The sequence below is a fragment of the Mytilus californianus genome, unplaced genomic scaffold, assembly GCF_021869535.1.
Source record: "Mytilus californianus isolate M0D057914Y unplaced genomic scaffold, xbMytCali1.0.p SCAF_8, whole genome shotgun sequence".
NCBI lineage: Eukaryota > Metazoa > Mollusca > Bivalvia > Mytilida > Mytilidae > Mytilus > Mytilus californianus.
The window spans coordinates 51,705,972-51,778,060 of NW_026262734.1; the positions used below are offsets into that span (position 1 = coordinate 51,705,972).

General features: G+C 32.4%; 2 protein-coding genes across 4 annotated transcripts; both read right to left on the reverse strand.

Moving 5' to 3' along the window:
* Nucleotides 1–32,949: 32,949 nt before the first annotated feature.
* Nucleotides 32,950–52,665, reverse strand: LOC127711410 (probable serine/threonine-protein kinase roco11). 2 transcript variants are annotated; one of them, XM_052217434.1, is made up of 6 exons: nucleotides 52,628–52,665; nucleotides 42,244–42,276; nucleotides 39,073–39,303; nucleotides 38,093–38,284; nucleotides 36,681–36,802; nucleotides 32,950–34,661 (listed from the first exon to the last, which is right to left on the reverse strand). In XM_052217434.1, the coding sequence occupies exons 1-6, from the start codon at nucleotides 52,650–52,652 to the stop codon at nucleotides 33,903–33,905; spliced, it is 1,362 nt and encodes a 453-aa protein (XP_052073394.1). In that variant the 5' UTR covers nucleotides 52,653–52,665; the 3' UTR covers nucleotides 32,950–33,902. The 2 variants fall into 2 exon arrangements, with proteins under 2 accessions (XP_052073394.1, XP_052073395.1); XM_052217435.1 differs by lacking the exon at nucleotides 36,681–36,802.
* Nucleotides 52,666–57,062: 4,397 nt separating this feature from the next.
* On the reverse strand, nucleotides 57,063–63,170 carry LOC127711152 (uncharacterized). 2 transcript variants are annotated; one of them, XM_052217102.1, is made up of 5 exons: nucleotides 63,115–63,170; nucleotides 62,341–62,518; nucleotides 60,428–60,715; nucleotides 58,792–58,834; nucleotides 57,063–57,773 (listed from the first exon to the last, which is right to left on the reverse strand). In XM_052217102.1, the coding sequence occupies exons 1-5, from the start codon at nucleotides 63,145–63,147 to the stop codon at nucleotides 57,602–57,604; spliced, it is 714 nt and encodes a 237-aa protein (XP_052073062.1). In that variant the 5' UTR covers nucleotides 63,148–63,170; the 3' UTR covers nucleotides 57,063–57,601. The 2 variants fall into 2 exon arrangements, with proteins under 2 accessions (XP_052073062.1, XP_052073063.1); XM_052217103.1 differs by lacking the exon at nucleotides 57,063–57,773 and having other exon boundaries at nucleotides 58,771–58,834.
* Nucleotides 63,171–72,089: the final 8,919 nt, after the last annotated feature.

Consider the following 72,089-nt stretch of genomic DNA (forward strand, 5'->3'; position numbering starts at 1 on the left):
GAAACCTCTTTCTAAATTATTAACATTAATTTTATCAGCAATCAAAGCCGGGCTTCTAAGTTATTGTGAAACTGCATATTCTAGAGGTGGCGTGAATCAGATGTGGATACTAAAAAATTCCAAAGATCTTTTAGAGTACATACAATCTAAGACTCTTTAATCTTGCAATAGTATTACAACATTTGACTTTTTTCTACAATTTACACAAGTATTCCCCATTCCAAACTAAAAGAAACATTGAAAGAGTTGGTATTGCTTTGTTTCATAAAAAAGAATGGCCAACGTAGATACAAGTATCTTGTCTTAGGAAGGGATAAATCCTACTTTGTAAAAAATTACTCTGATTCAAACAAAAAATTATCTGAAACTAACATTATCAAGATGCTTGATTTCTTGATTGACAACATATTTGTTACGTTTAGAGGACGTGTTTTTTAACAAAAAATCGGCATTCCTATGTGAAACAATTGTTGTGCCGACTTGTTCCTCTATTCCTATGAGGCTGACTCCATACAAGAACTTCTTAGGAAGAAACGTAAGAAGTTGGCAATATCCTTTATCTTTACTTTCCGCTATATAGATGGTGTACTCTCACTAAATAATTCAAAATTTGGTAACTATGTTGAACGCATCTATCCCATCGAACTAGAGATAAAGGATACAACAGATACAGTTAAGTCTGCCTCATATCTTGACTTACATCTAGAAATTGACAATGAGGGTCGGTTGAAAACAAAACTTTACGACAAAAAAGATGATTTCAGCTTCCAAATTGTGAACTTTCCATTTCTATGTAGCAACATTCCAGCAGCGCCTGCATGCGGAGTATATATCTCCCAATTGATACGATATTCCCGGGCTTGTCTTTCCTATCATGATTTCCTTGATAGAGGGTTGCTGTTCACAAGGAAGCTATTATACCAAGAGTTCCAAATGGTGAAGTTGAAATCATCCCTTCGTAAATTTTACGGACACCATCACGAGTTGGTTGACCGTTATGGAATATCCGTTTCGAAGATGATATCGGATATGTTCCTTATGCCGTAACTACAATCCCGTTCCCTTTTCACGAATGTAACCTACCGAATTAGACTATTTACCGGGTTTGTAATAACATGAGCAACACCACGGGTGCCACATGTGGAGCAGGATCTGCTTACCTTTCCGGAGCACCTGAGATCACCCCCAGTTTTCGGTGGGGTTCGTGTTGCATAGTCGTTAGTTTTCTAGGTTGTGTCTTGTGTACTATTATTTTTTTGTTTTTCTTTTACTTTTTTAGCAATGGCGTTGTCAGTTTATTTTCAATCTATGAGTTTGAATGTCCCTCCGGTATGTTTCGCCCTACTTTGATAGAAAATTCACCCTTTAACGATCGTACGAATTCACAAAAAGGAAAAAAGCAAACGGAATAGTTTTGTATAAAAATACCCTAGAGATACCTATAAGATATCTTTTGACAACAATTTGTGTAGCATAGTCGGAACTATTCTAGATTAAAATTGTTGCAATTTCGTATCAACATTTATATTTCATACATGTCGTATGTTATGTCTGGAAAAACTAATTTTACCAACCGTTGATGCCAATCGAAATTAGAAAAGATATTTAACTACAACGTACAAATTAAAAATTCAGTGTTTTTCGTTTGTAAGAAAATGTTTGTGTTGGATGATATCATGGCAGTTGTCTGATATCGTCACCACTGGAAGTATTATACAAGTTTATTTTTACAACAAAAATGCTGAAAAGATTCAACAGACTGGAAAATAAAACAAAATTGTATCCTTTTTCATAGAGAAAATGTCGGTTGATTATTGATGAAAACTTTGATAAAAGTGTTACTTGTCCACAGAAATGCTTCAGGTATTTCGAAGAACCAAAGGCCGAACAACATTGACTACAATTGAAAAAAATTGTATTTCGTAGAAGAGGGAACTATTGTCTTATGTGTAACAAAGATGGATCGAAGTCTTAATAAAAACATGCGAGGTGAACACTTTCTCTCTTCACACATACTTGCACTGACTTTGGGACATTATACTTTTGTATGTACACATGAAAATAAACTAATTTCTCAAAACAATAAGGTTTTATTGAAGAAGGAAAGAGCAATACACAATACAAAGGACTTCTAAACAAAATACGATATAATTCATGTGAATATCTATGATTCCTGGACTGTGAATATGGATTAGAATATAAACATTGAAAATGTGACTCCCTCTTAGTATACAAATACATTTTGCTACACGTTTCTGGGCTGTGGGTTTGAAGATCCAGAGCGGAACATCTAATATACCCATGATACACCCAATTGTTATATTATAATTTGATACGCCAGACGCGAGTTTCGTCTACATAAGACTCATCAGTGACGCTCAGATCAAAATAGTTGGAAAGCCAAAACAAGTACAAAGTTGAAGAGCATTTAGGACCTAAAATTCCAAAAAGTTATGCCAAATACGGCTAAGGTAATCTATGTTTGGGATAAGAAAATCCTTAGTATTTTGAATAATTCATACTTTTGCAATCAGTAAATTTATAAAAATGACCATATAATTGATATACATGTCAACACCGAGGTGCTGACTATTAGCTTGTCGTAATGTTCTATTGTATTGTTTATTTGTGTGTTTCTCTGTCCTGTATGTTCTTCCATTTATTTGTATTGTGGTCCTGTCATGTAATGTTGCCATTTTAGTGTTATATTTATCATTGCCATTAAAGCGGAAGGTTAGGCTAGCCACAAAACCAGATTCAACCCACCATTTTTTCTTAAAATGTCCTGTACCAAGTCAGGAAAATGGCTATTGTTATTTTATAGGTCGTTTCTGTGTGTGTTGCATTTTAGTATTTCTTTTGTGTCTTTGTTCTCCTCTTATATTTGATGTGTTTCCCTCAATTTTAGTTTGTAACCCGGATTTGTTTTTTCTCAATCGATTTATGAATTTCGAACAGCGGTATACTACTGTTGTCTTTATTTACAGACATGTTGTATCACGGATTTTTGTCTAATACATTTATACATCTAACGTCATTCAACAGTCCGATATCATCGTTTACAGTGTTTATACAACATTCTTAATGTTTTTGTCATAATAATGGAGCGTGGCGCGTTTGCAAATGAACAAATATATAGAAAAAACATATCGTGGAGTTAATAAACCATACATCTCCGTATGAACTTCAACAATGACCGTAAACTGATAGTAGGCGACAGAGATTCTTTATATCAATATATATTTTAATGTAATCTCTTTTTATTTGACTATTGCAGCTACTCCTAATATCATAGGCTATAAGTATGATAGAAATTTGAATTTAGATTTCTTAGTTAATGGTACTGATGTTCAATACGAATGTATAGCCACTGGCATCCCACAACCCAATATAACATGGACAAAGGAAGGCGATGAACAGTTCCTGTCAGTAGTAAGTTTGTATCGGTAGAATAAATAACTGTATGTCGCCATGTATGTTAAAGTGCGATGCTTAATATCATTTTTCGATTTTTTTTTTATTTTGTTAGTTTCATATTTAAATTGTTTCTTTAATTCGAATACAAAAAAATTCAAGTGCAAACATTGAATTTTACTTTATTAGGCTAAATGCTAAAAAAATAAAGTGGTCCCAAAGTATGAACAAAATTATCTTGAAAGGAAGATGTACACCAAGACGGATAAATAAATAAATAAATAATCTTTATTTCAAGAGTATAATCCCACTAGTTAAAACTAAATAGCCACAGACATCACAAAACGAACTATGCGATATATGTAATATAAAAATATGACATGGATAAAAATTCCTGCAAAATAACCATAAGTAAAGCAGTAGGAACCTAAACCATGGTATATTTTAGGAAAGAATGTCAAACAACCATTAAAGAATAATAATATTATATAGTTCAGTATGTCACACGCTCGTGTTTACAAAGAAACCATTGGTGATGCCATAAAAAAACAAAATGACGGCATGTAACCGTATTTTTTAATTTTATACATTGCATATTATTTTCAATTATTAATGAACATTACGTTTCTAAACAGACACCGGTAGCTTTCAGCCTTGGCTCTACTGTCAGTTGTATAAATTCTTAAATTTGTTTTTCAAATATATGTTTGCCTAAACAAAATTTTAACATAAGGTTAGTTTGACCCTATTATCTGATGGCTCCATCTATTGAGAAACTCAGTTATTATTGATGGCAATTGGACATAAGAATGATCAGTCAAAATGTTATTTGTCCAACGGATATCGTTGTAAATATAATTGATGCCAATGTGATTAAAATATAAAAATGATCGTCAATTTATTAACAGACATATCTTGTTCCGTATTGCAAATAAACGACCTATTAGCTTTAACCGTACACAAAATTCCATAAGAAATATGAACTTATTATTGTTAAAGGTGAGAATCGCTCTTTGTCAAAAACACAAATTGTCGATTCGATAATTGATTTTGTCTTTTGTTTAATTTCTCCTTGCCTTCCTATTTTGAAAGGGCCCGCTGTTACATTTTCCATCAATGACTCAAGCTGAAAATGGAAGATATGTTTGTATAGCTGAAAATAGAGTAGGAAGAGCAGTAGGCTTTATACGATCGATAGAAGTTTGGAGATACAAACCGACGATGAAATATGATTCTGTTCCTATTAGGACAGTTACAGAAAATCAAATAAATGATTGGGTAGATGGAAAAATGCAAGTCTTGGTTCATGGTAAGATTACAAAACGACAAGTATTTTGAAGTAATATAAAAAAAGGTTTATACTCTTTTTGTGTGCATTTCATACATATAAATAGTATGAACGAAATACTGATATTATAAGTCATGTAGATGTCACTCTACCTTGTTTTCATTAGTCTAATGACACGTTTTTAATAGACAAACTTGATCTCCTATGAAATAAATTATAAAACATAATTATTATAAGATAAATAATGTATTAGGTTTAGACAAGCGATATTAACCCGCCTTGTGTAGTACATTATCGTAGATATATTTGGTAATGAATTTTGATAGGAATAAAAACTGAGTCAATTATCGTGAATAAAATACTTACCATTAACCTCTGCTCTTGTTTGGTTTTGTTGTCAAGAGGCAAGTTGCATGTGTAGTGTAATGTTTTTGTATGTTTTTATGTTGACTTAAGTGTTTTGTATGTCAACTTTCATATTATTCACTTTTTTCATTGACAGAAATTTCCGCATTTTGAATCAAATAAGATATATGAAAAATCATAAGAAGTGGGTTCAATGTATGATTCTCTGTCGGCGTTTTGTACCTTGAAAAGTCTTAGTTTTGTATGTGGTGTATTTCAAGTAAGTTTGTAAGCAATCCTTAAATAATTATTAAAGTGAATTTGGACGTTATTCCAGCATGAGGATGCTAATACTGTAAATTCGCTTATTTTAAATAAAAATCCAGAAAGTCAGGTGGATGTTCATAAATGACAATTTTAACCAAAAATATAAATGTGTGTCCAACAGGCAATATAAAGCTTAACCTCTAATAAAATGTTTACTTTTTGTTAAGGATGTCTTTCTTGTACAATTGTTTAGATAACTAATATAAAGTTGACACAAATCTGTTAAAATTTGTGTTATAAACTACCTTCAGGTTTATTTTTAATTAAACCAAGTTGTCAGAGAAGATAAAACCATAATATTCTAAAATAACAAAGTACAAACATTAAGCTATGAGCTATTATAAATATAAGTAAAGATTGAACGACTTTTTCATAAATGTAACTGTTGTCAAATAACATGAAAAATGCATAAAATTGGCCATATCTTTTTGGAAATGAGAATAAGTTGATGTGGAAAAGTGATACACTTTTTTCAATTGTTTAAATGAAAATATTTTTTGGGGAAAAACGAAGACGGATCGTCATAAATGACTAAGAAGTTGCGTAAACAGTATTGATTGAAAATGTCAATATTAAAACAAAAAAAAACAAAAAAACGAAGAAGATTTATACAGAATCCAGACATTCAGATAAGGACGTCTTAATTCAATGCAGTTGGAACCTTAGTTTCGTGTTAATTTCTTAAGTAATAAATTGAAATCGTAAAAGGAGGAGACCTCAGTTCTGATACATACAATGTATGATGAGTTTTATTGATTTAATTAAATAATATTCGTTCAAGCCTGGAAAATTAGAATATGCTAATTCTTTTTTTAAACTGTGCCTCTCCGATGCTCTTTTCTGGATTCTGATTATCTGTTATCAAGAATTTTCAAACCTATGCATTCAAAAGGCTTGGTGTAAAAATACGAAGACACGTTAGGAATTTTATGACCAAAAATGAAGGGACATAGGACAAAATCGCATAAAAATGTTGAGTATGTCATCTTTTCCGGTATGATCCTTTAGTTCCAAATAATGGGTGAATTTGATAACGTCATTTAGCAAAATGTATCATCTGGAATCGTGAAAAACATAAGTCTGAACGTTTTACGACCGCTCTTTGTAGCACATGTGGACAAAATGGTAAATACTTGTACACATGTCGTATAAGCAATATCAGTTAATTTTAATTCGACACTACATGTCTTGAACATTTGTCAATCCGGAACCTATTCAAAATTTCACATTTTATTATTTTATGCAATTTATGTAAAGGTGACTGCAAGGTGAAGATTTTGCCCATTACCGAAAGACGTACGCTTACCTATAGTTGCCGACACTAATGTTTATGGAATTTGGTGGATGATATCACAATTTTCAATCATATCATATCTCTTCGATTTTTACAAAACAAAAAATATCTAGCCTGATAATGTAAGTAACTGATAACTTTAATTTTTCAAATATCCGACTGGTATTTTCTTCAATTCGATTGGCATTTTATCGCGTTTCGGTAAGCTCGTTGCTTTCAGAATTACTAACGAATTGGTCATTCAGTTGAATTCCGGTTGTAGTTTTTGTATATAAAGGGAGTATCTACATGTAACATATTATCAATACTGTTGTACCCTTTACATACGTTATGAGTTATTAGCAATCTTATTGTTGTCATATTACTCTCATATTAAACTGGGCTTTTCACACTTATAATGTCTCACTTGGTTATCTATATACGATCATTATATCATATTTATGCCGAATGTTTTATTCAAGGTTGCCCTCCTCCAATTGTTACCTGGTGGAAGGAAAGTAGAAATGGTAGAACAAAAATAACCAACGAAAACAATAGTTATGAACACGGCTTTCACATAGACCATGGGACGGACGACACTTGTTTAACAGATACTATCCAAAAACATACAGAAGATAGCTTGAGAATACACAGGTTCAACAAATCAGATCTTGGAACATATTTTGTAAAAGCAGAGAGCAGTCTTGGTATAGTTGAGTTAAAGTTCATAATCAGACGTAAGGTTGGTTAGACTGTATATGGGGTTTAGCATCCGATATTCAGAAAGTCATTTATAATTAAGAAATGAGGACATATTTGATATTCACCAGACTCAGATGATTAAAAAGTAAAATCACAAAAATACTGAACTGCAAAACTTTAAAATATTGCAAGATTTGGTTAAAGACGATATATAAACTGTAAATTTCAACAATGATAATTATTTTGATCATAAAATGCATTCAATTTCGACAGACGAAAACACAACTGATTGGTCTTAATTGTCAATTATTATAAACGACCTTTCGGCGTTCTTTGCGTGGTCCCTCCCTCCCCCCACCCATCAGTGATAAGTTTGGTTATCTTTATACTGATAAATTATGACAACAGCAAAACATGCTTACTTTTACTGTATTGATTTGGTAATCGTTAGCTTATTTACTAGGATTCAAATAAATGCACATACTTTTGTTTTTTTTCTTTTAAAGTTTGATTACTCTATAACGAAGTGAGTGCAAACTAAACAAACACATTGTATTTTCTTAATAATGTAAAGGAAACCCAATTAACAAATATTTGAAACAATTATTACTTGATGAATAGGACTTCACATTTTATTAATAAATACTTTTCTGTGTAGATACAATATAGATGATAAAATTAATATAGTACTAACATTTTTCGGACTATTTTACTTTTTACCATGTATACCGTCTATCATACGTCTAAACAGAAAGCAAAACAAATCCATGTATTTTAATTTAGAAAAAAAGCATTATGAACAATGATGAAAAAATTAAATGTAATCAACGCAAATATGACAACATACACCAAATTTGCTGCAGAAAAAAGAAATTTATTTTCCAAAACTCTCATTCAAGTATAGATATTCTTTGATTATCGGTGTAAATGCTTATGATGCATAATTCATGAAATCTGTGGTTTTATTTCTATCTGTTTTTCAATTTTGTTTAAAGAAACTGATTATAAAAAATGTTAAAAATATAAATGCTTCGTCTTGTATGCTGTAAAAATCTAGAATAGGGCATATATGCAAAACACTACTTAAGTTAAGTTTTGTGCTAAACGGACGGATTTGTCTACACGGTAAAATAGTAAACGAGACCAGGATAAGAACATCAATTTTTCGGGAAATTTTTACTCTAGAATTATCATGGATAGTAAGTAGAGTAATTTGTGTGACAAACAGCCAAGCCAGTGAGTTGTTAATTATAATTATATTGAAATCTATTAACTATAAACGATATAATGCGGTTTTCAATTTTCACTCGATATGAAACCTTACGTTGCACATTTTAATGAGCCTGAAGGTATGGAAAAAAGTTTAGGGTAATTCTTTTTTCGCATAATTGATCCGATCTAGGAGATAATATAATGCATAAACCAAAAATAAACCAAAATACGAATCACGAAAAATCACGAAACGCTCTAACATTGATATAATATATCGAAACAAAGGCATAAATAAGATTAGAATACAAAATAATTCAACGAAATAAAGTAATAAATCAACTGTGATGAAATTATTAATAAGAAGTTTATATTTTACCTGCCTTTTTATTATCGAAAGCATGTGATAGATTTATACCCTTATGTATCATATCATTGTAAAATTAATGATAGTTGAAGATTTAATAATTACTACATCATTCTTTGTTTTTACAGTTGATACTGATTAACATGAAACTTCGGAAAGTCGAAGACCCAACTGATGACGCCAGCGAAACATACCTCAAGAAGCCTCGCATAACAAATATGTATTTATCTTTTATTTGCTGTAAAATTAAATAAAAACCTTTTAAAAAATAACCGACTATGACAGAATACTGTATAAACTTAAGTTAGTATGATAATGTATAGATGTTCATTGGTATACATGGATTTTGTTTTAGCTTAAACACACAATTATCAGTCATGTTTGTGAGGAAATATTATCTATTATGAAAAACAGGTATTTTCGCATTGCTTACTAAAACATATTTTCTTATTAAAATTTGTGTAAACTTCCAATTTTTCTTATCTTCTATAGTGCGACATAAAATGAGAAGCTGTAGTGTAATTGGCAATGAGACAACTATAAATTAATAATAATTATATATTTGTTGATGCTTGATTTTGGGGAATTACCCTTCCGGGGCACCGGAAATATCTTCCTCCGGATATTTATTGGGGTTCGTTTGTTTGTCTTTTGGTCTTTTTGTCCATGGCGTTGTCAGTTTTCATTAGACTTTAGAGTTTGGTATCATTCGCCTCTCTTATGCAGAGTCGACTTTAATTGTTCTTTCTCTCAACTCTGTATTGTTGTATAAAGACCACGCCCTGTTAAAGAAGACCAAATAGTGTGAACATGAACGAATGTAACCTACCAACTTAAATATGCAGAATAGATTTAATTGATATTCCTCTCAACTCTGTATTCTTGTATACGGAGCACGCCCTGTTAAAGAAGAACGAATAGTGTGAGCATGAACGAATGAAACCTACGAAGTTAGATATGTAAACGACAGTACTACAGACCAAAGCTACCATATATAAATGAATCCTAGTAGTTCAGTAAATCTATTTTGGAGCAAATTTGGCTTTTCATTCCATCATAATAATACAAAAATGTGTATTTGAGCATAGGTATGCGTATTGTTCACTAGTAAACATTTCTTCATTCTTATTTGTATTGCAAAACTTGAAATTTTAATCAGAAGTTTTCCAAAAATTTCGCAAAAATAAGAAATAAGGTGCTATTTTTTGTTAAAATAAAAGTATCTCATCAAGTTAACTTTTGGTAAGCAGGCATATTTGTAGAATAGAGATTGGGATCCGCAAAAGTAAAATTTATTTCTTACACAAAGCTGTGGCTGATTTTTGCTTGTTATCTTCCCTAGGTTCAAAAGGAAAATGTTAAAATCAAGAACAATTTATAAAAAGTGGTTGATATTGCCCATGTTGCAATTTGACCTACCGAGTTAGACTATTTACCAGGTTTGTAATAACATGAGCAACACAACAGGTACCACATCTGGATAAGGATCTGCTTACCCTTCCGAAGCACATTTCAGGAGCACCTGAGATCACCCTCAGTGTTTGGTGGGGTTCGTGTTGCTTAGTCTTCAGTTTCTATGTTGTGTCGTTTGTACTATTATTTGTCTGTTTGTCTTTGTCTTTTTCTTTTTTGGCCATGGCGTTGTCAGTTTATTTTCGATCTATGAGTTTGGATGTCCCTCTGGTATCTTTTGCCCCTCTTTTGCAGTCAAGACAAATACAGATTCAAACAGCCGGCAGGATAGTATAGAGTAAAAATTTAAATAACAAAACTAAGGAAAATTCAAATCAAAAGAGAAGAAACAGATACCAAAGTGACATTCAAACTAATAAGTAATAGTAAAAGTTCAATGATAAGTTAATACTGATATTAAAAGACCTCCGAACATAAAGGGATGTTCAGATTTGAACAGCCCTTTTTGTGAGGAGGTCTTTTAATGTCAATATTAACTTAATCATTGAACTTTTACTGACTTGCAAACCGTAAAAAAACATGAGAAAAGTACACAAAAAGCACTTACAGAAACCTAATTCTCCTGAAATTGACGAGTCTAAATATGTTCAACTTAAATGCTAGTTAAACAGTACTCAGACTGATAAATACAATTAACAGTTACCGATTTGCAATGGAAACGGACCAATGAATTGGCAGGGCATCATTTAATTATTTATTTATTATAATTCTATTAGCATTGAAATAACACAAAATGATAGTTTTACAAAATTAGGGGGTGAATCTATATTTTTGAATCCAACTTTTCAAATTTAACGATTTCTTATCTTATTGAGGCAATCAAAACCCTATACAGACCTCATTTACATCTGACCAATGAATATTCTGCAAAACAACTTCTTGTCATATATATATTTGATGTTTTTAATCTGTCAGTATCATGAAATAGATTCGTAGAGACCAGACCTTAGAAAACAGTAAGTAAACTCTTTCAACAATTAGCTATTTAAACAGCTTGTATCAGAACTTCTAATCGAACAGACCTAGAAGCATAATGTACTTCACAATATTCATTCGGTAAATGTTAATTTTGTTTTTGATTCTGTAATTTTCCTACACTACGTATACGTTACATGCGAGGGCAAAAATAATTAGTGTTGTCTGTTCAGTCTAATTAATTGATAGATCTTGCTTTTTTTTAACAAAAAAAATATGCATGTAAAATTCAATGAATAAAATCGTATTAAAAAGCATAAATGTAACATCTATAGCATCGAGTAGGTTTCATAAGCCCGATCAAAACGTGTTTGAGTGAGATATTTTCGCAAGTCCAATGTATTATATTAAAACAAACACTTTTATTTCAGTCGTCCGTTGTTCCCTTTTCATGTCTAAATGAAGCAAAAACACCTGAAAAAACTTTGACCTATTGCAGCCATATGTTTTATCCTTGCCTGACAAAAAAGTCATATGTTATAAATCGTATTAAAACAGAACATAAGAACCATGATAGTAAAAAAATATATAAAACTTGTTGATAAGCAGTCAATTATGTAATAAATTGAAGAAGAAAAAAAAAAAAAAAACACCAAAAAAAACGTAAACTTTAAAATAGAAATTGTACATTATAGCATTTTACAAGATGTTGTCTTTGTGTGCTAAGTACATGGAACAATTTATGAAGTTGATTGATTGATGTTTGCTTTACGTCCAGTGGCAAATATTGCATGCATGTTTATGACGAGAACACATACATTTTAAATACAATAGGTAGGTCGTGCAATAGGAGGTCGACAGTGAGGTTGGACGTGAAACTTTAAAATACCACTGGAAAATGAGGGTATATTGAATAAGGACAGAAATATAGACTTGTAACAGCTGGCAACATTCGGACCACTCAAATAATTGGTGCAAGAGTTTTTAATTTGCCGAGAACGTTGATCCTTGAAATCTATTCTGAAGTCGATCAGCGATATTTACGTGTAGTTTACAATATCATTTGACGCATCCACTTTAGGTTAGATACTTTTAGCTCGCTTTAGTAACTGTGAGAATTCTGTGAAACTGTATTGTTTATCGTACTTGAGTTTTTGGTATGATATTCTGTACTACCGCTCTCCTGGTTGGTCTCGTGTGAGGGTGTCACCTCGAGAGCGGGAGTTCGTTTGTTTGAATCCCGACCTGCAAACTGATATCTTGTGAATATTTATCAAAGGTACCAGGCTTATAATTTGATACGCCAGACTCGTTAAAAAAACCGGCTCAGCGTGTCAGTCTAGTAAACTGCAGGGTTAATACTCATATTATATTTACATGTTATCGTCCTGAATATTCTTTTTATTAGAAGCTGGTCGTCATCCATTATTATAATTTATTTAACCGTTATATTATACAGTGAAGTGTTTTTCTTCTACTGGTTTATATAACAGCTTCTTTACTTTTCATCGATCAAAATTGAAATAGGGCAGGTCAAAGTTTTCAACCAAACACTTGTGATTGTTGGTATATCTTTGACGGTAAATAATATTAAATCAAATGTGCCTTTTGGGATATATAATATTTGAAGGTTAATATTATTGAATTAACTCTGTATAATAATTAATTAATCTTGGGGCGGTTTTGAGCTTACTAAATGGGGTGCGTTCGTTTGGCTTATCGGATATATAAATACGTAGCTTTGTCCGATCGAAATAGAAATGTATATCCGAAGGCTGGTGTAGTAAGACTTTCTCGCTATCTATATTCTTGTTAAGATACATTTGAACAACTCTATGAGTCAACATTATTTATCCATTTTTGCTTTTATGACAACTATTATAGCAGTCTGAGATATCGATAAACTTGAAACAGCATTTGTTGTCACCTAGAGGAGACTGCCGTCATTGTACGCTTCAATATATGAGTTATTGCCATATTGAAGATTGTATTTCTGTTCTAATCCCCACTCCTATTAGTTTTGCTGGAAAGGATACAATGTAACCCCTGAAGTGTACTACGACACCGTTTTTTTAATGTTAAAAAAAAGGTTAAATGCAAAGAGAAAAATATGGACGAAATGCTAAGATTTACGCTTAAAAATGCAAATGTAAATAAAAATGAAATATATAAAAATTGGAAACTGTTTTTGACAATTATCAACTAAGACAAATGATTATACACACACTAAATGAAGCTGTATAATTAATTGCTCCCTTTATGTCCAGTGGCAAATATGTCATGCATATGGTATTACTATAAATTTTCACTCCGGCACTCGTACTATGAACAACAAAATTATTTATTGTAAAAAAATATTTCCGTTCTCCATTACTCGACAAATTTAAATTATTTTCTTTTACCTGTGCAAATTATTTTATTTGGCGGCATTTAGTTCAAGGTTTACATCGTTATATCATGTACATGGCGGCATTTTGTTCAAGGATATTGTTGACTTTCTGAAATTATTTATTATCTCGACCCTTATTTTATTGATTTTGTATTTACATTGTGTCATAGATCAAATTTATTCGTTCAGTGTATATTCACTTGTTTGTTTTCATATGTCTTTTGATTGAGTTAAGCCATTTCAATTGATATTTTATAGAGTGTGTTTCTATGTTGTGATGTTACACTATTGTTCCAGGTAAGGGTGAAGGTGGTTGGTACCTATTAAAACGTTTGAACCCGCTGCATTTGTTTGCACCTGTCCTAAGTCAGGAACCTGGTGTTCAGTGGTTGTCGTTTGTTGATGTGGTTCATAAATGTTTCTCGTTTCTCGTTTTTTATATAGATTAGACCGTTGGTTTTCCCGTTTGAATGGTTTTACACTAGTCATTTTTGGGGCCATTTATAGCTTACTGTTTGGTTTGAGCCAAGGCTCCGTGTTTAAGACCGTATTTTGACCTATAATGGTTTACTTTTACAAATTATGACTTGGATGGAGAGTTGTCTAATTGGCACTCATACTACATCTTCTTATATCTATATTCCCGACGAGATACAAAGTGGATCAATCTGAAGCAAATTATTACAATTTTAGAGTGGCACTTTTTACAATGAGGCAAGGCGTTTGATAGTGGTAAAACGTATGCCGCAATAGAATACAATTGAACCATGATCGAAGTCGAAAGTTAATCTATTAGCCCTCCTTCCTTCTTTTTTCTCCACGTTAGACGAATGCCAAAAACAAAACGTCAAGTTTACAATCAATACGGCCACTATAAGTAAATGAGATATGGACTTTATTTGTAAATCAATTCCTATTGCAGCCAACATCTCCCGGTTCGGGACAAGTTAGCATAATTTCACCTAAAATACCGTTTGATTATTGACCGGAGATATTAAAGCAACCAAAAGCACTTTGAATCAAAAAATTTCTAAAATTGTAAATTATAGTATTTTGCTGGGTGTTTTTTCCCGATCCTATTTTAGACCCCCTGATTTTAAGAGGGCGTAACTAATTAGTCATGCCCGATTAACTATTAGTAAATTGAACCTCAACTTACAGACCTACACCGGGTAAATAAGTTCAAGGTACAATAAGTAGACAATAGAAATCTTTTGTGAAATGAGATCGTCCCAGGTATCTTAGATGATTTTTTTGGGTTGAAAACAATGAAAAATGCACGACCAGGTTTTTAAGTCAAAATAAACTGACAACGCTACTGCTAAAAAAGAAACAGACAAACACACAAACAATAGTACATAAAATAAAGCATAGAAAACTTAAGACTGATCAAAAGGAACCCCACCAACAACTGGGTGTGATTTTCAGGCGTTTCGGAAGGGTGACATTTTCCCTTCATTTGCATAAGACATTGTATTCTTCCTGTATTTTCTACACATAAAGAATGGGTCTATTTCAGTTTAATACTTAATTCATGCCAATTCTTTCTATCACAAATTAAGAACCGGTATTGGAAATTTGCACATTCAACTTTTTGTTGTTAGATAATTAATGTATGTATATACAAGCACTCTCTTTACCTTGCAATTGATGTTGACTGTTTTATTTTGTAACTTTAAAAATGACAGTTTCGAAAACATTTGTACATTCTGAGACTACACTTAAAAATCATATTTTTCTTGTTATTAGTGCCTGCTTTTTCAAAATTTTTAAAATTGCTCCTTTTATTTTAACATCAAGTACATATACTTTAAATCGGCTATCATTGTAACACATGATGTATTGACATTTGAGCTATAATACTGTTTGCCTTCGACTTACTTTTGGTTCAAACACATATTTGTGCCATGAGATGAGATGCTTTACGTGAAATTGTATATTGCAACAGAAATGTACATTTACTCAATATGTTGTTTTTTAATGTTTTACCATTGTGTTGTCAGTTTGTTTAAATATTCCCTTTTCATATTTCGCCTCTCTTTTACAAAAGTTTAGAAGGCAGGAAATAGTGTTTGCATCCAGAACAAAAACCAAATACCAAGGTCAAATTTAAATACGTAGTTAAAAATCAGTAACTACCCACTTCCAATGTGTCTTACGACGTAATAGTTTTGTTGTACAGAAAACATTAGCATTTCAACGTAGCAGGAATTGTAAGTAGAATTTGATAAATGCTTAAAAAAACTCATTATAGATACATGGCGTATACAAAAAACTAATTAGAGGTGTTCAAGTCAGAACATTTGAAAGTCTTAATCACATAAATAGTTGAAGAGTTTGCCAGCCAACAATAGCACAGTAACTGTCTAAAGGAAAACATTAATTTCTATGAAAAATTAATCTTCTCCCTTTTAAAGTTGCCTTGAATTCGGTTTTTGTGTTATATCTTTTTTAAAACATAGCAGGAATGATAAATGGAATTTGATAAACATGAACATTTTTATCGAAAGTTAAGGTGAAAATCATTGCCAACTTACAATTGTTCAGTAACAGTTGCCTATTATGGAAAATCTTGTCTAAGTATAGGTTATCGATATTTTCATATTTCAGATAAAACCGTGAGCAATATAAGTGTAATCTTACTTGTCTTAAGCTAATAAACATTGGAGCATAACGTTCTTTTAGAGATACATGTGTGCTGATGCGTGTGATAAATGAATGATGTTTTGTTTTAGAATGTAATGTTGTAATTATTGACGGCAACATATTAATTTTGATCCGAACTTTCATCCCATTTATTTGTCTTAAATATTCTTTTGATGGCACATGTCTACAAATGTCGTTCTAAAAATTTCTGACAAAACTAAGAAAATGAAAGCTTTGTCTAAGATTGTTTGACACTGTCGCTATTTCGATGATTTTTGTGATTAGCAGTATTGCTGGCCTGTATCTTGATTATTTCAAAACTACTATGTCACCAGGCATTCATGGAGATAGTAATATCGTTCTGAATTGAAAAAAAAAAACAGAAAAAAAACATGTTTTTGGTTTTGATGTCTCCTTATACAAAAAAAAAAACCATATCTATATTGCATTATTTGAGCAATCACTGACCAATAAATCGTGTTTAGTAGATCTGAAATAGAAAGCACTTTTAGCATACCTGCATTGGAACGTATAGTTTTTTTAAATGACTTTCAACACTATTATTATCCTAAGAACTTAAGTCGGCAATAGTTTTCATCATGTAATCTCTCTGTTATTCTTCAAAATAGTCATGTATATTCTTTTTGCTATTTTCAGATCCTGATATGTTTTCATCACAAACAATAGTTGCCTCCAATTGGTCCAAAGACGAAAGGTCACAGAAAGATACATTTAACTGGGCAATGGAAATGATGTCTCATGGGCAATACTCCCCTCTCAAATCACAAGGATAATTGAACCTAGAAGACCTACAGTATTCTACAAAAATGTATTATATACGTCAAGCAAGATTAGCATTTGAAATAGTATGTGAAAGCATTGCTCCATCTCAAGGTGTAGAATTGATGACTCAAGTGTATCAAAGCATGAAATTGAAGATTATTGAAACCAAACAAAAAGATGCAGTTACAGAGACAATCATATCTGCTTACAAGAAGGCAGAAGATTACACAACTAAAGTCCAGATTTTGTCTTTGATAGTAGAGAAATATTCCAAATCTGAACTTTTAACTTTTATTGAAGGGTTGACTATTTACAAAATTGATGCAGCTAGAAAATATGCTTCAACTCATGGACCAGGACAGTATGTTACTTCTCCAAAGATCACACGCCTACGCCTTTCAAAACAGGAAATTCATCATTTCATTGAATTTATTTCTGCTCCATGTTATCTTCAAGTAGTTGGATTTGGATCAAGACACCTTAAATTGTCATCAGGTTTGGCTGTAAAGGTACCAAAGGTAATAAGAACAATGATTGCATCTCGCCTTATTACAGCATATAACAACTATTGTAAGGACAACTCCATACTTCCTCCATGTAGAGCAACTCAGTACAAGATCATAAAACCTTGCGCAGCCTCTCAACTCAAATCCCTTCATGGCCTTGACAATTACATAAGTGATGGCATGGAAAGTATTGATACTTTAGGGATCATAGATTTATTCTTACGAGGAAGCTCCGAGCATGCTTGGAGGATGCTCGGAGCTTTTTAAGAAGGCTCTTCTGAGCAGTTTATGTGACAATAATTATCATGATCTATTAAGATGTCAATCAAATTTTCTCTACTTCTATAATAAGGAAAGTAGAGCATTATAGAGGAAGCTCAAATAACATCTGTGTAAACATCTGGTCTATTCAAATACATTTTGCATGAAATTTTACAAAACTATAAAATAGATTAGAAATTCTTCAACAGTACTGTTTAATGCTTGGAAAGAAATCTCAAGTCTCTGCAAAAAGTAAAAATCATTTAAATATTTTCTTACTAATATATTTAATAATCATTCCTTTTTTTGTAATAAAAAAATTCTCAAATTTTATAATTAGATGATATGATTTAAATATAGTTTATATTATATAATATGCTACACAAAAGTTATCAAGACACAAACAACAGTCAGGGGGCGATACTAAACAAGTTTTTTTTTGTTACTTATGTAGGTATTTTAGGTTTTTAAAAATTATTTAATAACTCAATAGTTATTTAAAATTTCAAAAGAACTTCTTTTGAAATTTTAAATAACTATTGAGTTATTAAATAATTTTCTTCTGGAGCATGGACTAAATATAGTTTTTAAGATTTTTTATACCATTTCATTAAATGAAATTAAGTATTTATCCAATTTGAGATGAGTATAGAGAGGTGACTTTAAAAATAATGACAAAAATATTACTATTATAAATTATTTTATACATCTTTGAAAAAACTTAGTACATGTACTTACAATTATTTAAGGAACAAATGTAATTTTTTTTTATTAAGATTACAAATTATAAATAACTTCAAGTCTTAATTAAATCACAAGGTTCCATCTATTTATATCTGTCTATCTCTAAGATTTCAAGGGAAACTGATATTTTAATAACCCCAAGAGACCAATCTTTGACCAAAAAGTGTGGCATCAGAAAGGCAATTAGTGTTTCAGGAGGATTTAAATAGTTTTATATTTTATGAGGAAAATAACCAGATGTCTGTGAAAATTTGTTTTTAAAAGCTTGTAAAACATGTATAAATGGAAACCTATAAAAATAATATTAACAGAAGTTACTTTGTCATGATATAGAAGAAGTAATATTTGAAACAGCCTCGTTTTTAACATAAAGTGTATAGGTAATTTTGAAAATTACTTGTTTAAGTAATGCCCCTAACTAAACAATGGTAATATGTTTTTTTTTTTTCTATAAAATAGCAAACTTAGTTCTTTTATAGAAAATTATGGCTACTTTAGGAAAAGTTGTAATTCATTATTGGAAGGCTGGTTTGAGGGGGGTACTGTCACCATTGTTATCCCTCTATTACGTCTCTCTCTTTAATTGGCATTTGTTTTTTAAATTGTGCGGATTAAGCTTTGTTTTAAATAAAGAAATACTTGGCATGAGTAAAATTTTATCCTGTCCAGTACTACAGTGAAAATCGAACATAAAATAGTTTTTCCCCTGTAAGTTTTTGTTTAATTGGTATCTAATTAAAAATGTGCGGATTTAGCTTTGTTTTAAATAAAGAAATTCTTGACATGAGTAAAGTTTTATCCTGTCTTGTACTACAGTTAAAATACAACATAACTTTTCAGTGCATATAAGAAAGTAAACATCACCTGAAGTTAACCAATCAAATTCTCCCCCCCCCCTTTTTTTTCCCTGTTTATTAGCTTTTAGTAGCCATGTCCCCATAAATTGTCAAATTAAATGGAATATAAAAGATCAACCCTTTTTTGCATGAAACTGAATGTACTATATTTTGGTAGAATGTGTATAAATCAATAACCATAGTTGGCGTCTTTGATGACCTTTATATTTCATTTTATAAAGTATAAATTTTAAATATATTTTAAATAAAAATTTGAGTTTTTTTTTTTTGTATTAAAAACAAATGATAATTATTAAGAACATGTTTTAAATCTTGGTACAAAGGGCCTGCAAACAAGTAAAGTATCTGATCTTATTCAAAGTTTAGACACCTTGAAATTACATCTGAAGAATGAATTTAGAAGTCACTTATCTGCAGAAAGTGATTGCAGTCAACATTGCATGCACTTTGCATTATCAGAAAAAGGATGTGAGCATACCCACAGCAATATATGTCAACCTTGTGATAGAATGTACCAAATCAGAGATGAAATCCAAAATGTTATAACATCAAATTTTCCAAACATCCAAATTCAAGAGAAAGAAGAACTTGAACATGACATCTTAGTTTCTACAGAACAAATTTTTGTATGGAGGGATCATTCTATTAGAACTGTAAATCCAGATTCATGCAAAAGAGGTATTTTCCAAAACTTGCAGTCACATGAAGTATTGATTATTGCTGATTGGGCCATGAAGTACATACCACAAACTTTCTGTGAAACTCAGAGTGAATGGTTCGGGAAGCAGGGCATCAGCTGGCACATGATTTGTGCTCTTGTTTGTAGGCCACAAGCTGAGGGAGATGAAAATGATGATGATAAGAACTTTGATATTTACTCAATGGTACACATTGTGGAGGAGCAGAAGGAAGGGTGGCATATAGTGTCACAAATTTTCTGCAGTGCATTCAAAATGCTGAAATCAATTAATCCACACCTACAACATGCTTATATAAGATCTGATAATGCTGGATGTTACCATGCCTTGCCACTGATGGGATATCTTTGGAAGTTCCGTAATGAATTGTCAATAGATGTACAACAGTATGATTTCAGTGAAGCACAATCTGGCAAAGATCTTTGTGACTCAAGAACAGGCACTTGAAGACTTCACATGTTGAACTACATAAATGAAGGAAATGACATAACCAATGGTAAACAGATGAAGGAAGCACTTGAAAGCCATGGCGGTATAAAAAACACGTATATTTCAGTGGTAAATGTATCATGTGAAAAACAACCTTTATTATGTGGTCCGATAAAAAATTTCCAAGTTACACAGTTCAACAATTTCAAGTTTGATGATGAAGGCATGAGAGTTTACAAGGCATATGGAATTAGAGGGGAACTTGTTAAAGCAACAGACATTACTAGGATTTCCAACAAGTTAACTTTATTTGTTTATAATTTGGTAAGAATTTATTCAATTCTGTAATCCTTTAAAAAATATGGTACCAATTAACAGATCTAGAAAAAAAAACCTCCAAAGACAATAGGGCTACTTCATAAAATTCACAAACAATCATCAACTTGATTGTTCTAACATATTCTAGATAGCCTAAAACTTAACTATGCTTTTTTTATGCCCAAGCCGTAGCGGTGGCGGGCACTAAGTTTTACCCTTGTCCGTCTGTACGTACGTACGTACCTACGTACGAACGTACGTCCTAAAATTGGTTTCCGTTCTCTAACTTAAGTTTGCCTCGTTCAAATGTTATGAAACTTATACACAATGCTTTTTTTCATTAAACACAGATCAAGTTGGAATTTTGGTGGCGTCACTTTAACCGTTCTAGAGTTATGCCCCTTTATAAATGGAAAAATTGCAAAATTTTTAGTTTCCGTTCTCTGACTTAAGTTTGCCTCAACAAAATGTTATGAAACTTATACACAATACTTATTACCACAAAACACAGATCAAGTTTGAATTATGGAGGCGTCAGTTTAACAGTTCTAGAGTTATGCTCCTTTATAAATGGAAACATTGCAAAATTTTTCTTTTCTTCTAAATATCAAGTAATTTTTAAAATTGGAGTTATCTTCCTTTGTCCATGAATATAGTTGAATCAACTACAATCAATGCTTTATACAATGCAATGTTTAATTTTGACTTCCACTGATAAAACACAGATCAAGTTGAATTTGGGTAGTGTCACTTTAACCATTATTGAGTTATGCCCTTTTATAAATCGAAAGATTGCTGAATTGTTAGTTTCCATTCTATAACTTAAGTTTGCCCCAACCAAACATTATGAAACCTATACACAATATTCATTACCACAAAACTAAGATCAAGTACAAATTTTTTGTTTCCGTTTTCTAACTTTAGTTTGCCTCAACCAAATGTTATGAAACTTATACACAATGCTTATTTCTACATAATACAGATTAAGTACGAAATTTGGTGGCGACACTTTTACCAATCTTGAGTTATGTCCCTTTATAAACAGGGTCTTCAACGAGGCAACGAACCATTCATACTCTAAAAACAACAGCCACACACCTGACTATGTGGATTACAATGTATTGCTTTATCCTACATATGTCTTTTGATGTTGTCCCTAAATACTAAAAGTCTTACACTGAATCTATATATTTTGATATATTGTCGAAAAAATAAATAAACAAAACTTGCGTTTTAGATTAAGAAATGGTCCGAAAGAAACGTTCAGAATGCACGATTTTGCGTCATTATTTCCAGATCTTTGGGCGCCTTGAGCCCTAGACCCCTAGCCCAAAATATATTTTGCTTCACTTGTAATAGAGGCTAGTTACGGCCCTGTCTTATCATCTTAGATCAACCTTTCTAAACTTAAAAGTAAAGATCACGCATCCTTATTGTTCAGATTGATAAAGACTTTTCCATCCGTCGACATTAACTTCGATTTTAATACTATAGATCTGATAACCGCTGTGCATGTATACTTTAACGACTGGGCTAGTTTTCTTATCAGTTTTAAAAGTAGTAACCTCCCTTGTTAATGTGATGTTGTAATCAATCTATCTATTTGTACCATACTTATACAATAATATATTGTACAATTTAAATTTATGATTCGTTTAATATTTAAATATAATATTTTTTTTTAGTAAAGATATAATCAAGGTAATTTGAAAGGCTTTGATTCATTTATCACCGTAGTTCAATTCATAGGTCAGGCGGTCTATTTTGTCTACATTATGTTGAAAGAACACCGGGGTGTTTACATTGGCATTATTTACTATCAATGACTGTGAAACAAGAAAGGAAAACATTGTACATTTTAAAACGAGAATAATTAAAATTACATTCAAAATTCATCTTTAGTGAAATCAAAAACGAAAAACGGAAACACTTTTTTATTTTCATTTTGGTTTTAGAGAAATCAAAAACAAAAAATGAAAACACTTTCGTTTTCCATTTTGGTTTTAGAGAAATCAAAAACGAAAAACGAAAACACTTTTGTTTTTCGTTTTGGTTTTTGAGAAATCAAAAACGAAAAATGAAAACACGCTCGTTTTTTGTTTTTTGTTTTTGATATTTCAAAATGAAAAACGAATGGACGCAAATATACAGGTCAGTGTATATTTGCGTCCATTCGTTTTTCATTTTGAAATATCAAAAACAAAAAACAAAAAACGAGAGTGTTTTCATTTTTCGTTTTTTGATTTGTCAAAAACCAAAACGAAAAACAAAAGTGTTTTCATTTTTCGTTTTTGATTTCTCTAAAACCAAAACGGAAAACGAAAGTGTTTTCATTTTTTGTTTTTGATTTCTCTAAAACCAAAATGAAAATCAAAAGTGTTTCCGTTTTTCGTTTTTGATTTCACTAAACAAGAATTTTGTATTTAATTTTAATTATTTCTCGTTTTATAATGTACAATGTTTTCCTTTTTTGTTTCACAGTCATTGATAGTAAACAATGCCAATGTAAACACCCCGGTGTTCTTTCAACATAATGTAGACAAAATAAACCGCCTAACTTATGAATTGAACTACGGTGATAAATGAATTTAAGCCTTTCAAATTACCTTGTTTATATCTTTAATAAAAAATAAATTATTATATTTAAATATTAAACGACTCATAATTTTAAATTGTACAATACAATATTATATAAAGATGGTACAAATAAATAGATTGATTACAACATGACATAAACAAGGGAGGTTACTACTTTTAAAAACTTATAAGAAAACTACCCCGGTCATTAAAGTATACATGCACAGTCACTGTAGTTATCAGATCTTTAATCGAAGATAATGTCGACGGATGCAAAAGACTTTATCAATCTGAACAATAAGGGTGCGTGATCTTTCCTTTAAAATTTAAGAAGGTTGATCTCAGATGATTGGAATTCATAACCAAGGTCCATTATACGAACATTCAGGACGATAATGTGTTTTGCTTGATCAATTGATTGAAAAACAAATTTCCATAATTTCACAATTCCAACCGGGATTAGCATTCAATTATTTTGCCATTCGGAGCCTACTCGGTATTAGTTTTGCTTATTTTTGAAAGCTATATGGCGACCTTAACTAGAGCCTGGGTGTGGATTGGGGTTTACGGAATAGAGAATAGTGGGCAAAAAATATAAATAATAGAGACAATGGACCAAGAAAAAAAAATATAGAATAATGAGGTGTTAAAATATAAAGAGAATAGAATAATTGGCAAAAAGTATAAAGAAATAAACATGATAAAGAATAGAGAAAAATGGCCTGAAACACTGATTAAAGAATAGAGAAAAAATGGAACAGAATATCAAAGAATACAGAAATGAAGAAATACGCATCCAGACCATCATATATATACTAGTTGCCTAAACCAACGTTATTTTGTCTCCGGTAGAATGTTATTGGTTTTCATACGTTTTCTTTTTATTTCTATGCCTATCAATTAAGACATGAGCTTTCATAATTTGCCAGCTTATTACATTATAAAAAAAGACTAAGCCGAACATCACTCTGGATTTTTTCTCAAGTAGACCTCAGCTACCCACCCTACCACACCATTACCGAAAAGTTAATAAAAAATACTTTTGTCCGCACTAGGTGCAAAGGGAAGCTGGGTACCTGAGGTCTTCTGGAGAAAAAATTCAGGGTGTAGGATAAAGCAAAACATTGTAATCCACATAGCCAAGTGTGTGGCTGTTGTTTTCAGTGTATGAATGGTTCTTTTCCTCGTTGAAGACCCTCCAGCTGCTTTCAAGATGAAGAACAGGAATAAAAGCACTGTTCATTGATAATTTGTATTTTTTCTTTGTATTGTGTGCGATTTTGTCCCATGCACATCTCTTTATTTTCTATTTTAGGGCCTAAACACGGCTCAATGCAAGTTTAGCCCTTCAATATTAAAGGTCATATGTTACATTATTGTTTCGGATAAGAGTGAATTTGGTACCTATTAAAACGTTTAAACCCGCTGCATTTGTTTGCACCTGTTCTAAGTCAGGAACCTGATGTTCAGTAGTTGCCGTTTGTTGATGTGGTTCATAAGTGTTCTCGTTTCTTGTTTATTATATAGATTATACCGTTGCATAGTTTTCCCGTTTGAATGGTTTTGCACTGGTCATTTTGGGGCCCTTGATAGCTTGCTGTTCGGTGTGAGCCACGGCTCCGTGTTGAAGATCGTACTTTGACCTCTAATGGTTTTTCGTTTACAAATTGTGACTTGGATGGAGAAATGTCTCATTGGCACCCATACCACATCTTCATATATCTATATATGGTCTTTTTAAGTGAATTTGGAGATTGGGATTTCTAGCTTAAATCTCACCCATGTCAGCTTTTTATTTGTATTTACAGAAAAGAGAGCTAGTTTTGTATTCTTTAATATGCTGTAACAGTTTAATTTTCCATGAAAAAAGGACAGTTTTTTCTATGTCCGGTAGCATCGTATCATATCTGGACATCGGCTGTTGTCTGCTCTTTGTCGGGTTGTTGTCTCTTTGACATATTCCCCATTTCCATTGTCAATTTTATTATCGGTAGGCATGTAAAATTGCCAAACCATACACGACCGTTCATTAGTCATCGTAGATCTATTCCAAGTCTTAATAAGTCTACACAAAGCAGAAAAGGAACTTTTACAACAAGGAATATTACACAACTGACGCCATAGTCATAAAGATCGATTGACTGAATGGTGTTCCTTTAACGTCGCCGCAGAACATAAAATTATTACCTGATCTTCATTCTCAATATCTTCAATCTCTATTGTTCCCAAAGAAGCAACCATTTGATTCTCAGGGGTGGGGCAGGGATTTGTACCCGAAGTCGATAATTTTTTTTTAACCCAGACTGAAAAACATGCCTTTATCCATGGCCACACACAAACACAATAATATTTTCAAGATTTATTAAAAAAAATTTGTTTTTACACTTTTATATTTTTATGTTGTTTTGAAATATGAATTTGACTTGAATTTATACGAATTTACTAAATATACATGTTTATACCAAGCCAAGTCCGTTTATATCTTGTTTCTCGCCTAACTATACAAAAGGCCAGGAGAGCTTTGGTCATCATTTGTCGTCTTTGATAGATATGGTTGACTGATAAGCTGTATATATAAAGTAATGGGACAATGGCATGAAGACATCACCAAATCACCATATACAATACACAAAAAGACACCTAGTCTAAGAGCTTACCATATGGTCTTCAACTACCCACCAACAAGCAGTAAGCTCTGGTTGGCCTTAAACACAAATAAAAGGGCACAGCAAAATGAGAAAATATCCAATTAAAACTGGGTGACCTGGGAGGAAAACATTGGAACTTTCCTAAGAAATACAAATTTCACCCCCCTCCCCCCTCAACATTTTAATAAGGAGATGTGGTATGATTGTCAATGTGACAACTATCCCCAAAGTTCAAATGAAGTTGATGTAAGCAATCATATATAGGCAACCGTACCACCTCCACAGGCACATACAGTATGTGGCGGGGTTAAACATGCAAGTGAGCGCTCAACCCTCCCGTTAACCTGGGACGAGTTTTGTTAAAGAACAACATAAGAACAAACTATAAAAATCAGTTGAAAAGGGCTTAACATATCAGATCGATACAAAACAGAAAAAAAACATCTAACATAAGCACAGACCGGACGTGGCAGGGTATTTTTACATCCTTAACAAACAAAAAAGGACACAAAGTACAGATCTGAGAGTAATCGCAGTACTGACAGCTAGTTTAAAGCCAGTAACAACTAATACAAAAATCATGTATCTAAGACTAAAATATCAATCAGTACACATCCAACATCCAATGGATTTAGTGTAAAGACGTCATTAACAGTCAGAGAAAGACATGACCTTGTGCAATGCCAAATCATAGATATCAACAGAGTGAAGTACCTTGATGTGTATAACAATAATATATAGTATAATTTTAAGTTACTGATAACAAAAATAATATTTATACCAATAAAAACAATATTCAAAGATCTATTTACAGTGTTCAAATGGTAACCTTTTAAAATAAGTTTATTTAAAGGATTGATAAGTTTACCCTGATCGTTTTTAATTTACATGCATACAATTTCTATTTATATTATTATTGATAAATACAATATTGCAGAAGTAGTGGAAATAGATCTACAAGTGAGGGAAGTTGTTTGTGACTTCAGGGAACTTTATTTGGATATGCCTGTTATGGTCTAATTGAGATTTACAAGACCTTCATTCAATTTCAGCACATTTTGTGAATGTATGTCCCATTTATAGGCATTATGTTTTTCGGTCTGTGCGTCCGTTTGTTCTTCCGTTCATACGTCTGTTCCGCTTCAGGTTAATGTTTTTGGTCAAGGTAGTTTTTGATGAAGTTGAAGTCATATCAACTTGAAACTCAGTACACATGTTCCATATGATATGATCTTTCTAATGTTTATGCCAATTTAGAGTTCTGGTTGCAATTTACGGTCAACTGGACATAGAAAATGATAGTGCGAGTGGGGCATTCGTGTAATATGGGCACATTCGTGTTCAAATCCTTTATTAAAGAAGTTATTAAATTTACTTCAGATAAAAATACTAAATTAGACGAACCAATCTAATTAAAAGATATATCTCTGATTTCGTTATACTTATATAATTTTTTTGTATGAATTTTAATAAGATTACTGGACAAACGCGTTCAATCTTCGGACTTAATTTCTTAACAATTTTACCGAGCGGAGCGAGGCGAAAAAAAAATATCGTCTTTCAAGCCAAATTTTATATGTATGCTATACACACAAATTTATTGTTTAAACTTGGTAATCAATTAATCTAAAATACAGTCCTAGATAATCAAATAATCATGAAATATTTGGTCTAGTAATCAAATAATCACTAAAAAAACGGCCAAGTAATCACATAATCAAAAACCCCATGAGGAATCATTAAAGAGGACATATTTTTGTATTAATATTGATTCACTTATAAGGTCTTTGCATCGGAAATAAACTAATTAATTCTAAAACCAGTTGTTGGCATAATACGGGTCATTTTCTTCACATTGACATAATTTACTAAACGTTTATTGAAACCTGTAATGTGAAGACGTGAATGAAAATGCGGAGTTTGTGAGACCAGGTTCAAGCAAGCAGCCACTCGCTAGCAGCCACTTCGCTAGCAGCCAGTTTTCAGATGTTTATATAAACCCAAATGTTGCATAAGATTCAAACGTACTTCAAATGTTTTTATTAATATATAACCACTATATTATCAGTTTTTAATATATAATTAAGCAGTCAAAGACACTATTCAATGAATTTCAAAATTTCATTTCTTGTTCATTAATTATATAAATACAATAGAAATCGCTTTCAATACAGCACACAGCGTGCTGCACGCTTTACATTTCAAATAGTCAACACTTTTGAGTGTATATAGAATCGTAAATAAGTATGAAATGTTGGCAAAATTGCACTATTGTGTGAAATAGCTTTCCATATTCTCGGCATCCTGTCAAATAGTTCATGAAAAGTAACATTTGTTCCGATTAGAAGAAAAAAAAGTTGCACTCGTGCTTTAACTTTTTTTTTGCCACACAAAACTGTTTTGACAAAACATTCTACTTCTGAAACAGTGGATTTCGCTTACTTATGATTGGACGAAAGGTTTATTATTTGTACTCAAAGTATGGTAGGCAAGGAAACTATTTATTAGCTTTAAAAAATAATCCGTGCTATACCCAAACTGGGAATTTTGATCAAGTAGGCGCTAGGTCTCTAGCTTACGTTTGCACCCAGTGCGGAAAAAAGTATTGCCATAGAATTTTTGTTTGTTAACTTTTCGGTAAGGGTTGGGTAGAGTATCTGACCTCAACTTTGGACCTACATTAGAAAAAAAAACTAAGCCGAAAAATACCCTGTGTTTTTTCTACTGTAGACCACAGCTACTAAGCTTCCCTTTGTCTTAGTGCGGACAAAAGTATTGCTTTAGAATTTTTTTTTATTAAATTTTCGGTAAGGGTGGATTGGGTGTCCGCGAACCCCAACTTTGGACCTACTTAAAAAAAAACTAAGAGGAATAACACCCTGGATTTGTTTCTCCAGTAGACCTCAGCTACCCAACTTCCCTTTGCACCTAGTATTGCCGTAGATTTTTTTTATTAACTTTTCGGTTATGATGTGGTAGGGTAGGTAGCTGAGGTCCACTTGAGAAAAAACCAGAGTGATGTTCGGCTTAGCCTTTTTTTATAATGTAATAAGCTGGCAAATTATGAAAGCTCACGTCTTAATGGATAGGCATAGAAATAAAAAGAAAACGTATGATAACCAATAACAATCTACCGGCGACAAAATAACGTTGGTTTAGGCAACTAGGATGATGGTCTGGATACGGGGTTCTTCATTTCTGTATTCTTTGATATTCTATGCCGGTTTTCTCTATTCTGTAATCAGTGTTTCAGGCAATTTTTCTCTATTCTTTATTTCTTCATACTTTTTGCCAATTATTCTGTTCTCTTTATATTTTAACACCTCATTATTCTATTTTTATCTTTTTTTTTTATTTCTTGGTCCATTGTCTCTATTATTCATATTTTTTGCCCACTATTCTCTATTCTGTACACCCCCATCCACACCCAGGCTCTAGTTAAGGTCACCATATAGCTTTCAAAAATAAGCAAAACTAATACCGAGTAAGCTCCGAATGGCAAAATGATTGAATACTAATCCCGGTTGGAATTGTGAAATTGCGGAAATTTGTTTTTCAATCAATTGATCAAGCAAAACACATTATCGTCCTGAATGTTCGTATAATGGACCTTGGTCATGAATTCTAATTATCTGAGATCAACCTTTCTAAATTTAAAAGTGAAGATCACGCATCCTTATTGTTCAGATTGATAAAGTCTTTTGCATCCGTCGACATTATCTTCGATTAAAGATCTGTTAACCACAGTGACTGTGCATGTATACTTTAATGACCGGGGTAGTTTTCTTATATAAGTTTTAAAAAGTAGTAACCTCCCTTGTTTATGTCATGTTGTAATCAATCTATTTATTTGTACCATCTTTATATAATATTGTATTGTACAATTTAAAATTATGATTCGTTTAATATTTAAATATAATAATTTATTTTTTATTAAAGATATAAACAAGGTAATTTGAAAGGCTTTGATTCATTTATCACCGTAGTTCAATTCATAAGTCAGGCGGTCTATTTTGTCTACATTATGTTGAAAGAACACCGGGGTGTTTACATTGGCATTATTTACTATCAATGATTGTGAAACAAGAAAGGAAAACATTGTACATTATAAAAGAGAAATAATTAAAATTTAATACAAAATTCTTGTTTAGTGAAATCAAAAACGAAAAACGGAAACACTTTTGATTTTTGTTTTGGTTTTAGAGAAATCAAAAACAAAAAATGAAAACACTTTCGTTTTCCGTTTTGGTTTTAGAGAAATCAAAAACGAAAAATGAAAACACTTTTGTTTTTCGTTTTGGGTTTTGAGAAATCAAAACCGAAAAATGAAAAAACTCTCGTTTTTTGTTTTTTGTTTTTGATATTTCAAAATGAAAAACGAATGGACGCAAATATACACGGACCTATACACGGATCAAACGTGTCTTCGTATTTTCATTTTGAAGAAAAAAACATAAGCTCATACATAAGGCGCTTTGTACATAAATGTCACATCCTTTTACAAAGTCCGCCTTGTTGAATATGTATACGCATCTTGCAAAACTCATTGTCAAAGTTCATAAAAATTGACATTTTAGGTTAGCATTTTTGTTTTTGTCAAATGATCTAGCTTTTTTAACTTGAAGCTTTGACTGTCGATTTGCGTATTTACAAAAGTGCAAAAGTTTTCAAAATCTTCAATGGGAGAATGTGTATACATTACCATGGGCGAAATTGCATAAAGACCAATCAATAGACAACTTTCGAGTTCGTTGCATTTCCGTCAAAAACTTTGATTTTAGTGGACATCATTCGTGAGTTTAAGGGCGTCGTCACTTCCGTTCCTATGTTGAGCGATTGGTTGAAAAAAGGATAATGCTATATTGCACAAATAATTCAAAAAATTAAATTCTCATAATTGATATTCAGCATTGCTATTATTAGGGAATTGTGATTAACTACTACGGAACAAATATTATTTCCAGTTTATCCTGCATAATGACGATCACAAAGACGCTTGGTGAACTTTAATAAAGCACGAATACAGGCGATCCCATCTATCTGGTAAATAACGTCACAAAGGCGTACAAAATAGACGAACTTTTTCGGAGAAGGACATAACTCGAAAGTGGTCTATTGTTTTCACCCGCGAATAGCTACATTAACATATACGAGACAGACCGTTCTTTTGCTATCAAATTTTATTTAGTGCTTGTATCTCATATATCGTAGTAAATTAGAAAGTCTGCTTCAAGTGTTGATCTTTTCATCGATAGTGACCCGGATGTGCGACCTAAAACTAGAATATTTGAGAAACATGATGATTTCAACTTTTGTATCGTCAACTTCTCATTTCCTACCAATGAAACCCTCTGCCCTATCGAATTACGTTTAAAAATCACATTTGATACGTTACGCTCGTGCGTGTTCACACTACACGCACTTCATAAGCCAGAGTATGACACTTACACAAAAACCGCTCCAACAGAGTTATGAGAAAAGAACGACTGACATCGATATATCAATCACAAATTGGTTAACCGATGTCTGCGTCTCAACTAACTAGCGACATGTTTGACAGTCTAAGATCTTTAGATATCCAAACGTTTGTCTTACTGTGGATTCATTATTATTCGTGGGATACCAATTTTCGTTGATTTCGTGGGTACAGGTGAACCACGAATTTAAATGTTCAACGATATACAAATTCTCTATAGGTTTGTATACAGACAAAACCACGAAAACAAGTATCCACAAAAGCTAGTTTTCCTCAATCCACGAAATTTGGTACCCAAGATGTATCTATTATTTTACTGAATATGTCATATTCCAGATTGTGTCCTATTTCATGCATCTCCGATTGTAACATTTTGACTGAGTTTATTTGCATTGCAGATGATGAATGCATAGTAGAAGAAGAAGGTCTCGCTAATATAAGAGTGCATGCCATTCCGTCAGTATTTGTTGTCACTTTGATGTGTCCACTTAATCGATTTATGAGATATGAACATTATTAAGCTTCTGTTTTCCTAATATAAATAGCAATTATAATGTCTTTAGACTCTTTCTTACAAGTAACAGTACACAAATCCTCATCCATCATACCGAAATCATACTGTTCCTGGAAATCTTTGTGAAACCATGCATTCTCTAATTTGGTCAACAAGTATGATTATTCAAAATAAATGTAAACATATTGGGGAGGGTTGGCGCCTTCAAACTAGTTTAACTCCTCTACATTCTGTATGTGCCTGTCCCAAGTCAGGAGCATGTGATTCAGTGGTTGTCTTGTGTTGCTGTATATCATATTTGTTTTTTTTCGTTCATTATTTTGTATAAAGGTTAGGCCGTTAGTATCTTCTTTGAATTGTTTTACATTTGTCGTTTCGGGGACTTTTATACATTTTGTAGCTGACTATACGGTATGGCATTTGCTCATTGTTGAAGGCCGTACGGTGACCTATAGTTGTTAATTTGTGTGTCATTTGGTCTATTACGGAGAGTTGTCTCATTGGCAATCATACTAAATCTTATTTTTATATCTCATGTGTTAAGGGGAATCTCAAATTTTGTTCTTGTTGTTGAAATTAATGAAGTTTATTTGACATGTTTGGTGTGGTTTTTCAAAAATTAAATATATTGATATATTTCCTCTCCCTCGAAAAGAGGTAAACCAATATATCTCCTTTGTATGAAGAAAGCGTCCTGATGAATAGCTGTGTTACACATGTAACAGTTATCATAATTCTTTGTTTGAAAATAGTTGGTTGAAAAGGTAACGATATCTTTTTACACTTCATATACAACACTTCATTTATTAATAAAAAAAAACTTTATTATAACAATGTTATGATAAGTGTCATAAAAACAGTATTACATATTAAGCGCTGACCCTTAACTAGTAATTACAACAAGATACTGCCACTATTTGGTTTTTAAATCCACTAATATAGTGTTTTCCTTCGTAGTCTATCAACATAACAATATTCCACCATTATGATAACTCGAATAATTCTGCGGCCGCTAGCGGCCTATAGCCTATGGATGTTAATGTAGCTATCGGATATGAGTCGGAGATAGGCGGAATAAAACGACTGACATCATTTGAGTTACCAGTATGATCAATCGTTATGTAAGCATGGCTGTTAGTGAACACGAATCTCTTTAAAAACATACGGATAAGTTTCTATACATATACGTTTTTGATTATTTGCTAAATTAAATGGAAGCAAACAAAACTAAGAAAGTACTTGCAAATAAACATAATCAATAGGAAATTGCACTTGTAGTACTGTCGGGTGAAATCCATGTTTTTTTCATTTCGTCTGTTTTGTGCATACAATTATGTTCTCCACAGAAGTATTGTCCAACCTCACATGCCTCAGTCAGTTCTTCAAGACTGATTCTACCACTCATTTTTGAGTAATCCCCATGGCTGCATTTTCCTTTAATTTGGTAGTTTATGTTCTGTTTAAATTGTCCGCCTAACTCTTCAATTTTCTCACATAGGTCTATCAAAACACTATGATATGTAGCAACATCTACACTATCCCTTTCCCATATCTGCAATGATATAGCATTCTTTGAGAAGCAAATAAGCAATTGTTGGAGTCGCAATTTATCTAAATAGAATAATGCTTTCCATCTATATATGGCTAATTGTCTATTCTTCTCTTCACATACTGTATATTCTCTTAAGTAATCGAATAGAATATGATTGGCATATGAAAGGGGCAGATATTCAAATTCAAGTGTTAACCAAGGCGAAGCAATACAAGGAATCGTTCCACATATTTTTTATTGGTCTTGACAGAAACCTGTTGTTTTCTAATCAGTGAAGGCATAAAGTATGAATTTATTATTTGACATCCGTCGTTGTCTGAAACCTTACGTTGTAGTTTTACTATCATGCCAAATCTTTCCATCACGGCAAGTATATAAGTTTTGTATTGTCCATGCGCTATGTCAGGGTCCTTTTCAAACATCAGATCAATTATTTCATCTGATACCTCTCCTGTGTTTTTCATCAGGTACCTTTCTGTGGGACTACTGATGTCATCACTTCTTTTATTGTAACGTTCATTAAACACAAGGCACCCGAAACACTTAACTAGCCAATTTGGGTTTAAATTAATATAATCTCTGATATCCTCGAAAAATATTATGTCTCCAATTGAATGCTGGTAATTCAAGAAAGAATGAAGTTCTTTTTCATCAGTCAACATTTCTTGGGCTCTTATCCATATTTCCTCAAATGACAGTATATTTGTGTTCGAATCCTTTAAATTAGAAAGTTTAACATCTAGTTGAATCCATTTTGTTGGAAGAGCCACAGCAAAATAGTCCATGCTATCTGCAAGTTTTGATATGTCCTCTTTCAATGCCTGAATGTCTCTTTCATCAGATTTTGTGTTAGAAATAAAGTGCAAGTCTCTCCTCATGTGACCACCTTTTTTGTGAAATCTAATATTCCGATCAAAATTGTCTTTGTATTCACATTCCCTTGCTTTCAACTGAAAAAAGGGGAGGAAAATAGAATATGCAGCTGTTATTGTACTGTATTAGATAATAAGCTATTACTTTTGCTTGATAAAACATTTCTATAATTCATTTTGTTCTGCAAATTTCAACCAGTACTTTTCTTACTTCAACAAGTAATAACTAACATTGGTTTGTACACTAATTTAAACCATCAAATTGAATTTCTTAATTTATTTTCCTTGATGCAATTAAATGTGCTTTTGATGCAATCTCAATAAAATTTCCAGACAAAATTTAAATATTTAATTGTTGTTTACATCATATTCATAGTATGCTTATTTTCCTAAACTAAATCAACCCAGCTATCATAAAACAAAAAACAAGATGTTAGTTAATAATAATGGTCAATTTCACATAAACATACAGGAGAAAATAGGACTTTATTTAGGTATTGTCATGCAAAATTTTCATCTGGTTGTTTCGCATTTTATAAGAAATCACCAAAAGAAAAAGAAAACAATTTGAAATGAGGTGAAAAAATTGGATTGACTACCCTTAACAATATATAAATAAGAAGACGTGGTATGATAGCCAATGAGACAACTCTCCACCAGAGACCAAATGACATAGAACATGTAGAAGTTGACAACTATATGTCACCATTCGGCCTTCAACAATGAGCAAAATCCATACATCATAGTAAGCTTTAAAATACCCCAAAATAACAAATGTAAAACAATTCAAACGAGCAAACTAACGGCCTGATTTATGTACCAAACAATGAACGAAAAACAAATATGATATACAGCAACAAACGAGAACCATTAAATTATTGGCTTCTGACTTGGGACTGGCACATAAAGAATGTGGCGGGTTTAGACATATTTGCTGGCGCCAAAACCTCTCCCTCACCAGGGACAGTGGTATAACAGTACTACATAAGAACAAAATATACAAATCAGTTGAAAAGGTATTAACTCACTAGATCGATACAAAGTACATAGAACATTAACAAATACACTTAAGACACAACGTACAGATCTGATAGTACTCGCCGTTACTAAAAGATAGTTCAAACCCAATAACAACTGATAAACAAATCATATGTCTAAGACTAACATATCAATTAGTACACATCTAACATCCGATTGATTTAGTATAAAAACTTCATTATCAAAACATGACCTTGTGCAAAGCCAAGATATAGGTATCGACAGATTGTAGAACTCTGAATGTGAATATGTGTATAACAATTATATTTAGTTTTGTTCTAATTTTCTGATACAAAAATCAATATTAAAACCGATAAAATCTGTATTCAAAGATATATTTTCAGTGTTGAATAAGTAACCTTTTAGAATAAGTTTAATTGAAGGGTCCTATCTAAATTTATGAGCTCGGTATACAACATCACCGTGAAAAAATTAGGATGTGCTATCCTTTTTGTAATAAGTCTTCTTCATGTACAGTCAAACCAAATCTTTTTATCTATAGACTGATAGAAGATTTTAGTGAAGGTTTTAAGCTATATGTGGTAACGAAATACTTGACTTATTAATTCACCAATTATACATAGATTATGTTCATTGAAATCTAAAACGTCACTACAGACATGGGCATAGCGAACGAGATGTGATATATAAACATCGTAAGATGGTGCCGTAGGAACATCACAGTTCTTAAAAGGAAAATTAACAATATGGAAGGAAAAGTCCCTCTTTTTGCTGTAACTTTTTGTGTAGAGTCTCCCGTGTATAACAGAAATATCTGATTCTAGGAAAAGACGGATATTACCGTTAATATTTGATTTATTTAAAGTAAGTTCGTTTAGGTAAATTTCGGCCGTATATTAAGAAACTGTGATTCATAACAGTACAGACACAAGTCTGCTATAAAAAGGTCACAGCTTGTGTCCAAAGAATCACTAGTTTTTTTTATGTTTTTAGTGTATGTGTATTTGCGTCTCCAGAAATATTCATTCAAACGGGAAGACCCATAAACGACAGGTTGCTACAAACGTGTTAAAAATGTGCCGTATCCTTATAATATACCTTTTCACTACTCTCATACTTGTCACTGTGCGTGCATATATTAATGATTGGTGGATTTAGTTTATATCCTGTAAAATCTCTACAAAGACTATGGATGCTGTCAAACCAAAAGTCAACGTGGTCTAAAAATAAGTAATAAATACTAGCTAAAATTTGTAATCCTTTTCGGCATCCATATATCAACTAAGTAAACTTATAGGTACGCAAGGGTCAAAACATAGTCTACAAAAGACATAACAAAATGGCGAAACCAAAAAATAATCCAGCCATACAATATACGTTTTACATATCAAAAAAGATTATATGTAACTGAGACGGACACTCAACGACAAAAATCAACGACACAAATGAAGCATATATGTAGACATGGTAGAGGGGAACATACTCGTTCTTCAATTATAGGTTCTTGTATTTAAACTTTTAGTCAAACCGAGTGAGGATTGTTTTAAAATAGTTTTTACCGAGACTGTCAAAGATGTGCTCACAATAGCACATTCCTGATATGCCATTAAAGCATAAACATGTACTGAAAAATAATAGCTCTACTGAAAAGGAAGAAAAGTTCATCAAGGTATATTTCCATGTGGATGTAGCAAACACAGCACTACTTCTTTAATGTTTACTTTCATATTCTTGATTAATCCCTGTAAAATTTGACACTGCCAGCTCATGTTCCTATAACTGTCCTTGTGAAATGTTTCAATCCAATCAAGTTTTTTCGCAACCTACAATGTTTCTATTTATATTACAGTAACATTAACATTGACCTATTGACCCCAAAATTAATAGACGTTCCACCTTTTTTATATCGAGCATCTGTATAGTTTTCATTTCAACCAATCAAGGGGTACTCTAGCTATCCTCCGGAAATCAAATGCTTCGGACACACAGATGGACGGAGCAACAATCAGTCATCAATCATAAGTCATTGGTCAGATACATCTTGAACGAGTGATAAAGACCCGAATAACACTGACACAGCTCATCCTTTCTTACATCTAATTGTTTGTCAATGAATACCTCAACAGATCCTAGATTTGAAATATCAGTTTTGTATTGTTTTGTCAGTGTTATCTCAGATTCTGAATAAAAATGGCAAATTAATGCCAAGGACAGAAAAATGAAGACAAAAGCCCGATAACTGGATCCTTGCAGACTCAATAACCAAAAAAAACCCTAAAAATCAAAATTTGATAGTTCTAAGATAAGGAACAATACTCGCCAAAAACTAAATAAAATCATTACAGTACATTAGAGTCTTTAGCAACAGCATTCATTGACAAACCAGTAGATGAGGATAGTATGTATATATGATATGTATTCAACACATTACAATGTAATATTCAAAAAATAGTTATTTGAAGATAATCTTGTCTAGTAAATGAGATTTTGAATTATTAAAATAATCTTACTTCCAATAGAGTCAAAGCCTTCATCGTCATGATCGTAGTAGATCAGTGTACTGTCTTTAGATATATCTGATACAAGAAGATAGATGACATGTGGAGTTAAAAAGTTTTGGTGTATGGCATAATAGTCTGTATGGCCTGCAAAATTCCAAAGACCACATTCTACAAAATCCGCAGATTTCATATCTGTAACATCTGCAATGAAGTAATTTAAAAACGTTATCTTAGACGAGGAAAAACGTCATGAACAAAACAAATGAATCAATACTTTGCTCCTGTTCTAAAGGAAGAAGTATGCTGGTTTCTTATTGTCCATCCGGTCAGCATTAATGTTCAATTCGATTCTAAGTTTCTATTTAGTATTTATTATTCATACAGTTTTAAGATCAGTCATTCGATTGTTCAGTTTATTTGTATACATGTGTGTTCTTTACAATGATGCACGTATCAAAATGATTACCTTATTTTTCTTAACAACACGAACAACAACAAATCCATCCAATTACATATTTTGAACTAATCATCCTAAAATTAAGCGTTACAGTGAGATAGATTAGCAGATCACTCACCTATCTAATTTCTCTTTGCTGCATTCCTGTGTCCTCTTTACATTGATGCACTTTTGAAAAACATTCGATTATTTTGTCAGGGAATACCGATTAGAACTTCTAGATAGTTTTCCAAGCTTTATATCGGTAAGCTATAACGCTTGCCATTTTCATATCCGTCATCAATATTCTGTCTGTTTGCCGCAGACATATTGTGTTTGTTTTTTTCCTTGCAACTGTATGTCTGAATTTTTTGTTTTTCATATTTGCAAGCTGTTTAGTTCGACACATTTATAAATTTCAAAAGTTTAATTATCTGCTTTTTTATTGTTTGGGATATGTTTTTTCCTTTCACCCGATAGCGTGAGTGCAAGCACCAATTAAAGAGCAGTATGTAACACTACATTTAATTGTTAGATCACTGATGTAACGTACCTTTATTGACAATCCATTCCCCATCACTGGTTCTTATTTGAATGTTGTTTATCTTATCTATTCCATCAGTTCTTTTTACATCATCAATATCTTGTCCAAGTAATCTACGTATAAGACTTGACTTGCCAGCACCATTTTCACCAATAACATTAATTCTGACGTATCGTCTGACATCCTTTCCACTTTTTATTGCTTCCATATATATTCTATTCGTTTGCATTTCTAACAGACCTTATAACAATAACAAAATCGTTATTGAAGTATGCTTGGTCATTTGAATATAAACATGTTTTCCATTGTGTTAAAAGTTGTACTTCTTAAAGGTGAAATTCAATTTCCGCACCTCAAACGAGTCATTTGATTTCATCACTAAATAGAAACTGTGTTTACATTATTAAAAAAAAAAAACTTCATTTACCAGAATTTGTTATCATACACGATTTACTTAAATAATATTTTGTCGTTTTCTGGCAAGCTCAAGAATTATTCTCATTCTACCTACTTTAGGTAACAGGTTTTAGAAAGGAGATCATGTCACAGTAACTCTACCAATAAACGTTTATTCCGGGTAGGCTTTTTGTCATTTACGAATTAGTATGGGATACCTCTAAATAAGCAGAAAATAAAACATATACATTTTTTAATATTTTTATTGTCGAATTGCTTGTTGAGTTCCAGGAGCCATCTTCGCCAGGTTAAACTAAAAACTTAAAATTGGTATATTTGTACCGTTAATTAAGCGGCATTTAGTTATAACAGCAAAGATTGATTGACCGGGAGTCAGAGTAATGTGTCCTGGTAGGGTTACCTGTCCTCATGCAAACTGTTAACTTTTAGTCAATTTTATGGATTCTAAGGAGTACTGATAAAAAGCGAGGTTAAATAAGGCCTTGCAATTTTGACCTGGTCCCAATGTTTTGGTAATCTACCAAAGACCTCACATTAAAATAGTTTAGGTCTTACCGACTTAAGGTTGATCAGTTACAGCGACAGACCACTTATGTCAAACATGTCAATTTTAAACAGATAACTTAAAGTTTTAAGATTTCATCCGACCGATTCGGTCAAAAACGAACAGAACATATGTAGGCCGTGAGAAACATTTGGAGAAAACCTGTAACTAAACATTTTTACCATAAGTAGAAAAACAAGAGGCGCTAAAGAGCCTGTGTAGCTCACCTTGGTATATGTGCATATTCAACAAAGGACACTCTTAAACATTGTAAACAAGAATAGAATTCATGACAAAAATCTGTTTTGTTGATCTTGTATTGCAGATCATTTAGCCTGTTTAGTTTCTCTGTATCTTCTTTAGTTTCTGCTCAAAACACAAAAGAGGATAAAACAAATCCGCATTTTAGGGCAATCACTCCTATAAAGAGTCACAGTCTACTTTACTATATCCGCAAAATTTGACTTGTTAGTAGATCTTGACTTGCTGATCATTTTTGTGATTTAAAGTGTATCTTTATCTATTATAATTTTTTGTCATATATGAAAAAAACGTTAAAAAAAAGATGAAAATCGTCTTTAAAGGACAATAACTCCAATAAGGAGTCGTCTGACCATTTCCTCCATATTGTCTTCATTGTAGATTTTGTTTTGTTGATCATTTTTGCCTAGCTAAGTTTCTATCTGTCTATTATAGTTTTAAGATATAAGGCAAAAACGCAAATAATTGGTCAAAATCATGATCAAAGGGCAATAACTCTAATAAGGAGTCGATTGACAATTTCGACCATGTTGACCTATTTGTAGAACTTGTATTGCTGATCATCTTAAAGTTTCTCTTTATCTATTATAGTTTTCAAGATAGTAGGCAACAATGACAAAAAATGGTAAAATTTGTCATTTAAGGGCAAAAAATCCTAAAAGGAGTCATCTGACAGTTTTGACATGAATGGACAATTGGTAGAGCTCAACATCCTGAACATTTTTGCTCTTGTCTGATTTTCTCTCTTTATAATGGTTTTCAAAATAATAGACAAAACTTGCATTTTACCCCGTATGTTCTATTTTTAGCCATATTGGCCATCTTGGTTGGCAAGCGAGGTCAGCAGACATAATTTTAAAACTAGATACCCCAATGATGATTGTTACGAAGTGTGATTAAATTTGGCAAAATAGTTTCAGAGGAGAAGAATTTTGTAAAAGATTACAAAAATTTTCGAAAAATTGTTAAAAATTGACTATAAAGGGCAATAACTCCTTAAGGGGTCAATTGACAATTTTGATCATTTGACTTATTTGTAGATCTTACTTTGCTGAACATTATTGCTGTTTACAGTTTATCTCTATCATTATTATTATGATAATATTCAAGATAATAACAAAAAACTGCAAAATTTCCTTAAAATTACCAATGCAGGGGCAGCAACCCAACAACGAGTTGTCTGATGTGTTTGAAAATTTCAGGGCAGTAAGATCTTGACCTGATGAACATTTTTACTCCTTTTCAGATTTGCTCCTAATACTTTAGTTTCAGAGATATAAGCCAAAACTGTATTTTACCCCTATGTTCTATTTTAGACATGTCGGCCATGTTGGTTGGTAGACGGGGTCGTCAGACACATTTTTCAAACTAGATACCCCAATAATGATTATATCCAAGTTTGGTTAAATTTTGCCCAATAGTTTCAGAGGAGAAGTTTTTTGTAAAAGTTAACGGACGACGACGGACGCCAAGTGATGAGAAAAGCTCACTTAGCCCATTGGGCCAGATGAGCTAAAAAACAGAGTACGGGTGATAAATTTCATAGGAAAATGTATATCGTTAAACCGGGAAAACTGCGAAAGCGGAGACAGCACGTGGCAAACATATCTTAAGAAACAAAAAATTCATACACATCAAAAAAGCAATGACAGAAAAACTTATTAAAAAAAATTACCTAATAAACAAATCAAAATCAAAAGGATTTTACAGCGAATAATAAAGATTCCAAGGCAAACGTAAGAGAGGTTAAATAAGCTTTTTATGTATATTTGTCAGCACTTTTGTGTTGGCTAAACATCATTGTTTAAAAACTTGAACCAAAGTGACTGTCAATAACGAATTTTATTGATAATGCTGTCCCCGAATATTTAAGCAAAGGAAAACATACTTGTATTATTTCAATTGATATTATAAAAATCGTAGAAAATGCCATTAGAAGTGCAATTCAAAGTACTTACGTTTGTCTAGTTTTATTCTTTTCTCTTTTATACCTTTTGATAAAGTAATGAACATTGTAAGTATTACAATTGTAGGATAATATTAGAAAACAAGTAAGTCGATTAACAATCAACTAGTCATGTACATTAATGAATGTCATGTTCGGTTGTGTTTGATTTCGGTAAAAATTAGTGATATTCAAAAACCATTTACAAAGAAAACATATAAAACATCACTTATACTGATACATATTAATATTGTCATTAAAGAAAAATAGTGCCACTAGGAAAGGCTTTAATGCTCAAGTGTACAAGTGGTAGAAGACATAACCAATTATATCAAATAATCTACACGCTGTTTTAGTGTTTGTTGACGTTTTAGCGGACTCGAATGTGGATAACGGTCACACGTACATCTACTTTACATTTATTTGATACAACACGTTATGCTTACATACTTGACAGGATAACACTTTAAACCACAAAAAATTAACAAGATTCTAATAACTTATTCGTTTAGCTTTTTTATATAATAAAAACAAAACAGCACATCTGAACAAATGATATTTGTATCCACACATGATTTCTTGTATACTTAATTTCAACAAAAAACTAAAAGTCTGATTAATGAACTTAGTCATTTTTAATCAATATTCATATAATTATTTAGTTTATGATTAGATGGTTTTTAGATTATCTTTTTAGCCTAATCACTAAATCTGCAATCAGACTTCTTCTTTTGACTGAAGTTTACTTTTGAACTAACATGTTTTGAGGATAAAATGAAAATTTAATATTATCAGTCATGTTAAGGTGGCTCGGCCCTTTAACAGTGTGCATATTTTAACGCATGTTTCTAACGACGAGCGCCTTGGAAACGGTCGCTTTGAGGGGTTTTCTCAAAAATAGTTTTGACGACATTGGAACGCGGGCGTGTATGAAAGCACCCTTTCCCGATGTCAACAAACCATGCAAAACGTTCTACAAAACATGAAATACGTACGGTCAGAGCTACAGAGTGGTTTGTTCACTTTTCACATAAAAAGGACAGAATTATACATGATATATTAAAGCATAACATTAAAAAAAAAAGAAAATATGAATATTGACATGTACGACGGTATCTGGTGCGTTCGCTCCAAAAACAAATTCTCACCCTACACGTTCGCCCCTTGGATCCGTTCGCATCTTATTTTCATTTAAATACTGGTTGAATATATCAAAAGATGTCTTTTAGATGTATTAGTATATATATATATATATATGAAAATATTTTGCCAATGACGCAACGTCACGTTAACCGTAAACAAAGGATAGCGATGTAAACAACTGCATGTCAACTTACGGCATCAGTGGCGGATCCAGAACTTTTTGTAAGGGGGCCCACTGACTGACCTAAGGGGGACCGCTCCAGTCATGCTTCAGTGATTCCCTATATAACCAATCAAATTTTCCCCACAAAATGAGGGGAGGGGGGCGGGCCCCCAGCCCCCCCCTCCCTGGATCCGCCTATGGGCTTTCAAAAACAAGTAAAATCCATATAGTATGCTATTATAGTACAAAGGCATCGGGGTTCATCTGCACGCTATAGATGATAAATAAATAAATAATAATAAATAAGCGTTTTTCAGATTCGACAAAGTATACAAATAGAGTCAACATAAGCTCTAATGAGCTTTTAACCGTTTTATCCGTTTGGCGTATTATAACATTTTGTTACTGTCATAAATTTCTTTTTTACTTGAAATATCTTCATTTCCAAGTATTGGTAGGATCTTTTTCCGGAGTATGTGAAATATTTTCTCACTGCAAAATTTTGATAATTGTATTTTTTATCTGCCAACAATGTTTGAACATAACAATTTCGGAGTACTAGTATGTGAAATATTTGAACACTGCAGAATTTTGATAATAGTTAAGTATTTTTTCATTTTCCAAAAAATATTTTGGACATTACAATTTTCAAACAAAGACTAAATACTTGACAGTCACACATAACATTTTTATTTAAAGATTTATATACTTTATCAAATAATGGGCACGAAAATATATCTAACAAATTTTCTCGTATAATGATTCAATGATTTTTGGAAGTCTAGTCCTATAACATGAGACCTCGGGGCCAATGTTTTCTATTTATGATATTTTCCTTTTACTTATTTCGATATTTATTAATTTGTTAATTTCTATTTTCTGTTGTATCTTTCAATATGCCAACAGAGTTCGCATTAAAAAAAAAAAAAGAAAAAAAAAAGAAGAGGAAATATCAGCGTAAAAACTAAAATAATTGATTAAGATTGAGATTGAGTTATTATAATAGTCTAACGGAACTGGAGCAACACATTTTTTGTTTTGCGCAGAAAAAATACCGGACACTTCAATAATTTGCATCATGTAGATGAAAATTGGTCAATAGCAACCGGGACCTTACTAGTATTCCGACCTTATATATCGGTATATGCTATTATCCCTCAATACCGCATGCTTTGCGGAGAAGCGCAAAATATTTGGTTTGACCAAGTCGGGATTTTACCTAGGACACACATCCGCAGTCTACCGGGCAATTCCAAACACTACCAGTTAAAGACATTATATATAAACAAAATCTATACTACTTACTAGGTTCAGGAAAAGTTGGGATTGTAATTTTAAAACTCCGCCCAGTACACAGGGACGCTATATTAGTCGGTGATATTGGCAAACTTTAACTTCTGTCTTACTTTTTGACATGCGTTTTTTTCAATAGGGAAGCTAATAAGGAAAGTTCTCGATTTAAAAAAAAATAAAGTGCAGTGTGTCATTGCGGCAAGAAATATATATGAAAACTTTTTTAATGATGTGTGAACACTGGTTTGACCCACCTGCTAGCTGCAAAGAAACGTAATTATCGGCCTATGATGATAATATGGAGATGACTTTTAAATTTGAATTTTGGCGGATAGTTGTCTCATTGGCAATCATACCACATCTCCTTATTTTCATATCGTAGGGTAAAGAAATATGACTTCCCTAATCTGACAGATAATCCCTTGCTATGACAGGGTGTTCATACAGCTGGATGTATAAATACCTCGGGAGGGGGGGGGGGGGGGGGGGGGGAGGGGGCACTTCAATACTTAATTGATATATAGGGGTGCCGCTGGGGCCTACCTTTTTCATATAATTTAAATTTCAAAAATGTATAATTTTTCATATATTGCGTAGGTAACAATGTAACCTTTTCCCTATAATGCTTGGGTTTCATGTAGTGTAATGTAAAACTAGAATACCAAAGTGTTAAAAGAGAAAATTTGGTTAATAAAATCACAGCCAGGAACACCAAGACAGATGCCAGACGAAGAAGTTATGGAAACTTTATTGACCTTATCATATATTTTTGATAGTTTTCCCGACCTATTCACATATTTTCAAGTATGAAAAGGTGACCTATTCCAGCGGCACGTCCTATTACCTTGAATTTAGGAAGTGCCCCCTCCCCCTTCCGAGATAAATACGCAGCCTTGTAGGGTAAAAAGGAGGAATTTCGTCCATTCCAAGCATTCATTGTCCATTCATTTTCTAGTGGCAGCAGTCCATATAATTTTTGTGTTAACAAGAGTACACAAGCTGAAATATCTCACCTGCTTTACTAATCATCATTCATGATTGTTTTTATGTTGATATTCCTAAAGATAAAGTTTTACTACAAGTATCAGAAATAAAATGCTCCGCTGGGTGCAGCTTGATACGACCGCAGAGGTCGAACCCTGAACAGTTGGGGCAAGTATGGACACAACATTCTAGCTTGATACAGCACTGAATTTGGATTGTGATTAAATATTTGACACAGCATAGGTTTCTGACACAGAATGAATGTGGTCTAAGAACTAAAAAAATTTTAATTTACCTATTCAAACCATATCATTATTATTTGCTTTTATATATAAATCAGGAATAACCAATTTAAAATGGAAAATTTTAAAGAAAAAAAAATCCCTCCCCCAAATTTTTTGAACCCCCTTATGATTCATCACCCCAAAACTCAATCCCAGCCTTCCCTTTGTGGTATGGTACCTTGCAATACAATTTCATAGAGATCCATACACATGAACACAAGCTATTGTCTGGAAACTAGAAAAATGCTTGTTTTTAGGCCCCAAATTCCTTAACGTTTAGGGCAATTACCCCCAAACTCAAACCCAGCTTTCCCTTTGTGATATTGAACCTTGTAGTACAATCTCATAAAGATCCATACACTCACACACAAGTTATTGTCCTGAAACTAGAAAAATGCTCGTTTTTTGCCGCTAATTCCTAAAAGTTTGAGGCAATCACCCCCAAAATCAATCCCAGCATTCCCTTTGTGATATGGAACCTTGTGGTACAATGTCAGAGAGATCCATACACTAACACACAAGTTATGTCTGGAAGTTACAAAAATGCTTATTTTTGGCCCCTAATTCCTTTACTGTTGGTACCATAACCCCCAAAATCAATCCAAACCTTCCTTTTGTGGTATTGAACCTTATGGTAAAATTTCATAGAGATCCATTCACTTAAACTAGAGATAGAGTGCGAAAACCAATGTGTCTTCGGACGACGACGACGACAACGTCATAACAATATACGACCGCAAAATTTGATATTATCAATGATCATGAAAATGATCAAATAAACCAATCCAAGCCAGCCTTACACAGTGGCGGAACCTTCATGAAAGGGGTAGGGGGGACTGCCTAAGAGAGGCTTGCTCCAGTCACGCTTCAGTGATTCCCTATATAATCAACAAATGGTCCCTCCCCTAAATCCGCCTCTGTTACAATCACCCCATCAACCAAATATTTTGAAACATATATAGTATGCCAGTAACAGACAAAACCATGAACATGAGGTTAAGTTCAGATAGACCCTGCAAGACAGGCATATTTGTTTTTCATTCATTATTTTGTACATAAATCATGCCGCTAGTTTTCTCATTTGAATTGTTTAAAATTGTAATTTGTCATTTGGAGGCCTTTTATACCCAACTATGCAGTATAGGTTTTACTCATTGCCGAAGGTCGTATGGTGACATTTAGTTGTTTATTTATGTGTTATTTGGTCTCTTGTGGAGTGTCTCATTTACAACCATATCACATCTTTTTACTTAATATTTCAATATATACATTTAATAATCATACCATACACCAAATATATTAACCTATTGATAACACAATGTAGCATGTTAAAAGAGGACTTACCATTGACCAATGAACCTTGCAAATGTGGTCAATGACAACTGCCAGACAGACATGTACTCCTTACATTTGTGAATCATTGCATACATATAGTTTATCTACTACATGTACTTTTAGTATTAGAAATAACAGACAAAAACACAAAACCATGACATTGACAAATGACATATTGCTAACAGCATCTGATAAACAACCCTATTAAATCAGGTAACTTTAACCTTGATCACTGATCTATGAAATGAGGTTGAGATCTTTGTAGCAATCTATATCAATTTGAGTGCATATCTAAATTTACAAAACAATATTAATCTTGATCATTGTGATACTGTAAATTTAGAAATTATTGTGAGGTTTTTATTAATGCAAATAATGTGACAGGGTGAATATCACAATAATAAGAACTTGCATTCTGAAAACTGAAATATAGATCTTTATGCAGATTTTTATTGTAATTGCATTCCATTCGTCAAAAATCGCAATAATAAATGCACGCAATAATTTCTGAATTTACAGTAGGTAAAAATGTTGTCAGTTAAAAGTGAGACAACTTTTCCCAGACAATATATGATTCTTTTGTTTTTATGTTTGGTTGCTGTCTCATTGAACAAAACTATTTTATTTCTCCTTTTATCCAGAAAATATAACTTTTGAAATAGAAACTGAATAGCATATGGATGGAAAACCAATGTCAAGTGATGTAAAATAATTCAAGTTGCAATTTAGGTCAGGGGTTGGTGAGGTAAAAGATGAGGCAAAGGCATGTGCATTTACCACAACTGCCACTTGGTATTATGTTTTCCAAAATTTACAAATCTCATAGCTACCTTCTGTATTAAAGACAACTGCATATATTGCAGTTTGCATATCATGAATTGTGTTTGCAGCAAAATTCGCTACAGACAGCAAAAAAAAAAAAATTAATTCAGCTCTATTAAAATTAATTTTTTGAAACATTTTTTATTTTTATTCCTCAAATGTCTATGATATCAAATTTATAAAACATTTATTAGCATTGTTAATTTCAATATACTAGTAATTGTTGACATGCATACATCATGTACATGTACAATCATCAGCTGATCAGCTCGATATTTTCATTATTTTTATATCAATATTAATCTTCAGTGTTTTTTATAAGACTCAATAATCTGTATTCATCATTGGGACAGGTACATGTAGGTAAAGTAGGTCCTTTTGATCTTGGATTTGTTTTAATGGTTTTTGACAGCACTAAAGCATATAGTTCCAAATTATAGTTCCATCTTGGCTTCTTAAGTGGATTCTGACAACACATTGCATGTTGACACCAAGTGTAGATGATCTTGGGTTCTCTCATATGGATTCTGACAGGACTTTGATTATACATGTACATGTAGTTCCAAGTATTGTTGATCTTGGCTCATAATGTTGCCAACTTGGTTGTTCTTAAGTTTCAGCACTTTACATATAGTTCCCAATTGCAAGACAAGATGATACTGGCTTCTCCTGTAAATTCTGTCAGTACTTTGCCAATACTTTCCAAGTAAAGTTGAACATTCCAGGATCTTTCACAACAAATCACTCCTTCCTCTTACATGTACTTGCAGCCTGAAATTAAATGTCAGAGGAATTCTGTCAGAAAATCATCAACCATGATTGACATTTAAAAGCACAATCAAATTCATATTTTAAATATAAAATGGGGAATGTGTCCATTGGACACAGATGATGGCCCCGCTTGCATATACAGTTATATAAAGGAACATAACTAAAGAACGGTAAGAGTGACACTACCCAACTTTTTACTTGATCTGAGTTTTGTTGTAATAAGTAATGTGTAGAAGTTTCATAACATTTGGATGAGGCAAACTAAAGTTAGAGAATGGAAACGTAAAGGGGCATAGTTCTAGAACAGTAAAAGTGACCCCACCAAACAAAATTCAAATTTGATCTGTGTTTGTTGGTAATAAGCATTTTGTATAAGTTTCATAACATTTGGTTGTGGCAAACTGAAGTTAGAGAACGGAAACCAATTTTGGGACGTACATACAGACAGGGGTAAAACTTAATGCCCCCGCCGCTACGGCGTAATAAAATGAGGAATTTGTGGCAACAATAATGAGCAAACAAAATAAAATTACATGCACAGCAAGTGTAAATAGTGATTTTGTTTTTATATGTTGAATACAGACTTTTCAGGGCATGCTGTTTCGTTGCCAGGGACAAGTTACATGTATTTCTCTGCCTAAAAGTTCTGAAATGCAGCTGATCATGAGCTACATTTGTACTCCTCGTCAACTAAATTATGCTGAGGTGTCTTGTACCTTTGTTTTGAATATGGGATACACAAATTTTGTATTTAAAAATACTAAGCACAAAACAATAATGAATTTTTCAACTCAAATGTATGTGTTATTTGGTAAACAAGATAAGCCCTACGTGTACATGTATGTTTAAACCTGATACTTGATGTTATGAAATTTTTTATACCAAAGAGAGACGGGAGGGGGTTTAATTGTAAACAAATAGTGATCAAGACAAATCAATCAATAGAATGTTTACAAATTAGGCCATTCATATTCGAATGTAAAAGGGATGAACGTGAATTAGAGTGAACATGATTTTGGGTGAAAAGAAAAGAATTCGAAAAGAGGGGGGGGGGGTGGGGGGGGGGGGGGGGGGGGTAAATGATCTGGGGGAAATATATTTTGCCATTTTTTGTCCGGGAGCAAGGAGGATGGAAGTAGAAGTTAGGGGAGAAAATTTTAGAGTAAAAGGGAAGAGAAACAGAGGTTGGGGAGTGGGAATCATGTTGGAACTTGGACTACATGAACCCCTGTTCAAGGGAAGTTATGGGGTACACCATTTTACTAGTCATTATAGACGTTAACGATAAATATTTTACTCCATTTGACCTTAACGTGGCTACGAAATTCGATTTTACGAATGACGATATAAAATTAAGACTCATTTGACGCTAACGGTAGATGCTAAAAATGACCATCCCCTCCACTTTGACTGTTTCAGTGTTTGACACTGATATTTTTCAAAACAGGCTATACATGTTCAAAACTTGCCAGTTAACAGGTTAAGGGTCAAGTAAACACACAAATAAGATACCAGCCATAACGATTATACATAGAACAGAAATTTAGCCCATGCAAGGTTTCAGCCGCAGTGATTTTCTACAGTAGCGAGTATTTTGAGATAACCCCCCACTTTGTATTTTTCGTGATACTAATAACATTTGGCTGTCTAATATATTAAAATCTATGTTTTCTTATGTAATGACTCTACCTTCATCGTTGTCTATTCGCCACTACATTTTGTATGTCTGTTATTCATGCACATGGTCGTATTTATCTATGCAGTATGCTGCTCAGCAATGGCGACCCTGAAATTTCTGTTGTCCGATTATGGCGCCAAATTACAGGGAAGCAACTCGCGCCAGACAAAATTACCGTATTTCACCAAAATAATCAAAATTTTGCTTTTTTGTAACAAACAGTAAAATGTTAATCACATTTATATTCAGCTATCGTTCATTGATATAATTACAAAAATTATTTTATTTAAAGACATCAATAAAAATTCACAAGAAAGTAATTAATGGAGTGCATTGAAATCAGACCTCATGGGTAGAGGGGTTAAACAAAAGCTCGTAACTTTTTTAAAAGCCTAGTGACCCCAATTTTATTTTACCTTAAAATGCTTGAAAAGTTCATAGCTTTGACATATCCGTTTTTTAAAAAAATCTACCGGGGAAATTTTACGAAAAATCGATTTAACCAATATTTTTAGCCTTAAACTGAAATTAGAAAATGCCAAATTTAGACATAAATCTGAAAATAAATTGATTTTAAAGTCTAAAACAACCAAGGGGAACGTTTACATTTCAAATTTAATTGTTTTTTCACATAATAATCATACTGACATGGTTCTAAAAGTGTTTGCATTTGATGTAGTCGTTATTGTTGTAAGGGTGGAAAAGTTTGGAAATAGGGTCAAAATCGCACATTTCGCTTCCATTTGAGGGGAAAACAAGCCTGGTGACCCCCTTTTTTCTTTGCATTTTTGGATTCAGCATAAAAAAATCTACAAAATATGTGAAAATAAAAAAATTCTACCGGGGGTCCTTATTGGGGTGAGCCACCTTAAATCAAGACTGTTATCCCGTTTCTATGTATAATATTAGTATCTTTCTTTGCCTAATCACCAAATCTTTATTCAGACTTTTTCTGTGACTGTAGTTTAATTTTAAACCTACATTGTTTTGATGACAGAATGAAATTAACGTTTTCAATATTAATTTAATAGTGATACATTTACCTTAACAAACTTTGTTGGATTTATTTGCCAGTTATACCTCGTATTTGTTTCATAAAACAACGCGTTTGTGTTCCGTATAAAATAAAATTGTACCATCATGCATGTTATGGATCTCTATCTACCTTAACTTAAACTCATTTTTGACAAAAGTTTTAGTTCTTTAGGTTTCATTGTGACTTTGAGTCATATATCAATACATTGATCCCTTTATTTGAATTATCAGATAATAACTAAAGTAAGCACAGTCTTAATAACGGTTGCGAGTAGTTACCAGAACAGGTCCTGATAGTACGAAATCAGTTTCATTTTTCAACTGAATGTACTTTTTGGTCATATATCGAATCTTTTGGAAGATATGTTAGTAGACATTTAATGCGGATAAGTAGATCATACTTAACGAATAGTTATAATATTAACAACAACAATAATAATTTTAATATTTTCATATTTTATTTCAAAATTCTTTCATTGAGTTTACCTTCTATTCACTTAATGATGCCTGTTCACGATAATATCCATTCAACATGTGTAATTTTTTACAACATGTAGCTTGAAAACTAGCTCGGTAACCTATCATTTTTATTTTATTTTTGAACGAACATATCACAATATATACTATGTTTTGGAAAAGTATGAAAACAATTTTTTTTGTTGTTTAAACTCCAATACAGCCTTAATGCTCTTTATCATTATTATTTGCTTTAAAGATTAATTGCACTAAATTGAAAAGTCTTAGCTTTCTCTAAATGGTTTCGTCTTCAAAATTGTTTCGATTTGAGCGCCACTGATGAGTTTGTGTAAAAAAATATCCGTTTTGACGTATTATAGTATGACCATTGTAACTTCAAGAGTTGTGTGGCTGTGCAATTAACAGTACTTACGTTGTTGTTTGTCAATTTCATGCATTCGTAACTATGTTAATAAAGTTGATGAAGATAATATTAGGTATGTTAAATAAATACTGATAACAAGTTAAATTTATGTAAAGGTAGCCTTTTTCATTAACAATCACGAATAACAGGGCAAAGGCTTCTACACAAGGTATAGGTGGCCTGTTGTTAGGCAACATTTATGTCCCTATCATATATATCCTCACTTTCCAGTGGCAGTCTAAATTTCCCCGACCTTCATCCTGGACGGCCTATATTACAGGACCTACCTATGGTATTCATTGTTTATTTGTTCGCCTTCTGAACATGCAAGAAATATTTGCCACTGGACGTGAAGCAACCAACAATTAATCAATCTACGTATGGTATACATTTTGTTCAAGTCTTGCAATATATAATCCCACATTTTCCACTGTGATAAATTCAGTACTGTTCAGGCAATTTGCTTGCAATTTTAATTAAGAACTGTTCAGTAGCTTGTCAAACATGGTATGATGATGATGTGTACAGGTAAATAAACAACACTGAACAGTCTGAATATAGACTGAACTCATCTTGACTAACTGCAAGCGAATTGTCTGAACAGTACTGAATTTACCGGTAGTAATTCTAAAAATTGAATGAAAGACTACAAATGGCAACAATTTACTTCGCAGTCTTTTCCACGATTTTACATCGCCGAGTGAGGAGCAATTGAGAGTACCCCCTTTTTTGTGGAGTTCCCGTTGGTTTGTTATGTCATTGCCTTTATATATGGTGATTTGTGTGTCAATTCGTTCTCTTTCGTTTATTGCCATGGCGTTGTTTCTCCATTCTTTCTTTATTCTGTTTTTGTCGAATTAATACGGTATAGAATTTGTAGTTCTGCAGTTAGATAAATACAAAACACAGGATATAAATACATTTTTAACAATTGGTTTAGTCAATCTCACGCTTGTCTCACCTTCTGGTATGCTTAAAATATGACAATATAGGAATTGCCGATAATTCACAATATACCTATATAGCATTTAACTTGACAACAATATGACTTTCAAATACGAGTAATACTATCCGGTTACAATACTAATGACACTAATAAAATAACCACCAAGCTCAATACTGTTTGTAATTAACTGATCATCCAAATAGCATGAATAGTACTCGACCCTAATAAAATGACTTGAAAATCTTCGAATTGTCTCTTAAGAAAATTAACAGTACTTACGTGTTTTTGACTCCTTATGACATGTATGACGCCACTGTAAATAATCTTGAAACAAAAATATATAGAAAGTCAGCATGTTGAAAAATGCTAAAAACAAGTTAGTTCACATTTTCATTAGGTTTGTATGCCAACATTGGAAAAACTACGAAAGCATATATCCATGAAATTGAAAATTTCTCCTATCCACGAACCTAAATAATTATCCAAAGTATTTGAAAGAATATTACGTATTCCTAAAAGAAATGAAAGTAATCGGTATTATGCAATACTTTCGCATTGTCACATCTATATTAATACGTAATATGCAAAAACATTTTGAAAATATGCACATATCGAAGCGCCACTTTTACTCACAAACAAATAATGTTCATTCAACCAGTTTATTGCAGCTCTGTACGTATATAGTTTTGTTAACTCGTATTTAAATGAAATGAAGGTAATAATTCAATTCAAACTTGAAAAGTCAAATACGTCTTCACCGTTGATCTTCACAAAAGAATAACAAGCATAAATAAGTTCACCTTTAAATGTAGAGAACCGACATTTCAATTTAATTATTTTCATCAGTATATATAGCGAGTATGAAATTTATAAACAAAGCATTCCGTTCCCAATAGAATAATCCACATTGTAAAAGACAAGTTGACTAAATGTGAATTCTGGCATTGAGTTACTATTTGAAAAATACAGGAACTACCTAAATCTACAAGTTGAATACAAGTAAAATCATTTTTCTGTATACAAATCGCATGTTAACAAATGACTGAAACCCAACGATTGTGTACCAAGAAAAAGAAATAAACAGCTGCTTCATATTGAAATTGCTGGAAAAATAAAATTGGAATTAAAAAGGCATTTAAATCAGATGTAATTGAAATTGCTCCATAGAAACAAAAGCTTGCCAGATGATACCTTCGATACTCTGATACAGAAAAACCGAAAATATGGAAATACTGGAGTTAGTGAACAATATGTGAACAATTGCCGAGATTTAAGCGGCTTTTTTCTCGCATCCCTATAACGAAAAACAATAAAATAAACGGAGCTTCCTTTTATCAATCGTACAAGTAACAATAATGTAAAGTTTAGGTGAAATCAATCCAGATTATCAAATTCTTACGAGACACATTTTGTTTGGGACCTCGGTGACCGAATGGTCTAAGTAGTCCAATTACTATATCATTAGCCTGCCAACACTGATGATGTGAGTTCGAATCTAGTTCGTAGCAGGTGCGCTCGACTCCAATCTTAACTGACTAGGATTGTCAGTTATCCTGTCGTAGGTCGGCGATTCTCTCCAGGCACTCAGTCGTCCTGCACCAATAAAAACTGACTTCCACGAAATAATACAAATGTGCTGAAAGCGGCGTTTAACGCCAATAAACCAATCGTTCCCCTTCTCTTAGAACGCATTTACACTCCAAAATCGGGTTGGTGGAGGTTGTGAGTTGACGATGTATGGAAACGGATAAATGCACTAATGGAACAACCTTATTTAGCAAATCCGATCGAAAGAGTAGTTAGATCAACGTCGATTCGTACCAATTTTTATCTTATCGTACATGTTTTGTAATTAAACCCTTTGTAGAAAAAGTGAATAATCAAGTTAACATCACGGTAATCCAACCCCTGTTCGTTCGTTGTAGAAAGAATGAATATTCCTGTTTGAAGTAATTTAATCATTTAAATAAAGAGATCATCTACTGCGTGAACTGTTAAATGAAGACAAACAAACAAATACACAGAACGGGATAGTATGACCATAACGACGTGAGAAGTAAGAATTGAACACATGCCGTTTTTAGTCTGAAAAATTCTCCGATTTTAGCAACTAAAGAAATTGTGTTAAAAATTAAATATATATGTGATAGATTTTACACAACACTCAGCAGAATGTAGACGAATGGCTTATAGTATAATACATATGATCTACATCTACAACAAAATGATAATATGTTTTGCTTGTAAAAATTCAAGCATTGCTGATCTGGAAAAGGAGCTAAACACACACGGTCGTACCTATATAGTCTTGACAACATATTATATGCTAATGATAATATAAACTTACCGTATGCATGGTATAGAGAAACACAAATTATCATGACACCTAGTAATATTGTGGTAACATATATACACCGAAGCCGATGTGTTTTACCTGAAAAAAAGACTGATTTGTAAATAGATGATCATGTTATATAAAAAGATATGATTGTCACCTTAAATTAGGACGAGTTTAAGTTTACAATTTTCGGACTTATTTCTGTATCACTCAATACATTAGAGATAAAATGTTATTTTAACCTGTGGTTCACTAGTCTTGTACATGTTAGTATGAATTTCTACTCGACTCGTATTATGCTACCAGTACTAGTCCAAAATGTATTTAATACGTAGTGTCCCTAGTGCAAACTGCTTATAATCATCTAGCAGTGAAACTGTCCAAGTACAGTCTTGAATGTTTGCGTCGAATATATTGACACTTTAATCGTTTACAACGTAGTTGAAAATCATACTGTATCAAGTAAATTCGAGACGATTGAGCGGTACCCATCGTGTTGCTAACGGTAAGTCAAAATACATTTTTAATATCGTAATCGATAAATAGACAACTCTAAGTTACGACAAGTGGAATATATTAATAAGCATATGTGACACATTTATTCCATAATGGTAATTCAAATCATAATAACGTAGGTTAATGCTTGGAAGATGCGTCTTGTAATTCACCGTTTTTAACCATTGGTTAAAATTTGTTCTTGCGTTAGCTACTGTTGATCACGGAAGGGAATCGTGTCCCCTGGAAATACATATATCAACTGTAGATATATGTACGCCATATCCAGCTGCCAATGAAATGTTATTCATAGAAATGTTAAGGTCACAATGGGAAAATGGAAATCGCCTCTTGTGGTGTACCATTTAATTTTCCTTATTGTCAATTCTAACTGTAAGTCAATATACTGAGCTGACTGAACTGTATCATCGTTATCCTTTTCTCACACTAAACGAGATAAATGTGACCAATATAGTCGTGAATCCTTATATCATCAAGTGCGCTGTTTAAAAAATGATCTGAAAATATGAGACTATGCAAACAATCAAATTAACTTTCACACCAAGACTAATATAAGACAAAAAATATTTACAATTAAGTATCTTTTTTGTTAAAGAGTAAAGTATACAAAATCTAAACTTTTTAAGAGTACAACTGGACAACGATTGATGACATACACAAATTTACTCAGGGGTTAGTTGAAGAATATTCTCTAAAAAAATGTTAATTTTCGTGATTTGGTTTCAAACTATGCATGCATGAAACGGTTTTCTATTAGGCAGATTCCAATCAATAGCTTTAGAAGTTGTTCTTTTTAAATACTTACTATTGAATGCATTACCTGATGAACGGCAATTATATTCAAAATAGAAGGTAAATTTAATTCTTTCGATTGAAATAAGGTGTGTGTAATTGTTAATATCTATATACAATAATGAATTGCAAAATAGACAAAAATGCCAAATGTATATCTAATCATGTTCATGCAGATAGTATGACGATGGTTTTTTATTCAATATTCGACACATTAAGGTCAACAGTTTCTTCTGACAATTGAACACCGGTATGCTACTGGTGCCTTTATTAGGTTATAGAATATAAATGCCATTCCTTAAACACTGTAGTAGAAGGACAAAAACACCCAGCAAAAATGAAGGTCAAATATATGCATACATAGAAAGATTTATTGAGTTGTATGAACAGTTTAGGTATGGAAATAACAAGACTTACATTCAATTAGAGTACGATTTCTGAAAATATACAATATCAAGTTTACTTGAAAATACAACTCACCATTACTACCATCTACGAAAATGAAGTGTGTGTGGTTAGAACTGTCTTCCTTTAACGTTGTTAACATGTTGTCTGCAGCTGATCTATTTCAGATAAAAAAATATGAGAAAATAGAGAATTTTAAAAAGCAACTTTAAAGAATATGCATGAATCTAAGTATATAAACAAACTTAGTATGACAATTGCATTTCCCTCGTATATCGTTAGATTTAGTTATCAGCCAACAGACAAGTCGGTTTCAAGCTGTAGTCAAATGCATGACTCGTTGTCATTTTGCTTTGTTATTTCTATTACCTATTCTAACCTAGGACTTGTACTTCTCTTAAACTGTTTGTATTGTGCGTATTTCAGTGTGTTTGTTTATTGCACAATGGCTATAAGTATAAAGGGGAGGATTGAGATCTCACAAAACATGTTTAACCCCGCCGAATGTGTGCGCCTTTCCCCCTTCAGAAATATCTTGCCTTTGTTAGTCTTGAGTGTGTGTTTTTTTTAAATTTTGGTTCATTTGCTTGTATCGAAATTTAGTGTTGCGTCCTTTTCGCTGAACAAGTGTACATTATTGTTAAGAAGCAAGCTGTAGTCCGCCTCCGATTGCAGGATTTCATCACTGCGTTGAAGACCCACTGGTGGCCTTGGGAAGAGGATACACAATATTTTATTACTGTCGAAATACCTCATAACCATAGAATTACGCTTTCGATAAGACATCACTACTGCAATGACCTTACTATTACCTAAGAGTACTCTAGAAATAATGTCTATACGGAAACAATTCAGAACACTTATTGTAGGGAGGAAGACAATATGTATACTACACGTATACTACACAGGAAACAAATATCATATACATGTACACATGTAGTTGATAATGTTGCACGTTAATCGATACCACAGACCATAAAAATCAATTCGTTTGTGTTTAATTGCCATCAACATGAATTGATGTTCTTTTAATGGTTTGTTTTACTGAAAGGTAGTGAAAACTTGCTTCAAGTTAAGATAGTTTAGTAAAACAGCGATACAGTTGAAAAAGTTCAATAGTTTGATATTTAAAAAATAATAAAGGGAAAACAACTTGAAAGACAAGAGAACACTTACCGTTTGGTTTTAATTACATCATTGTCCAACGGGCATTGTTCTTCTGTAATTTTAAAGAACAGATCATTTGTTGTTATATATATTTTCATCCTTAGAAAATTTAAATGCTTAAAAAAAATGGTTACGAATAATAATAATTAATTTTAAAATGTTGAATTAGATAAAGAAATATTAATGGAAGGTAATGTACATGATCGATGATATATCATGAACACAATGTACGTACATAGAGGCATCATGGCATATCGTAGACCTTTATACATAATCTGCTCATTGAATAGAAGTTTAGACCTGAGGTTTCTGATTCAATCTACGCTACACTGATAATGTTTTCGTTGAGGTTTACATCTAATAATACTATTATACCAAAACGATGCTAGTGACCTTCTGACAATACAGCTACGAGGATTCACTCCATGTTCAACGCCTTATTGTGACTTTGAAATAAATACCCTCAACTCAAATGATGTGTCTTTCCTTTTTTGTATTGACACATGCATCTTTAAGTCATTCTATTTTTAGATCAATACATGTCACGAAACAATTCAAACTAGAAAAGACAAGGCAGGTAAATGAATTTCAATTAAAAAACAACTAACTGTTGGGTAGTCCTCAATCAATGAAAAGACATCTAAAATCAATCTACAATCAAATTTAAAGTTTTCTTTACCACATGTTACGCTCTGAACGGATACGAACCAAGAAATAAGAATAAAATTTAAAAGAATATGTACTGACGGATTTGAAAACCTAACGCAACAACAGATTTTTCAATAATGCTATTCTTATCAAATATGTTTATTTTTGTATTTGATAAGAATAGCATTATTGAAAAATCTATTGTTGCGTTAGTTTTTTAAATCTGTTAGTTGTTGTTTTAAACATTAATGTCAATAATGTTTAAATCATGTGGTATGAATTGAAAACCTAGTTTTTGCCCTATTTATGGATGTTTCAACGACGAAAGCAAGGACTACTGGAAACCAATGTCTAAATGATTGACACGGAAGTGAACAGTTGTGGTGGAGAAAATTTGATTTCAGTGTTTTGTACCTTCTGACTTTGCCTTAAGTCGTAAATGTGCCTCTTATTAGGCTATAATTGGCATAAGATAACTAAATGTGAAACGGTCAAATGAGTTTAATCAAAATAATAACATTTAACAAAAAAAAACAGACAACAAATTGACACAAATAACCTGTGGACTAGCACATGACAGATATGGCGACTTTAAATATATGTATGTTTATATGCTTGGAAAAGTCTTGGTTATATGCACATAATAGGTCGTTTTAACACTGGAAATATGCTGTTGAAAATATAGCTGATGTTTTGTTTGGTTTTATAACGTTTATCAATAAATGTGATTTAAATCTGTAAAGAGTATTAGTTATCTAGTCCTACTCTTTATCCACAAGGGAATATAGTTTGCAGTCTTTATCAATTTAAAATAGTCAAAGTATATTCTCCAGTAGTATTACCGATTTAAGAGGAGACGCTTACCTGGTCCACGCACCCAGTTTCGCTCCTTTTTAAGTTCATGCGATACCCCAAGTTTTGATGTGTTACCATGATACCTCTTTTAAATCGATTTTCGAGATTTGAACATCAGTAAACTACTATCGCATAAATATACCTTTATCGTAGCAATGGAGTTTGTGACAGGAACAGTCTTCTTCTGAGGGAACGCAAAAGCAGGTATTTTTTGGCTTACTGACAAAGTGGTACCCACTTGACAAATCGCATCCACAGGTTATGTCACTTTTCAAACTTCCTTTGTGAAAAACGTATTGACCCTTTTCATTACAAAAGGACTTCTGAAACACATATTTACTGCTTCCATCAGTTGAGAAAGGAAAAGGCTGATATCGGTTGTAGTTGCAGAGTGCTTTGTTGAAAGACGGTTCAAATATAAGTTTGCTGCCTGAAATTAAACATATTTGACAATTTCAATACAAAAGCAAATCTACCTTTTATGATATTAACCAATTTCACATACTGTCGTTGAAAGGCTGTTTGTTACCCGTTTTCCAACGATCTTATACTTCTAAACAAGACACAATTTATGTAGATTTTTACAACAACTAACCAATGGCCATTGGTAGATATTACTGTTGGTGAACGTTTTGTCCCGTAAGGTACATGTATCCACAGCCGATACCAGTCGTTAGAAATATTGTGTTGGCATGTAATACCGTTGAAACGGTTGTTAATTTACTTTTCATTAATGTTAAATTATTTAAAACACTAGCTAAAAAGGTTATGTTTACCTTTGCTGATCTGACCTAACTTTAGGGATTTGTTGGTTTTGGATTCAATTCAATTTTGTATTTGATGTGGCGTACCAACTTAATTGAATCGAGTGACACGGATGCTTTGTACCAAATTATAAACCTGGTATCTTTGATCTCACGTATATGCATATATTTTTAGATTTCAAGCTTTGTTTTTCACATCATGTATTTTAAGTTGGGTATTTCGGCTGACATATAAAGAATGTATACATTTGATGAATCATATGCGCTTTTCAGAAATACCCCTTATCGGTTACTTTTAAAAGAAATAAAAATAAAACCTACGATGTATAAATACCTTACTACGTTTCTTGGGAGCTGTATGACAAAACGTGACATTGAAAGGATGAGTTACATCCTTATACGGTCAGCTTTGCCTAATGGAGTTTGAATCATTGTTTATTAATTCGTTTATATTCGTATTAATCAATGGAGAATGGAAGAACTGATTATCGCGAACTATAAACTTTTGACATTTTCACTAGGGAAAATTACGGAAACATAAATTGTCTCGAACATGTAAAACTTGGGTGTACTATAAATAGATGGGAAAATTAGAAAACGGCGAAAATGCATCATAAATGATTTTCATTATGTTATAAATCATGTCCTAAAGCACTGACTTCTGAACTGATGATAACTTCTGGGACTAACATAGTCCCTTCGAAAGTTTAGATGCTTTACCTGACACCAATGTACCATTTGGAACAGGATTAACACACACAGCTTACATTATCTGTCACGACCCTATCCCGTTTCCAATTAAGATAACCCTACGACAAACTGTAACCGCAGCAGCAAGGATTAAAGTCTTAGTTTACGAAAATGCAAAGAATATACCAAGGAAACAACTAAAAACCAAATGACGTGAAAAGAAAGGTAGAAAAGACGGAAAAAAACAATGCAGTCTACAAAAATCATTTGAAAAAAACTTAAATACTTCAGTATAAAACCAGAGATGCACAGTACCCACATGCTCCGGAAAGGTAAACATGTCTTGCATTTAAACATTACTATCGATTATCATAACCCGTCACGGGTAATAATCATCGATAGTATCAATGGAAAAACTAACCTCCAATCAAACCTTCCGCCCGCCCGAAATCATCATAATATCAGCCGGTTTCGCACTTAAAGCAATCCTTTCAAAATAAGAACGACACGTCTAGTGTTGTTTTGTTTTTAAGATTCATAAAAATGAATTGAATTTGGCAGTAATGGCTACTAGTTGAAGTGTATATAAAGATATTATTACCTATGCTGCTATAGTCCAATCCATCGCAGTTCTCGTGATTTATATTCCGTAAGGAATGAAATAAACAGACGTACTGTGTAGTACCGCAATTAAATTTTCTCCCTCTAAAACGCCACTCCCCTGCATCTGGACATCTTACTTTATATCCTAGCGTCACAGCGATAGCAATACAAATTACCTTTTAAAACATGAAAGGTTTATCACTAGACATGAAAAAACAATATGCCGCAAGCTCATGCAAGCATGGTTGTTTTCAATATTCTAAAAAACAAATACACGCAAACAGCCGGTTTGGGATCGCTGTTTACATATACATCAATAAAATATTAAGGTATCTAATAGACTAAAGATTGATCAAATGTAAAACAGTAAAAAAAATAATCAAAAATAGATATAAAGATATATGTGCGACGCTCACAGATTGTAGTACTTTTTTTTTTAATTCCTGCAATAAAAACTTAAATATGATTAAATCACAATTCTCTATTAATCGATATCAATACTCACTGGCAAAATGAAATCGAATCATTATGATAGTTATCATTCTAAATTTATAAGATGGAAAACGAATGTGTTCGTACCTTTATCACCAATATTATTAAATATCTTATTTAAAAATTTCCATGGAATTTGTACGGTGGACCTATAAAACAAGTTGGATACCTAGAATCGACAAAAAAAAAAAAAAAGACAAAACATGGCTTTTAAAAAGGTTAAGTGGCTTTATTCTATTTCAGAAATCTAGATACATGTGAGAATTCACATATAACTTACATGAATCAACAAAAGCAGTGATGACTTCTTCATTCTGCAGCGTCCATTTCGTCGTATCTATCTATATAAATCATGAACATATCATTAAACCCGTTAACATTACAGGTATATATTGACATTTGCATCCTTCTATCATAGGAGTTTGGTTCATTGATAATAGTTTTTAAATCTTATGTTCAATATTGCTCGATGATATTAAGGCTTTCACTAGCTATTGGGGAACAAATCGCTTAGAATCTTAAAAACGGTGAATGTGTTCCTAAAAAGGCATTTTCTATACAAGAAACTGCAGTTTTAATGACGACGAAAAAAAAAAAAGAAAAACACCAATATCTCAATTTTTTCCCCTAAACAACAGTCCACAATACAACTCACAGAAAAAGAAATACGGCGGACACAAAAACTTATTTTGACATTAATATTCGACTTCTCCTGGTTGAATGGTACGAGTCTTCAACATGCTAAACGGAATAACCTGCGTTTACCCTTAGGTATAGTACAAAACTACTATTATAGTACCAAATGATCTTCCTTTACTAACATTATCATTCGTGTTACTTAAACACAAATTAAATTCGTACTTCCGTATAAGTCATCATTTGGAAATGTGTCTTGCTAAGCACTAAAACTACAAATTTTTGATTCATTTATGTTCGTGGGTACCAATTGTCATGGATTGAGTCAAACTCGCATTTTCGTGAATATTTGGTTTCGTGGTTTCGACAAATTCTACATATAAATCAATAGAAAATTTGTAATTCGTTGAACATTTGAATTCGTAGTTCATCTTTACCAAAGAAATCCACGAACATTGGTATCCCACGTATAATAATGAATCCACTGTAGTATGTAAACTATCGGTCGGATAAGAGCTACCGAAATCACAACATTGTGTAAGAAAGAAGTATATACGGAACACTGAGATAATGCACGCAACTTAATGTGTTGGTGAAATCTTTTGGACTCCTCCGTAAAAATATGATAAGTATAATCAAGTGCAAATCTGCAGCAAAACATATGCTATACATAGTTGTCTCAATGACGTCAAACCTAACCTCCATAGTTGTATATAGACGCGACTCTTATAAGCATTTACTGTAGCTGATATCCGATTCCAAATAAAAGTTTCATAAAGTTATACAGGATAATGTAAGGTTTTATATCCTTTTGTCGTTTTGAATCTTTTTTTTTTCTCACCAAACCCAAACAAAAACTACATTTTGACCCATTCGGGACTTTTGATGTCAAATGGACTGTGGCATAATGACATATTGACATACATCGTTTCTTCAGAAGAAAGGACTTATTACTTGTCAATTCATCTATTTGTGTTTGTTTATGAGTCCGCGGCAACCACTTTACATATTTAGGACGTGAAAAAATAAACAATTTAATCACAGGAATTGTCTGCGAAAATTGTACTGCCATAAGAAAATATGATATGTTTCATTGGAGCAAATTTTGCCTCGTAACGGACCACATGTAGACCCATCAAAAAATGTTGCAAGGGTTATTAAACGTGCAGATTGAATGGTACTTTTCGTACTTTTTCGTACTTAACTTAAGGTCTTGCCGCTTAAGAAGGAAATATTTACAACTTCATGCGACAGTATCTTAGATGACCATGGCACTATTATCTATTACTTTCTTCGCATTAGCAATCTTATAAATATGTTATATAAAAACAATCACACAGGCAGATAAAATATGAACGAAGGGAAACAGGTATTACCGACTTTACCGTATCGGTTTTCCTCATTGTTGAAGGCCTCCCGAATGCCTATAATTGCTTACAGCCAACTTTGGTTGATAGTTGTCTCATTGGCAATCATACCACATCTCCTTATTTTTATATTAAACAAGGAAAGTAACTATAATTTACACAATTCAAGATATTTTTCACAAACATACTAGATCCAGACTTTAACATAACATTTTGTTGTGAGCTTTGATGGCAAGGGGGATCAAATAGGGACTCGGTGGGAGTTTTTGAATTTAATTGCAATATATTTTAAGAATATGTCATGTAGGAAGATTAATTGATTCAAAACTGAATTATATGATTTAAGAAGGGAAAATGTGATTTGGATTATTGACCTATTAGAATTAATTGTGTATCTGCTATTTTTTAGCATAACTAAATTGCAGAATTGTCATATATACAAGACAAATTTACATTGATTTTAAGTCATATAAGCATGATATCTAACAAGCACACATTTTCAACTGGTTTTATAGTTTGTTCTTATGTTGTGCTGTAACACCACTGTCCAATGTTATGGGGAGGGTTGAGCGCTCACAAACATGTTTAGCCCTGCCACATTCTTTATGTGCCTGTCCCAAACCAGGAACCTGTAGTTCAGTGGTTGTCGTTGGTTCATGTCTGTCATATTTGTTTTTCGTAAATTGTTTTGTTATAAATTAGGCCGCTAGTTTTCTCAATTGAATTGTTTCATATTTTCATGTCGGGGCCTTTTTTAGCCGACTATACGGTATGGGTTTTCCTCATTGTTGAAGGTCGTACGGTTGCCTATACTTGCTTACATCCACTTCATTTGAACTTTGGTGGATATTGTCTCATTGGCAATCATACCACATCTCATTATTTTCATACAATATCGGTTAGAAATGAATAATCATGGCATCTGATGATGGCTGACATCTTTAACAAATGTTAAATTACATGGAAATTGTTTGGCAAAAATTGCTAAGTCGGCTTGTTTGCTAAAAAGCACACATGTTGGGAAAATTCTAACGAATCTATGAGTGATATTTGTACTCGTATCATTTTAATTGTTCATATAAAAAAATCTGTATGTTCATAGTATGTGTAATTTTTTACTTTTGAACGACCAGCCACAACAATACATACGGGACAAGACGGTATTGGTCGAGAAAGGTAGAGGAGTAAAATGTCTTTGTTAACGCGGAATTATGAACAAGGTTTCTTTATAAATTTTTGATATATATTTCAATGCGATCAACTTGGTATCGATTTTTTTATCAGAAAATGGAATCATTTTAGTATCAGATTATGATTTATAATCTTGCATGGCAATTTAAAATTGCTCACCTTCCATGGACTACTACTTTTCTAAACGTTTATCTTTTATAACTTATGTGACAAATTAATATAATATATGGCAAAGAATCGACCATTTAATATTCGAACGGGCGGGATGATTCTTGAAACTAGTATTTTGAAGAAGGAAAAATAACCTTGCCAAAAAAGAGACTGAAAAAATAATACTTTTTGCAACAAACTGCAGGTTGTAAATGACAAAATACGTACAAAGATACAGGCAAAAATATAAGTGGATGCAACCAAAACTTCATGGTAAATTATCTTTTTATTAACACTCAAATTGATTCTTTATAGCACATCTTGCTGTTTAACGATACAAACTTGATGTACAGCATTCCATCAAGTATCCCTATTAAGTTTACCACTAAATATCCAGGGAGTATATTCAGTAAAAATCTATAAATATCTGAATGAATAAATTAATGCTACAAACAGTCTTTACTACAATACTACAAAATTAGTTTATAATTTATATTTATAACAATATCTATAATTACAATATCTATAATTACTCAAGTTTGTCAGTATTTATACGGAAATATTTGTATTCGTTACTTCGGAATGTTTTTTTTATATATATATATATAATCTCTAATGTATCAGCAACTAAATGCGGTCAGTGAACTCGCATTTTTCGTGGCGCCTCGTGTTTGGAGATATTGTTTTCTATGTGTTAAAAATTTGGAATAATGATTCGAAAAGGTAAGTTGTAAACTATCTCAACCCAAAACTTTAAACTTAGAATGCACTTATTTGAAACTATCACATTTCTATGTTATGTGAACCGTGTACTCGGAGTCAAAACCGTAATCTGCCATTAAAAAAAAAAAAAAAAAAAATTAAATTAAAAAAAAATATAGTAATTAACTGAATTATCAGTTGGTGTGAATGTTTGCTTACTCCTTTGCTTAAAGTTGAAGTGAATTCACCTGTACTCAATATTTGACTTTAATGTATCTTTTTAAATCCATATTTGTCAATCTTTAGGACATATATTAATAACATTTCCGTCCGTCTATATGTACTATCTCGTGATTTCAATTGTTTTTCTTTCAAATAGTTTTCTTTCTTATCTGAATCATTGTATATTGTATGAAACAAATGTAAACAAATATTTCCGCATAACTTGAAATTTCCTGTTTTCAGTTTCAATTTCTTTGACTCGATGCGATGTAGAGTTTCACATTTTGCATAATCTCCTTGCTATTGTCGAAGACTGTACATTGCACTCTGGATGTCTTCTAATAGTTTGTATCGTACCTTGGGTAAATTAGGACGTTATGCTTGTTTTATCGCATTCACGTGATGACCCCCTATCCCTATGGGGTCAGTAGATATTATATGGGATTCATGACGTCACGTCTACTATAATGGCGACGTCATCTATTAATGTTATACACCAATGAATGAGTTACATCGGTTGACATGGGGTCAATCGGCGTAAACGACGTCATCGAACAATTAGTTCACACTGTGACGTAATAACAAAAGCATTGTGAAATAGGAAATTTACGGGAAAGTGCACGAATTCGAAAGTTGTCTTTTGTACTTCATTAAGTTCATTTTTAATTGTATATAGAGGGTTAGTAAAGTAGGGGATACGGCATTTGGTCTCACCCTTATGGATTTTACTTACCCTCTTTGGATCCATAGGGGTCAATAACAAACCATATAACTTATAATGTCGTTTGGTTACAGTCTCGTTGGTGTAAACCCGGTATTTTTTAAACGTTATCATTTGTTAGTTTATCATTCAAGTAATTAATATCATACTAACAATTCTGTTATATTGTATAGTGTTCCCTTGTGAATATCAGTTGTTCAGTAAATTTGAGGCAATTTTAAAATTTATTAACATGTCGAGAATTTTAACAATCTTTATAATAAAGAAATATATTTTAAATATCTACAAGATTATGCCCTACATCAAATAGCTGTTACATTGAATTGCATGTCCGTTTTCTTCATCTTATATATTTATACCGAAAAGCAGAATTTTGCCTATGGCAAAATCCTAGGTACTTTATTCATATGATTTGTACCACGTGACTTTGGTCCTTTTCATTAAATTACTTCCCTTAGCCGAGTTGAAAATATAAATTATATCGAATTTGCGGATAATCTAGTCTTTTTCCGTCTTGAATATAAAACTAACGTGTCTATGAAAACTTCCTTTGGCGGATATTTACAAATATATTGTGTAATTCCAAAGGAAAATGCTTAAAATTCGACTTTTTACGAAATGTGAAGGATGAAATGACCATGTTTTTAAATCAATTTGGTCGAAAACTTAAGAAAGCAGGTAAGATAAAAGTTGTTTAGCCTGTAAATCCAACCGGCAAGGTGTTCGCCTTTTTTGGTTTAAATGAATACAAATTGACAGTTGTCGACGATTTTGCAACGAATAAAGTTCCATAACTCCGAAATGTCATATAAGAAATTTATAAAAAGCAAAAACGAGCTCATTTCAATAGATATGAAAAGTCACCAAACTTCATGAAAACAGCTCAAAGCGTTTTCGAGTTGTTGCCCCAACACTCGAGAATCCCCCTTTTTAATGAATAAAGTCCAAATGCTCCAAAACTTATAATAAGATTTTTTTACAAATCGAAAGGGAACTTAATATGTTATATCGTCGGGGACTTTTATAGCCGACGGTACGTTATGGGGTTTACTCATTGTTGAGTTCCGTACAATTGCCTATAATTGCTTACATCCACTTCATTTGAACTTTGGTGAATATTATTGTCAATGGCAATAAAACCACATATCCGTATTTTTATATTATTTCAATAAATTTAAACAATTAACCAAAGTTATGAAAATTGCTTAAAACATTTTCAGGTTTAAGTAACAAACATGGAAATTCCCCCATTTCTTTTATGAATAAAATCCCATGATTTGGAAACGTAAAATCATAAACTTATAAAAATCGGGAAGAACCCTATGTCAACAAATATAAACAATTCACCAAAGTTTTTATGAAAATTGGTGAAAATGTTTTTGAGATATTGTCCAAAGTGTTGACGACGGACGGACAGACGGATGGACGGACAACGGTATACCATAATTCGTTCCACCTTTAAAGACGGACGTAAAAAACCAATCCTAATAATGTAGCCGAATGTATATATACTTTAAAAGTAAGAGCTCTGTGAAGGCTTTTGTAAGATTGCTAAGATCGGAACAAGCTACTCTTTGAAATAAATATATAAGATAAAAGGTTTTTTTTTAATTTTTATCATTATGTATGCTACATTCTAATTGCTACCCAAGGGTCTTAAATAATTACATTATACCTTAGGCCGACCATTTGATATTTCTGGTGAGGGGAGGGGAGGGACAGGAAATTATTTTTCCGCATGGACCATTTATTTTTCGTATACATGTAACTACGCATGCCTACGTTTTCTGCAGCTTAGTTTAAAATTTCTGTTTACCTTTTCCCGAATGTGACCTACCGAATTAGACTTATTACCGGGTTTGTACTGACATGAGCAACACGACGGATGCCACATGTGGAGCAGGATCTGCTTACCCTTCCGGTGCTCTTGAGATCACCCCCAGTTTTTGGTGGGGTTCGTGTTGCTCAGTCTTTAGTTTTCTATGTTGTGTTTTGTGAACTATTGTTTGTCTGTTGGTCTTTTTCTTTTTTAGCCATGGAGTTTTCGACTTATGAGTTTGACTGTCCCTTTGGTATATTTCGCCTCTCTTTTATACATATTTGTTTCTGTATTTGTATCGCAAAATATTCATTGTCATCCTGTCATGTGTACAGTTATTTATTTTCAGTTCTTACAAGGCCAAGTTATTCAATTTTAAAATCTTCTTGCCCCTCCAAGACAATCAAATGGTCATCCACCTACTAGACTGAAATTTAAAACCCCTTGATTTTTTAAAAGAATCTTTATCATATTCTGAGATTTTAACAAACTCTTTCTCGAATCAAATTTGTATTGTTTCTTTCAAAATAATTAATTTTAAAAGCCTCCATGTAATATCTATTCGTTATTTCTCATCATACTTTAAATCAATAATTTGCATACTATCATGTTAAAAGTTCACGAATTTAAAACTTACCAGATAGAAGTTGTATGATTACCAATTACTACATGTACTATGGAAATGTTAATTTCACAAGTTTTATCATATAAGTTTACAAGCACCTCTTCCGTACAAAAACGGAAACGTATTATAGATACAATGGATAAACGTTGATTCTTGAAAAAGAAACCAAGAGCCCGAAGGGCGAATGCTTTGTTTTTCATCAATCAACGCGTATCCATTGTGTCTCTATCTTAAACCATTGTGTTGATGTCTTTTCAAAATTAAAGCCTTTTCCTAATTAGAAGGTATTACAAGTGAAGTAAATACATGTAACCAAGTAGTCATGATAAACGATACATTAATAAATCAAAGTCCATAATTAATTTGTTAGAGAAATACAAATATAACATAACACGTCTGTCTTTTAATTATTGAATTAAATATGCATCTGCATATTATTCGTAATTTACAAAATAAGACATATTCGAACTTATTTCTAAGTATATACAATAACTATGTTACAGACATTTCTAGCAAGAAACCTAATTGTAGTAGGCACTCCTCGATTTAGTCGTATAGGGATTAAAGAATACACATTTGTAAAGATATGTCGCAAAACAGATGAAATCATACTATATTTATAAATCAAAAATGGAAAAATTGAATGTAATTATTTTCTTTGTGAAATCGCCAATAATAATACAAAAATAAACGGGAAAAACCGCTAATATTACAAAAATATTCACAATAACATACAAAATAAGTAGGGATGTCAACTCTGTGAACAATTACTAATCGAGTATTCGTTGGTTTTATCGAGCGATACTCGAGTAGTCGCTCGGGAATATATCGACAACACGGAAACACAAAAATACGTATTTTACATATTGTGGTTTGTTGTTTAACGGGCGAAAAACCATCTACATATTAAGTATCTGGGACAAAGAATTACACACAATGATTAATAGCTCATTACCTACAAGTACTAATTAAGTAAAAAAACAATAATTTAATCAATATAATTTAATAAACACCTATTCAAAAATTAAAACAAGGAAAAACCATATGAAACAATAGTATTTGGTAATCGTTAAGAAAACATATTTAATGTTTACAAAGGCGTAAGGATTAGAAGTTTAACTATTCACTGAGGGTCACCATAGGATGCAACGTATTTATTTTATTTGGATATATTTTCTTGTCAACTATTATTGGGGACAGTCGGTTTTGCAACTTACAGTCTTGCAGACTAAATTATTTGTTCTGACGGTACCGATGTGACGGAAGGGATAAGACATGTTTAGTTTAAAATGTTAGCTAGCCCATGTATTTTCGGAGGCATTTTAAATAACAATTTAGCACAAGGATTCGAAACAAAATGTATTTTATTTACTAGTATGACTAATCAGTGTTGCCTATTTAATTTTCCGAAAGATATGAAAGAGGTACTTAAGAAGATCAATTTTATATAAAGAAAACAGCAATATTCTAATAGGAAACCGATTAGTCGAGTATCGTTTTGGTATTCGATACTCGGCACTACCGAGCGATACTCGAATATTTGAGTACTCGTTGACATCCCTAAAAATAAGCAAAACGGAAAAACTAAAGAATAGTGAAAACAAAGAGAATACATTGTACAGGCATTCGAACCTAAACCGACAAGTCTCTACTTCTAACTTGACTCTACAACTCATTGATCTAAACCTCGCAGCTACCAACATGTACTTTACGATTGTCTATTATCTATACTACTAAAATAACGAGGTCCAATTTGTTAGCCTGCATGACATAAAAACGACGAATCAAATAAGTTAACTTTATATATAACTAATATAGGACA

Bases quoted from the DNA above. Each gene is read 5' to 3' on its own strand.
- LOC127711152 (XM_052217102.1), bottom strand. From the start codon at position 63,147: ATGAAGAAGTCATCACTGCTTTTGTTGATTCAT. The intron at 62,519-63,114 runs GTAAGTTATATG...ATGTTTTAAAAG, and splicing joins CACTGCTTTTGTTGATTCAT to GTAATTTGTATTGCTATCGC. The intron at 58,835-60,427 runs GTATATTTATGC...TTAAAATTACAG, and splicing joins ACTCCATTGCTACGATAAAG to AAGAACAATGCCCGTTGGAC.
- LOC127711410 (XM_052217434.1), bottom strand. From the start codon at position 52,652: ATGCATGAAATTGACAAACAACAAC. The intron at 38,285-39,072 runs GTACGTTACATC...ACTTCATTGCAG, and splicing joins GGAATGGATTGTCAATAAAG to ATGTTACAGATATGAAATCT. The intron at 34,662-36,680 runs GTATATTATAAG...CCCTTTTTTCAG, and splicing joins AGTATGAGAGTAGTGAAAAG to TTGAAAGCAAGGGAATGTGA.